Genomic DNA, 71,427 nt, shown 5'->3' on the forward strand with positions numbered 1-71,427 from the left:
CCCCAGGCTACCCATGTCCACCCTGGGTGTCCACTACACAGCCACTGTCCCGTGACGGACCTCACATGTCCCATAACTAACACCTTAAGTAAACCAGGCCCGAGAGAGAGAGAGAGAGAGAGAGAGAGAGAGAGAGAGAGAGAGAGAGAGAGAGAGAGAGAGAGAGCAGTTAATACAAATAATAACAGTGACTCCTGACAGTTCGCGTATCTTACACAGCCTCTCCCGTCATTGCTGAACCTAACTGATCGTGCTTTCTGCGGCTGAGGGAATCTGTTTTCAAGTGTGGTTATACACAGCCAATGAACATCTGTTGGTCACCCTTATATAAATACCTTTAAAGAATACCATCATCAGGATTACATTACCGTCTGTGTCTTTGTGTTTATAAGTTCCCATCTTAAGGCGCCTACAATATACTTCTACCCGTACAAATTATCCACACCTGTATAATACTGTACAAAGCTCTAAACACACCCTTGTAAAGTAACTAATCCGTTTATTTAACTACAGATTACTATTTCATAAACTTATAAAAATCTAAATACACAAGAATGAAAGCTAAGCCCAAGATAAACAATAAGTAACTTTGTATCTAGGAGTGAGGAGGTGTTCGGGGGATGTGTGGCAGTATTAGAGAAGTTCCTCCTTAAAATTCCCGCGTAAAATTTCCCGTTTTCCCAGAGGTCACCACAACAAGGTCAGCCCGAGGTATCTGTCTGGACCACTAATGTATTACGTATGACATACTCCCTCGGTCATATACACATTTCAGTATAAATATAATATACTTAAATGCTTTATAACATATATACCTAAATATATACAAACCTACATAGGCCTACTTGTGCGTACACATACTGACAGGTACACACACACACACACATGCATACACAGACGTTTACAGTATATATATTTCTGTACACACACACACATATAAGAGGGGTTACTTGTATATACTATATGTAGTGAAGAAAATATTTGTACACGATCATTAAACGTAGATGTGTATTTGAAATTAAAAATGAATATATGATACTTTTGTTGTGCTCTCTCTCTCTCTCTCTCTCAAACGCACATTATTATTATTACACAGTCACTCCCTTAAAGGTCACCCACGTATATCCTATCAAATTAAAAGCGGTTTGTTTTTACTTCAGTTTGTTGACATGAGAGCAGTTTGATCTTGACCTTATCGTGACGTCATACCACAAATAATACTAAAAGAATGAAAACTGGAACAAAAAGAGGGAGGCGTCCTTGTGGTGGTGGCTGTTCATGACGTCTATATGTCCTTTGTCTACCTGTTAACCTTCACTATCATCACCACTGCTACCATAACCATGCACCATAACTACCATCATCATCATCACCACCACCACCACCACCACTGCCACCATAATCACCATCATCAGTCACTACCACCATCACCACTGCCACCATAACCACCATCACCACCACCACTACCACCATAATCACCATTATCAGTCACCACCACCAGTACTACCGCAACCATCACCATCACTGATCACCAACAACTACCACCATTACTACTATCACCCCAACAACAACAACTACCACCACCATTACCCCATTGTGCTGAGAAGCTGACGGCAGGTGAGTGACGCTTGTATGGTCTCGTTAAGTTGCGTCAGCTAGCGAGTATCAGCTCGTCAGCTTGTTAGTCAGCTGGGCCTGTCCACACTGAAACTGTTACGTAGTATCAGCAACCTATTGTTACTTTGTCAGCTGGGACTGTCCATGGGGTCCACAACTTGTCAGTGTTGCCTAAGACAGCAGTGGCAGCGTCAGCCCGTACGCGTCAGCCCGCCCATCGCATAACGGAGCTGACAAACTTATTCACCCAATTCTTTCCAATTTGACCAAAAAGAATAACAAAAAATAAATCACACCAAAATAAGAACAAAACAAAAGATAAACAATAAATTAATAGTCGCTTTTGTTAGTACACCTTCAGTCGTCAGCTGCATTATTAGACAAGCAATAAAATTAATGTAATGACTGACTTAACACAAAACGATAAAGAAGGAAACTCGACGTGAAGCAGAATATTTAGCCAATAACATCAAACGCATAATTACAAACACACGAGCCATTTTAAAGAGCCATAAAGCAATAGGAACAAGAGAATTAAAACATATTATTGAGCCATAAATACTAGAACATTAAACAAATAATATTCATCTTACAAAAACATTACAACTTTCATAACAGAGGAATACAAACTTTCTTAAACAAAAAAATCAAGATATCTTAAAAGAAAAGTGGACGCTCCCCTTTCGGAACCACCCAAAAGTTGCGTTATAGGTATGCACAGCTCAGGAGTCAATAAGCTGCTGTATCTCTGTACCCCGCAGTACACTAGAGGCTCTGACGTCAAGTTAGTGTTACGGTGTTGTCCCCCACAAGGTGATCCAGCTGGTGTTAGTGGACCCGACTGGCTGGATGACCACTAGGTATCGCTGACAGCTGCCCTCTACCTACACCGACCGCCATCGCCCAAGAGTAAGTGACACCTGTTTTTACTCCCATAGTTTAAACACGTCTACATTAAACCCAAAAACAACACGCATACATTAAACCCAAAACAACACGTCTACATTAAACCCAAAAATAACACGCATACATTAAACCCAAAACAACAAGTCTACATTAAACCCAAAACAACACGTCTACATTAAACCCAAAACAACACGTATACATTAAACCCAAAACAACACGTATACATTAAACCCAAAACAACAAGTCTACATTAAACCCAAAACAACAAGTCTACATTAAACCCAAAACGAAATGGTAATGAAGAATGTTAAACAGAACAGCAAATAAGTGCAACTAAAGCTTGTTATCTCAGCCTGCCGAAGGAGAGTGAAAATTATACATAATGACGAAGGTGATGGTGATGCAGCGGTGATAATGACGATGTAGATAGATAGCTAAGTTACCTGCAGGAGCCACATACACCTGCTGCTACTGCTGGTGGTGTCTTGACCGTCAGGAGAGTAACTTATGATTCATCTTGATTGTGGAAATTATAATGTTAGAAAATATAATTATCAGGAAGCCATTATCTCTTATATACTTAATCTTTTGTAAGTTAAATTAGTGTATTCAGGAAGTTAAATTATTATACTTGTTTGTTATAAGTTAATATGGTGTGGTTAACAAGGCATTGTGTGACGTAATTACCATGTTAATGTGTGTGTGTGTGTGTCATGATTTTTAACACAGCATGATAGTATGACAATAGACGAGTTGGTTGTGTTATATCATGTTGATAAAGACATTGACGACAGGTGATGACGTGGTGGATGAGTTATATTGATAATGAACCACAACCACCACTACTACCAGCAACAATAACAATAACTACTACGGCAACAACAACAACCACAATAACAACATCATCAATAACAAAAATCACACAAATAACAACAATAATCATAATTAATAACAATTTCACCACCAACAACAACCACAACACATCACAACCACAGGACACTCTAACAACCTTAACACAGTGTCATCCCATCAGTTGTTTATGCAGGTAATAAACAAATCCGCATCACCGTTCTTGCAATAAAACTTAAGATGATTAAATTTTTTTACCGTTCGCACAGGTAACACACACACGAATCCGGATTTGTTGTACCCACAGAGTAAACATATCCGGGACTTCCCCCCTGCTATTAAAACGGTCTAAAGTTGGCCAACACACACACACACACATACACATACACACACATACACACATACATACACACACACACACACGAACATCATTCGGGATCTTTAATGACCTCGATGTGACGGCTGTAATGACAGGTAGTAATGTTGATAACGAGAGCAGGTGTGTGTGTGGGGAGGAGGAGGAGGAGGAGGAGGAGGTTTTAGGGATAGGAAACAAGAGAGAGGAAGTAGAGAGGGGAAGTAAGGGAAGGAGAAAGTAGAGATAAATGTTAAAGGGAGTAAAGGGGAAAGGGGTTTAGAAAAGGGGGTGGGATGGTGAGCAGAGGAGGCAGAGGAGGAGGACCAGAGGAATAGGGGAAGGGGAAGGAGCAAAGGAAGTAGAAGGGGGAATGAAGAGGAGGAGGACCAGGAGAAGAGAAGAGGTGAGGGGGAAGGAGTAAAGGAGGAAAAGGAGTAGAAGTAGAAGGAAGTCAACTAAACACACCATTGAAGGCGTCACACACCACTGCGTCGTGTTAACAGTGTGACCCAAAACTGTACAGGGTCATCCAAAAACAGTGTCCAGATTTTAAAGATTTGTTTATTAAAATTTGGGTATTTTTTATTTATTTTTTGGTTGACCCTGTATATGAAATTAAATACGGTTACTTATGTTGACATGTAGGGTTAATAGTTGGTACACACACACGTACACACACTGATACATGCATACATACATACATACATACATACATACAGCATCCCGTCAACTCTGAGCCGCAACACACGACCTTTTAAAGTGTCGGAGGGAAGGGGAAGGGAACCAGAGTGTGTCAATCGGGTCAGGCAAGAGGTCAACCTTTAGGTCAAATGAGGTCACCGAACTATGTCTGTATATCACGACCCTCCCACGACACCGGTTACCTCACGACACCGGTTACCTCACAACACTTGTTACCTCACAACACCTGTTACCTCACAACACTTGTTACCTCACAACACCTGTTACCTCACAACACTTGTTACCTCACAACACTTGTTACCTCACAACACTTGTTACCTCACAACACCTGTTACCTCACAACACTTGTTACCTCACAACACCTGTTACCTCACAACACTTGTTACCTCACAACAACTGTTACCTCACAACACTTGTTACCTCACAACAACTGTTACCTCACAACACCTGTTACCTCACAACACCTGTTACCTCACAATACCTGTTACCTCACAACACCTGTTACCTCACAGCACCTGTTACCTCACAACACTTGTTACCTCACAACAACCCTCACAACACCTGTTACCTCACAACACCTGTTACCTCACAACACCTGTTACCTCACAACACCTGTTACCTCACAACACTTGTTACCTCCACAATACCTGTTACCTCACAACACCTGTTACCTCACAACACCTGTTACCTCACAACACTTGTTACCTCACCAACACCTGTTACCTCACAACACTTGTTACCTCCCACAACAACTGTTACCTCACAACACCTGTTACCTCACAACACCTGTTACCTCACAGCAACTGTTACCTCACAACACCTGTTACCTCACAACACCTGTTACCTCACAACACCTGTTACCTCCCCACAACACCTGTTACCTCACAACACTTGTTACCTCACAATACCTGTTACCCCTCACAACACCTGTTACCTCACAACACCTGTTACCTCACAACCTTGTTACCTCACAACACCTGTTACCTCCCCACTTGTTACCTCACAACACCTGTTACCTCACAACACCTGTTACATTGCCTCCTGTTACACCTGTTACCTCACAACACCTGTTACCTCACAATACCTGTTACCTCCTCACAACACCTGTTACCTCACAACACCTGTTACCTCACAACACTTGTTACCTCACAACACCTGTTACCTCACAACACCTGTTACCTCACAACACCTGTTACCTCCCACAACACTTGTTACCTCACAATACCTGTTACCCCACAACACCTCACAACACCTGTTACCTCACAACACCTGTTACCTCACAACACCTGTTACCTCCCACAACACCTGTTACCTCACAACACCTGTTACCTCACAACACCTGTTACCTCACAACACCTGTTACACACACCTGTTACCTCACAACCTGTTACCTCACAACACCTGTTACCTCACAATGTTACCTCACAACACCTCACAACACCTGTTACCTCACAACACCTGTTACCTCACAACACTACCTCACAACACCTGTTACCTCCTCACAACACCTGTTACCTCACAACACTTGTTACCTCACAACACCTGTTACCTCACAACACCTGTTACCTCACAACACCTGTTACCTCACAACACACCTCACAATACCTGTTACCTCACAACACCTGTTACCTCCCACAACACCTGTTACCTCACAACACCTGTTACCTCACAACACCTGTTACCTCACAACACTTGTTACCTCCACAACACCTCTTACCTCACCGGCAGTCCTTAGGACTCCGGGTGTGAAGACAGATATTAGTAGGTAGGAAAGGGGTGAGGTAATAGGATGGAGTGAAGAGATAAGAGAAGAGTGAGAGATGGGGAAGTGGGGATGGTTAGGGTTAGTGTTGGGGAGTGGTGGGGAGAGGGGGGAGGGTGAAGGGGAGGTGGGTGAAGAGGGGAGTGGTGGGGAGAGGGAGGGTTGAAGGGGAAAGGGAGGTGGGTGAAGGGGAGTGGTGGGGAGAGGGAGGGGTGAAGGGGACGGGAGGTGGAGTGAGAAGAGTGGTGGGGAGAGGGAGGGTGGAAGGTGGAGAAGGGGAGGAGTGGTGAGAAGGGAGTGGTGGGGAGTGAAGGGGAGATTGAGGAGGGAGGAAGGGGAGGGGGAGAAGGGGAGAGAAGATTGAGTGCCACGCCCATCTTGTAATCTGAACTCGTGAACTGAGTCACGCAATTGTTGAACGGATGTGTGTGTGTGTGTGTGTGTGTGTGTGTGTGTGTGTGTACATCCTATTTAAGTGTTCAACTATCCACGTATTGTAGGCTAACACACTTTTACACACACGCACGCACACACACACACACACACACACACACACACACACACACACACGCACACACACAGGGAGGAGACTATAATAAATCACTCGAACTCTTTCACAACAAGACAACTTTTTAACTATATGCAAATAACAGTGTTTGAGATGGAAGATTTTTCTCTCTCTCTTCCCTTCATTCCTCCCCTCTTCCTCCTCCTCTCTCTCTCTCTCATTCTCATCCTTCATTCCTCCCCTCCTCCCCCCTCTCTCCTTCGCCTCTCTCACTTACAGGAGGAACAAACATTGCGTGACCGGATGTTTCGTCCTGCACAAGTGTGTGTGTTAAAACATCTGAGCAGAGGTGAACCTTGAATCACCCCCTCTCTCTCTCTCTCTCTCTCTCTCTCTCTCTCTCTCTCTCTCTCTCTCTCTCTGTGTACGCCCGTGAGTTTTCATTTCAGATCAACGCTCAAAAAAGTTGTGTTGATTTCGTGTGAGACTTGTGATTTTTAACCTTTTGAGTCTCTTTTATGTGGCGAGAGAGAGAGAGAGAGAGAGAGAGAGAGAGAAGATACCACCATACTCGACAGGTAGACTCTTTTCCATTACTCAACAGGTAAGTTATATCAGGTTACGTGGCAGGCAGGTAGGTTACGTTACTTGTTTATTGCGTTACTCGACAGGTGTTCCGTAATCAGCATGGGTCGAGGGGCAGGTGAGTGGCTGGGGTGAGGGATAAGGGATAAGGGGCAGGAGGTGAGGGGCAGGAAGGTGAGGGGCAGGAGGTGAGGGGTAGGTGTGAGGGGTAGGGGTGAAAGGATTAAGGTAAGGGGCAGGAGGTGAGGGGCAGGAGGTGAGGGCAGGGGTGAGGATAGGGGGTGAGGGGTAGGAGGACAGGATGAAGGTGAGGGGCAGGAGGTGAGGGCAGAAGGATGAGGGGCAGAAGATGAGGGGCAGAGGATGAGTGACGGGGGGGGGATGAGGGTGAAGGGCAGGGTGTGAGGGGCAGAGGGTGAGGGGCAGGGGGTGACGTCAAGCTCTTACATAAACAGTAGTCACTTTCCTTTACAAACACCTAGCGGTTAAGGCACTGACTGACACTTTCTGGTTGAGGTACTGACTGACACTTCTAACAAATTGTCCAAAATTCCCTAAAGATGGTAACTTTTATCTCATTAATTACACACACACACACACACACACACACACACACACACACACATATCACAAAGGCGTGGCCAGACATGATTGGTAGAGCGTGTCCGGGCATTCCATCTCTCCTCCTCCTCCTCCGTGGCCTCGTGAGGGGGCGGAGGTCAGGTGAGGGCGACAGGTATAAAAGCCACACAGGTTGGAGGTGCCCGGTTCACTCCCCACCAGCGCCTCCTGCGGAATCTTCCTCACATGGGCGTCCTCAAGGTGGGTTAAATTGTTTACCATTTCTGCTTTTGCTATAATTGTCACTCATATCACCTTAGTATAACAATTGTCTGCTTGTTTGGTGTCGTGTTTTTACGCCTTAGTTATGATCCACGTGTAGACAATTCAACATAAAAAAAAAACTCCATTAATACGGTAGTTTGTGACCCTCGTGTAAACAATAATGAAGGAGACGAGTAAGGAAACAACTAGAGTAATTGTTTGTTTTTGAATAATTTCCTTCCAACATTGTTTACTTACATACTGTAGTGTTGACCCGAGATGTAATTTTGCCACATTGTTTGTTTTTGTTTACCTCCTGATGTAAGTGTTGCGTCACCCCTTTATAAATAACAGCATCATCCCTTGTAAACAATAGCATCATCCCTTATAAACAATAGCATCATCCCTTATAAACAATAACATCACCCCTTGTAAACAATAGCATCATCCCTTATAAACAATAGCATCATCCCTTATAAACAATAGCATCACCCCTTGTAAACAATAGCATCACCCCTTGTAAACAATAGCATGCTAGTGTATTATATAAACAACTAAGAACCAAAAATTCTACTCACAGATTTTGGTGGACGTAAAATCGGTTTCTCAGATTCGTGATATTGTTTTTCCCCATTCCATCTCTTCGTCAGGTTGTTGTGGTGGCCATAGTGGCCCTGGTGGCCCGGGTGTCTGGCCATCCAGGACCTATCCTTGACTTCGAAGCTGACGACCATCACCACGAGCAGGAAGGTGACCCAGGCTCTGCCATCACGGGGTCCTACGGGTAAGTGGTGACGTGAGGAGGTGGGCGTGTCTTAGGGTGCAGGAGAAGAGAGGGAGGAGTGAGAGAGAGTAGTAGATAAGTGAGAGAGAGTAGTAGATAAGAGAGAGAGACTAGTAGATAAGAGAGAGATAGATAAGTTCATTGACCCAGAGAGAGAGAGAGAGAGAGAGATAAATATAAGAAACAGTCCTTAGCCCTGAACAGCCAGCCCTGAGCACCCTTAGCCCTAAACAGCCAGCCTTTAACACCACCAATCAACCCTCACCACCCTTAACCCCTAGAGAGCCATTAACCAGCACCCTTAAACCTGAACAGCCCTTTGGGTGGGGTCCTCAACACTGATCACAGACCTTGAGGCACTTAACCCAGAGCAAACTTTCGTCTCTGACATTTCTTTGTTGCCTCAAGTAAAAAACTAACCGGCGCCATTGTTCCTCGGTTGGGAAAGAACTCTAACAATGTCATGGGCCAAACATTTTGCATATTTACGTCGTAGTTTTGTAGAGTTTCGTCGCATTTTGCTTCTCCACTGCAATAAATTTTAATGCTGGTGTAACTGTTCCTTTACACATCTCATGATTCAAACAGTTCGTGAATTTACATCCAGTTTTAAAGAGTTTGACTCGTGTTTTTGCTTGAACAATACAGTGTGCCTTTATGGAAGGTGTAGTACTGACCTTTCATGAAGTCGTGAGCCAAACAGTTTGTGTATTTGTACCGCAGTTTTAAAGAGATCCGCTGTGGTAGACTTATTAGTAATGTTATATTGACCTCTGATGTCTTGTGCGGAACTATTAGCATATTTACACGGGAGATTTTTGTAATGGTTTAATCATGACCTTGAATAGCTGTGAATAAGACCTTTTGTGTATTTACTTAGCAATTCTTAAGGAGTTTCGGTGTAGGAAATTTGCTGGTAATGTTATGCTGACCTTCAATATCTCGTGAGAAACAGTTCGTATATTTACCCGGCAGTTCTGAAAAGTTTAACAGTGCTCTTACCTCGACAATCGCACAAAATTCCTGAAACTTTTCATTGCTCGGGACCACAATGTACTGACCACACGTCTACCGAACAGGTGAGAGAGGAGGAGGATAGGAGGGAACTGGTATGTAGGCAGAGGAGAGAAAGAAGGCAAAGAAGGGGAGGAGAAAGGAGCATAGCGAGGATGTTAGAGTCACCTTCACTCTCTCCCTCCTTATACCTCCGTCATTCATACCTCCCTCCCTTCCTCCCTCCCTCCCTCCTTCAGGAAACTCCCCCAGCTAATGTGGAAGATTCATGATCACTAATTCCTCCCTCTCAAACCCTCACCACTACCACCAACACTACCACCACCATTTCGTCCCTCTCCAACACTCGCCACCACCACTAGACACTCACCACTATCTTTTCCCTTCCGCAGGTGGACGTCTCCTGAAGGTGTCAACTTCCTGGTGCGGTACGTGGCTGACAAGAACGGCTACAGGGTCCTCGAGTCTAACGCCGTCCCCCTCAACGCTGACGGAGTGTACGCCGATGGTACCCAGGGCTCCTTCACCTCCTACGAAGACGAGAAGTGATCCTTGAGCTGACGGAGGGAATGGCGTTGAGGGAGGAGTGACATAAAAGGCATAAAATGTATGAACGTAAAATTGTCTGGAAGGATGAATGAAAGAATGAATGAAGGAGAGAACAATTGACCAAAGAAGTAGAGGAGTGAACAGAGAAGTGGAGGAGTGAACGGGGAAGTGGAGGAGAGAACGGGGAAGTGGAGGAATGAACGAATGAGTAGAGGGAGCGTTCACAGGGTAACAAAACGCTACATGAAAACAAAAAGTTCAAATTTGTGATAAACACGAACCTGAATATATACGTCTAAGAGAAGATAGATATATAGCTAGATAGATAGATAGTTAGATAAATAGAGCTTTTATTTTTGATGACAGAGTGTTTTAAAAAGAGTCTTCGATACTTAACGGTGTTCGAGTTCTTGTTATGTGTCACTTGTGCTGAATAAATCATTTTTGTCGAAGTGTTTTTGTTATTCTTCAGAAATGTGTGAAAATAATATGTAAAGAGACAGGTGTTTGTTGACAGATGTTAAGACAGGTGTTTATTGACAGGTGTTAAGGCAAGTGTTTACTGATAGATGTTTATTGATAGATGTTGAAGGATAGATGTTTATTGACAGATGTTAAGGGACAGGTGTTTATTGACAGATGCTGGAGACGTTTAATTCACTTGTGTTTAGGGACATGTGTTCATTGTTAGGTAATGAGTGACAGGTATTGACAGGTGTAGACTAACATGTGATAATAGACAGATAGGACTGTCGAGTTGAAAAGACGGATGTAATAAACAGAAGCAGTAATTAATAAACAGATGTAAATGACAGGTGTTAATAGACAGATGTGAAATCCAAATACAGGAGAAACAAATGTTAATAGGCAGATATAGGGATTGTTAGACAGGTATTGACAGGCAGATGTTGACAGACGATAGGTAGAAGTAACAGATAAGTAACAAACAGAGAGGTATCAACAAACAGGTGTTAATTAGCAGCAGTTATGGGACAGGTGTTAAAATATGGGTGTATCTGAGAGGACAGGTAACAACGAGCAGGTAATTAGGAGACCAGATGTTTAAGGATAGAATTTGGGGGTACAACAGGTGATGTAAACAGGTGTTAGGGGAACAGGTGCATGACACTCCCGACCTTCTTACCTTCCTACCAGGTGTCACGACCCTGGGGAGGAGAGAAGGGGGGAGGGAGGGACTTGGAGTGAAGGGGGAGGGGGGAGAGAGAGAGGGAGGGGGGAGGGAGGGGGAAGAACTGCTTGAACAACGCCCCTCCCCTAAAATGGAGTGAGTTCAGGAGGTCAGGTCACCATACTTATGAAATCTAAGGTCAACGAAGGCTTGGTCTCTGATATTCCACGGAGAATGAGGAGACAGTGAGATAATAAGCCGGGAGACAGAGAGACAAGGGAGAACCACCAGACTCACTGAGATGTTCAAGAATGATGTTCAAGAATGTGTTCATATGTAATGTGAACCAATAGAGCAGTGAACTAACTTTAAACTGTTGTATGTAGAAGAGTAATACTGACACTCTTAAGGAAGCCGAGAGTCTTAACACACGCACACACACACACACACACACACACACACATAAGGCTTCATACTTTATAGCAAATCACGAGCCAGCAATGTGGGAAATTCTGGTACCATGATGTCTGACACATATTCAGACAACAGGTGGGAACATCAATCTGGTACTCATCTGTCTTAAATAAATTCAGACACAGATGCAGGCAACTGGTATCGAAGAAGATTAAGTGTTATACCAAATGCTATACAGACAAAGACACCCAGACATAGAGGTTTACTGTGTGCGTGTGTGTGTGTATTGGTCAGGTTAGGTTAGATTAGGTTAGGTTAATCATCAGAAACTACATCCACGCTAAGCTCCTTAAATGAGACGTTCAGAACTAACAGGAAAAATAATCAGGTTCTGTATCAACATATATCAGACCTGGTGAAGAAATACTCACCGTACACAGCTACTGACTACACCCCCCCAGGTAGAATACACCCCCCCAGGTAGAGTACACCCCCCAGGTAGTGAGTACATACACCCCAGGTAGAGTACACCCCCAGGTAGAGTACACCCCAGGTAGAGTACACCTCCAGGTAAGTACACCCCCAGGTAGAGTACACCCTCCAGTAGAGTACACCCTCCAGGTAGAGGCACCCCAGGTAGAGTACACCCCCAGGCAGAGAGGTACACCCTCCAGGTGAGAAGGTGAGTACCCCCCAGGTAAGTACACCCCCCAGGTAGAGTACACCCCCCAGGTAAGTGCACCCCCCAGGGTAGAGTACACCCCCAGGTAGAGTGCACCCCCCAGGTGAGAGCATACCCCCAGGTAGTGCACCCCCAGGCAGAGCACACCCCCCCAGGTGAGCACTTCCCCAGGTGAGTACACCCCCAGAGGCAGAGTGCACCCCAGGTTGAGTGTAGAGTATTGAATTCCCCAGGCTGAGTGCACCCCCAGGTTACACCGTGCAGAGCAGTACCCCCCAGGTTACCCCCAGGTGAGAGTACACCCCCAGGTGAGAGTACCCCAGGTCACCAGGTGATTACAGTACACCCCCCAGGTGAGTACACCCCCAGGCAGAGTACACCCCACACCCCAGGTGCAGTACACCCCCAGGTAGACACACCCCCAGGTGTGCACCCCCCAGGTAGAGTACACCCCAGGTAGAGTGGGTAGAGTACACCCCCAGGTGAACACCCCAGGAGTACACCCCAGGTGAGTATACCCCAGGTACAGTACACCCCCAGTGAGTACACCCCCAGGTAGAGTACCCCCAGTGGTGCACACCCCCAGGTACACCCCCCAGGTAGAGTACACCCCCCAGGTAGAGTACACCCCTCCAGGTAGAGTACACCCTCCAGGTAGAGTACACCCACTACACTACCTCAAGATGTTCCATACATCATTATTTAATTCACTTTCATCTTATGTTTAAACAATTAATTAGTACCAGAATAGAGGTCATTTTCAGCACCTAATATGACCCCAGATAAGGCACTCCACTCCACTCCACTCCACTCCAGTGCAATATACTCCAATTTACTCCACTTCATTCCCACTCCACTCCACTTCACTGCAATTTACTCCACTTCACTCCTACTCCCACTCCACTCCACCATCGTAATATCACGTCCCCGAAAGAATGCCTTAAATATAATCGTATTTTTGTGGAGTCAACAACTAAAGACTGCAGCTCCATATAATATTCACTAACATATTATATATACTGAGTCCTTAAACATCGTAACTATGAACACATAGGGAATTACTTACCCTCGCTCCCTCACACCTCACTCCCACACACTTCACTCCCTCACACCTCACTCCCCCACACCTCACTCCCACACACTTCACTCCCTCACACCTCACTCCCACACCTCCATCACTACCTCCAGCCGTCACCCGTCTGGGCTATGAAGCATCACAATCACCCAACTACTGTACCAACACACACACACCTCAGACACCTCACCTAAACGAGACGACAGGTAAACAACTCAATTACCACAATCTAGTTCTTCCCTCGTACAATGTTTGTTTATCATGGCTGTGTTAAATAAACATCAGATTATCATAAATTCTTGTGTGTTTGTATTTGTAATTCATAGATAACATTGCCATTGGGTATAAACATCCTAAGCTTCCTTCAACATTCAACATTAGTTTATGTTCTCTAAAACATCTAAAAAAATTAACAATATAATCTATCTGTACCTTGAAGCTGTTTAAGTTAAATTTTCCAAGGTTTGATTATTTTAACATTTAGAAGAACTTAATAAACTCAGAGTTATAACATTTCTATATAAAAGTTTCGTTAACAAAAAATATCCTGTGTAATTCATTCGTATTTATGTTTGGTACAATATTTGGATCACCTGAAGATTAGACACCCATTTTTTTTTTTATAAAATGATTAACCTAAATTAACCTAATAGTCACAGGTACAGTTGTTTGGGTGCTTAGTCACACACACACACACACACACACACACACTACAAACTTTCCCTCACTGTTAATTCTAAATTTTATGATCCTTGGAGGTGAATTTTTAAGGTGTGGGAGGAAGAAAAATTGTCTGCATCTCACGCGTGTGTGTATATGTGTATGTGTGTATGTGTGTGTGTGTGTATGTGTGTGTGTGTGTGTGTGTGTGTGTTTCCTGTATACCTTTAAGTCGACAAGGAAGAATATATCCTGGTATAAAATTATTTTCAGCATTGTAAAAGTCTCTCTCTCTGTGTCAGTCACTTGTTCACCTCAGACCGAAGGGCGAGGGAGTTATTTCATGCGCTTTCACTGTGTGTGTGTGTGTGTGTGTAAATTCAGCACTATACACGTCTACATAATTGTATAACTGACCCACGTCTACAACACAACACAACACACTCAGGATATTACTGTCACCTCACTCGTTATGATAAACCATTAATATATTGGTCAGGAGTTTGACTGTTAACCTATTTCACTCTCTTCATTCTCTTCACTCTGCTCACTCTCTTCACTCTGCTCACTCTCTTCACTCTGCTCACTCTCTTCACTCTGCTCACTCTCCTCACTCGGGTATCATGGTTGAAGATCACTCACGTAATATAAGTAGTTGGCAACTCTTTGTTTACTGTCAAGTATAAAGGAGAGAGAGTGCGTGTATGTGTCAACGGTGACGTCACATAGGCCGTAAACCCGTGTTTATTAGGCGTCATCAGCGTGTGTCGGCCAGTAAACCCAGCTGTGAGGAACGTGACGTGGTGACTGACACACTCATACACTTTCTTCATTCCTTGTTAGTGTAAATTATCAACAACAGTGATAACAAATCAACTGGATAACAAATACTTAATTGTTACCATACAGGTGGGTCATTAATCACCATTCATAACCTTTGACCTACAATGTTGTGAGTAATAATCCCTAATGAGAGAAGAACTTAGGACTTATCTGTAATAAATGTTAACTCAAATGATTATCTCCCTGTGACTGTTTGTATGACTGTCTGACTGTCTGTCTGTCTGTCTCTTTCTCTCAGTCTACACTCTAGGGAAGGTTCTACACTCCTCTCTTTTATACCATCACTTAAAATACGTCTGTTGTTTATATTAAAATGTTTGTTGTGTATTGTTAGTTATTTTCTTTTTCATTATATTACAAAGACTACCACCATGGGAACCTCACCCCCTCCTTACCACGTTACCCCTCACCCCCCTACGTTTACCCCCTACCACGTTCCCCTTACCAACCTCACCCTCATCACCTTATTCTCTCACCCCCTCACCATCTTACACCTCACCATCCTACTCTCTCATTCCCTCACCACCTCACCCCCTCACCACCTCACCCCTCATCCCCTCACACCTCAACCACAGTCTTGCCTCAGGTTTATTATCCAGCAAGAGGAGGCATTAGTATACACCTTCACCACGTGTCTGCTGGTGAGAATGTCAGACTGGTGAAGGCGTCAGTATAAAGGATGGACGAGCCTCTGTACGGTCACTAGTCACTTAGTATCGTCCATATTACCTACACTCACACCCGAAGACCTCCTCCTCCTCCTCCTCCTCCTCCGTCGTATACACCATGAAGACCTTCCTGGTGAGTCTCCGAGCTGTGTGCGTGTGTGGATATGACTTCTTTTTGTCTTTAATTGTTACACTGACACGCCACCTCCTCCATGTCTTCAGGTAGCAGCGTCTCTCGTGGCAGTGATGGCACTCGCCGCCGCCCGTCGCAACACTGTCTACGAGTTCGAAACCGACGACCAGACCCAGGAGCAGGAGGGTCACCCAGGCAGCAGCGTCCGCGGCTCCTACAGGTACTGCGTCACTTAAAAAAACTTATCAATATGTCGTAATATTCATCAAGGAGAAAAAGTCGACGATTGTTGATTTAGTTTGGTCAGTGAAACAAACATATCTCTTGTGTTTTATGGTTTAAGAACACGTTGTTGATGACCAGTTGTGTTATATAAGGTTGTTAGTTGTGATGACCCGAGGAACTGATGGTGGTTTACAAACACTGGAAGATCCCACACACTGTTTCTTGCCTCGAGTCTACTTATTATACATTAATTGTACAGGAGAATGTTAAAACTCATGCGATACATTACAGTTGGTACACAGGTCAACTAACGCCACTTCTTCCTCAGCTGGATGTCACCGACGGGCGTCATATTCACCGTCGAGTACGTGGCCGACGAGCTGGGCTTCCGTGTCACCAAGTCCAACGCCGTCCCTCTTACCCATGGCGGCGTGGCGGCTGACGGTAACCAGGGATCTTTTGTGCCTCAGACCCACAATTCTTACCGGTACTTGTAGGAGGAGCTGTCGAGCGGCCGTTAGGATTCCTTTTCTCGTTGTTGTAGGGCTGACAGGACTCCTGACTCATAAAGTATCATAGGATCCTCTGGTGAAAGCTGCCAAGACCTCTCCCACATCCTACAGGAACTATTAGCCTCCTCAGGTCCTGACGTCATCTCTGACTGACATCGGACTGTATGGACGAGTGTGACGTCACTTCTGTCTTTGAATTACAGTATAGGAACGACTGTATTATTTTATATTATAGGATTTATTATATCAATTAATCATTATATTGTTTTGTTGACAATAATGATCCATTGTTTGTTTGTTGGAGTTTTTGTTAATATTTTCCGATCATTATACTTCACTGTTGACTTGTTTACTCACTATTTTTACAATAAAGTCTCGTAATGAAAACAGGTTTTGTGTACATCCGCTAGTAGTATAGGTATATGAAAATAGCTCACACAAGACTACACATATTTACACGATTTACGAAACAGTTAATAGCCAAGTACGGTGTATAAAGGCTGTGACGTCATCTGTAAAGAAAATAACACAAGATCAGTACCACCCCACACACCACACCACACACCACCACACCCACACCACACACCACCACACCCACCACACCACATCCCACACCACAACACCACACACCACACACACACCACACCACACACACACACACCACACCACACCACACCACCACCACACCCACACCACCACACCACACACCACACACCACACCCACACCACACCACACACCACACCCACACACCACCACACCACACACCACCACACCACACCACATCCCACACCACACCACATCCCACTTGACGAAAACATTAACTCATTCACTACGGGGACGCCACACCTAGAACACGACACTCATTGTTTTGGTAAATATGAGGAGATAAATGAATGATTCTACAAGTGTAATAACTCTCATATCTACAGAGAAAAACTACCAGAAGTAATCTCTAAGTTGTAGTTATCTGAGCGAGAGGTAGACAGCGGTAAGATGCTGTGTGAAGCGGCCGTAGGTTGTTCATAGTATGTCTTTAAGTCACTAAGTATCCAGAGACAGACTTGATGATTCACTAAGATTGTCCTTTTGTGAGATTGTCCTTTTGTGAGATTGGCCTTTGTTATCTTAAGGACAACCAAATATTATCTATGTTAAGTTTAGATTTAATTAGAACTTACAGAGGTTAGTACTGATGGTTATACACTTAAGAATTTGCATTATATTTATCTAAACAATCGCTTATGTAGAGATTAATTAAAAATATTCAAGAAACTCAGAAATATAAAGAATTATCGTTATGACGCAGTTGAGGTATTTCTTAGCACCAACTACACCATCAACATATCTCGTTAATAACTCACAGTGCCATCTGGACAGTTCCTCGAGGTCAACTGACTAGATTTTGGTCATTTTTGAATCGGGGTCAAGGTCAGGGTCACAGTGGGGGGTCAAGAGTCTCTGAGAAACATTTCCTTATGGTCTCTGAGACACTTCCCACGGACTGCTCCCCCCACCCACCCCCCTCAGTGTGTTGCCAGGTGTAACATGGTGATTAAGTCTTTCCTGACCTGACCTTCTTCTCAGGACGCACCAGGTAACATGTTAATTACTGCTTGACCACGGAGATCTAGGTCACTGTTGATATTGCCAGGTGATAATGTCTCCAAGACGGTGGGATACCTTTCTCTTCCGTCCTCATCGTCACGGGGAATTATATTGGTGCAAGGCGGTGTGGAAATATTCAGTGATTGGTCGTGACAGCGGTGGATAACTCACAAAAACAACAACAGACTAAACATAAAAAACAAAAACAAAAACTGCAGTGTGTGTGTGTCGCCATGTGTGGGGGGGTGGGTGGGGTGCCAAATATGGTCTTAGCATGACTCTAGCATAACCTCGCGTGACCTTGAATTGCCTCAGTAATAACATAAACCTGACCCCCAACCCCCCCCGCTTAATGGCGTAACTGAACCAACACAATGGCGTGGACTCAGAACTAACCTTTGGAGATGAATTCAGGTATATTTCAGTATCGTCATGAGCTGCCGTCTCTTACCTCAGGAATGACTGTGTGTACGTCAGTGGCTGGTCCAGATCACACTGTCCCCTTGGTGATCAGGAGCTGTAATCTTCTTCCTTCGAACGGTCATGCAAGAGTCTTTCACTTTCTTACCCTTCTTCTTCCTTCGTTTTCGATCATACAGAGTCTTTCACTTCCTTCCTCTTCTTCCTTCATTCTGTCATACATGAGTCTTTCTTGTCCCTCCCCTTCCTTCATTCGGTCATGCAAGAGTCTTTTCACTTCCTTCCCTCCCCTTCCTTCATTCGGTCATGCAAGAGTCTTTTCACTTCCTTCCTTCTTCTTCCTTCACTCGATCATGCATGAGTCTTTCCACTTCCCTCCCCTCCCTTGACCTTCTGCCTTACCTGACGTGACCAATGCATCATCTGCCAGTTGTAGTTTACGCGACTGTGGGAACGCTGGACCTAGACGACCCGACCCACACTTTCACCCACCACACGTGTAGAAGACCTCGCCGCTCTCTTGGGAAGGACGCAGCTCACACACACACGAGGACTATAAGGAAGTAGTTATAATAAATGTGGAATTATTACTTGAAATGCGTGTGTGTGTGTGTGTGTGTGTGTGTGTATGTATGTGTGTGTGTGTGTGTTTCATAATGATAGTTATACTCCTAGCTTTAAAAAAACCCAAACAATCATACAGTATAACTTTACAACTTTAATAATAATAAACATTTAAAGTGAACCAACACACAAGGCCATTCCTCCCTTGACATTCACAACTCACTATGAACAAGTATCAATACAACTAACTCACAACAAAAACAGTAACCACAAAAACTATTACTTTACACTAGTTTCATGTTGAGAATTTCTGACATTACCCTGAGTGATTAAGGCAAGAGGCGTGATCTTGAACTATACCGGCGTTAACCAGTAGGCTATATCCCCCACGTCTGACTTACTACACTGTTTAAGAGGAGGTCAATGTCATCCTCTATTAAAACATCCCATCAGTAAGGATTGGTTAAAGGTATTAGTGATTTTGCGAGATAAGATTGTATGTGTGATGGTGGTACTGTGTGTTGTGTGGTCAGATTCCGTTCACATAAGGTAAAATTTTGTTTGATTGGTTGATAACTTTGCCATAATAAACAAACATGACCTTTCGTTCCATGACCTCGTGACGCCATAGACCAACACACACACACACACACACACACACACAAAACCCGAAACAATTGTGGTGATTTTTTTTATCTAGATCACCGCCTTCTACACTCCACTACCTACCCACAGAAGGGCTGACGAGGTATGATCTCTCAGGCGTGGTCGTCCTTACCCCTACAGTATGCTATATAAGACCAGCCAGGACTTCGATCAGTAGCAGTACCCGCCTTCACCTCCTACAGCACCTACAGCAGGCAGCTCCTCATTATAACTATTAAACCATCCTCCTTGCATCTCACCTCCACTATGAAATACACAGTAAGTAATGTATTACGTTGGTAAATACGACAGTAATAAGTTATCATTATTATATATGACAATAACTTTACTAAACAATATTCGTGTCACCTAATGAGTTAAGTTTTATATTTCAGTGATAAATCTCATTAAACTGTCGTCGTAGTTGTTTTTCGTTGTCGTCGAAATTGTTATTGTTGTCGTTCATAAAATCAACCTTTTCAGTATTTTTCATCGGTTATATTTCAGTGTTTTCAGTCAGTCTACTTCACATCACATGACCCACCAGAAGCGAGTCGCTACCTTCTCTCACAACACCTTCCTACACTCTACCTGATTATCTGTGACTTCTCTTGTTTATTTATTCCATTTTCCTTACTTCCTATACGCTCAAGCAGCCAACCATCATCATCTCTTTTTCTCTTTCATCTTCTATTGATTCTTTTTGTTTATCTTTAGGTGTTTTCGGTCTTCCCTTCGTCAGGTAATGGTCGCCGTCCTCGCCTTGGTGGCTCTTGTGGTGGCTCGACCTGACTCCGTTTTAGACTTCGAGGGAGAGGACCATGAGCATGAGCAGGAGGGCGAGGCTGGCGAGGAGCTCCTACAGGTGAGTCCTGGGTCTAGGGCTCCTACAGGTGAGTCTGGCGAGGCACTCCTACAGGTGAGTCTTAGGTCGAGGGTTCCTACAGGTGAGTATTAGGTCGAGGGTTCCTACAGGTGAGTTCTAGGAAGAGCGCTCCTACAGGTGAGTCCTGGGTCTAGGGCTCCTACAGGTGAGTCTTAGTTCGAGGACTCCTACAGGTGAGTCTTAGGTCGATTAAATGAAATAAATAGACGATTTCTGAGTTGAATTTTGTAATATGAGGGAAAATTCAAAGAAAAATCTTACATATGTTAAAGAATTAAAACCCACTAATAAATATCCTTTTTTAAGAGGAAAAAGACTAGACTAAAATACCGTCTGATTTTCTTGTTAAGGTCTAATATAGTCTTGAAAAATGTCCTAGTAACTATTTAATGCAAAGAATATCAATCTAAAAAAAAATACTGTAAGGTTAGGTTGGGTTAGGTTAGGTTAGGTGATTTTTAAACATGCGAAATCTTCAAGTACACCCTCGTTCATGTCCCCAGCTGGACGTCTCCTGAAGGGGATGAATTCTACGTCAAGTACGAGGCTGACGATAAGGGCTACCGCATCCTAGAGTCCAACGCTGTCCCCATTAACGGTGAAGGAGTCGCTGCCGATGGTAACCAGGGAGCTTTTGGAGACGAAGAAGGCGAGGAGGAGGAAGGAGGAGCGGAGTAACTTACACATTACCTGTAGGAGTCGTCGAAGAAGAGAGCAGGAGATGGAGGGGCAATGAACCTGGGTCTCCTTGTCCTCTCCTAACCTAACCTAACCAAACCTCACCACCGAAGCTTAATATTGACCCCGACGTGTTATAATACCTCTATTATTTATTGTAATTTATGGCTCCTGTAAATAAATAAATGACTCACTGGCAACGTATTGTGTGTTTTACCCCTTAGTTGTCTGCCATACAATGTTTATTTAAGCTAATGTGTCTAGATAAACCGAAATTAACTGATGATTAACTGAAGTTCTCTACAAGCAACCAGGATCAACCAGAACTCACTTAATAAACCAACATTCACTTACACACACTTAAATACTACCACAGCTATGGAAAAAAAGTAAGTATGATAACAAAAGCAAACATTATACTTACAAGATAAACACCAGCCACTCTACTTGACAATCAGCAGAGAGAGAGAGAGAGAGAGAGAGTGTACCTAACAGTAGCCAGACAGACACTAACGTCACCTAGCGGCTCAACCCATAATATAGACCTGAGTCCTCTTAAGTTACATGCCACTGACCAATACTTACCTTATCTTATCAACATTGTACTACCGGTCTATATATTACGAGTATTTCAGTTTAAACATAAATTAAATAACTATATATATAATACATCCCTAACTAAAACAATTCAGGAACACTAAATCACTGAATGACTGAATATTTTTTGACTCGTCTCGAAGCTTCACTCACCTGTTCGGGACTCTGATACACCGAACAATACATAAAGAAAATACACATACCAAGCTGCTTCATATTGCTTCATTCTCACACTACAGATAATCCAAAGCACCAACCTTCTCATACCTGTACCTGTATTTACCTGTATGTCCCTGTATCTACCCGTACCTGCTTTAATTACCTAGATCTACCTGTACCTGTATTGTTACCTGCATCTTATTTTTTTCTTAATGATCTCGTTACTCTATGGAAATTACAGGTGTATTGATGTTTGTAATTCAACTTTCTTCAAATGAGTCAATGTCTGTCATCCTGCGGCGTCGTGAGGTTAAAGATTGATGTTGACAGTTAATGAATGTTTTTCAAGCGAAGCAGAAAGATAAGCCGTATCTAACTAGAGGGAAGAACTTGAATACCTGGGGCGTGATGGTGGTGGGGGTGGTGGTAGTGGTGGTAATGGTGATGGTGGTGTTCCCAGGTCACTATATAAGAGCAGTGAGGGGATTCAATCTGCACTCTCACTCTCCCTACACCGACTGTTTCCTCATCCTCACCTCTCAAGTATTGGCTGAGTCTTATATCTTACATCAAATTCCTTCCCCTCCTCCTATTCTTCTTCTTCCAATTACTCCTCTTCCTCATTCGCCTTCCTATCTTTCTCTTCTGCATCACAGCGTCAACCGTCTCTCAGGTCTTGCGTCATCCTCTTGCGTCTCCTTCCGCGCCATGAAGTCTTCCGTGAGTTATCAAGCCGAGTTGATGACTTAACATAAAACTCCCAACTTCAAAATAATTCACAATGAGTTACGTTCACACTAAAACTTACAAAAACGCACCGACTCTAAGTAAACTATACGATATATAACTGGCTAAAACAATATTAAAAAAACTCAATTAATTTCGTTATAAATACTTAGAATATACGTCCATTTAAGTATAAAAAAACCAAAACACTATCAACGAACTCTACCTATGATTCTGAGAACACTTTGAGAGTTTTAATAGAATAAAGATTAGTGATAGCTTTTGACGATGGACAGTTTTAATGTAGAGGTTAAAGATATGCCCTCTTCTTCCTCCCCTTGGCCAGGTTGTTGTGGCCATGGTGGTCACGGTGGCCCTCGCCGTTGCCCGCCCCGACCTCGTCCTTGACTTTAAAGGGGAGGAACAACAACAAACACAGACGGGCCAGAGCGGGAAGAGGGTCGAGGGCTCCTATAGGTGAGTCTTAGGTTAAAGGCTCCTCCTAAAGGTGAGTCTTAGGTCGAGGGCTCCTACAGGTGAGTCTTAAGTCGAGGGCTCTTATAGGTGAGGCTCCTACAGGTGAGTCTTAAGTCGAGGGCTCTTATAGGTGAGTCTTAGGTCAAGGGCTCCTACAGGTGAGTCTTCGGTCAAAGGCTCCTCCTACAGGTGAGTCCTAGGTCGAGAGCTCCTACAGGTGAGTAGATTGAAGACTTCATCTAGTGTCTAATCCGCTTTTCTAACAAATATTTTTTTGGCGGCTGAGCAACAAACGCCGATAAAGAACATATTTTACCCTTGTTCCAGCTGGACGTCTCCTGAAGGTGTGGACTTCTACGTCAAGTATGTGGCTGACGAGAATGGTTACCGCGTCGTGGAGTCCAATGCCGTCCCTGTCAGTTCCTGGGGGGGTGTCGCTGATGGCAACCAGGGATCCTTCAATAAAAAGAAGGGTGGGAAAGGAGCCAAGTAACTTACGCAGAAGGCGGTGACGGAGACCCTGCAATAAGAGGAACCAGCTGAAAAATGTCCCCCACACCACACCACACCACACCACACCACGCCACACCACACCACACCACGCCACACCACACCACACTACACCACACCACACCACCTGAAGTAGTCAATATAACTTGTGATTCTTCTGACGTAGCGAGTGCTTGTCTTCTTCAGAGGACCTTTGTAATAGGCTGTTAAGATTCTGTTTATTATGAGCAATAAAGAAAATAAAAGTCTTATGTCCATTTTTCTTCCACCAAAAAATATTTAGATGTTGCTTAAAGTATTCCATATTTTTCTGTTTCTTTTTATAGTTCTTCACTAGAGATAGAGGCACGGTGGGGTGGGGTGGGGTGGGGTGGGGTGGGGTGGGGTGGGGTGGGGTTAGGTGGGGTGGGTAGGGGGAAAATGGGGAAGATGGGGAAGGGAAGGTGGAGGGGTAAGGGGGAAGATGAAGAAGACAGATTGAGAGAAGGAAAAACCAAAAATCTGTAATACATAGAAGAAAAACAAAACAAAACGGAAAACTTATAACCAATATTCTTAATTAACCTTCTCATACCTATAACACCTTAACTTTACCTGTACAACAATGCTCATTTATCAACCTAACCTAATCAGTTATTCATGAAATCTAGAAAAAACCCCAAAAAACTTATCTCTAACACACATTAATTTACTACTATATAATATTATCGTCTGGCGAATCATACACTCGTGGTAACTAACTGACCAACTGGACCCATCACCAAAAACCTAAACAAAAACATATAAAGTAGATATTGACAAAAGGGAATTTACCTCCAGACTTTTTTATAAGTCTTTTGTAATCCCATCAAGGCTAACGAACTTGGATTAGACTTTTTTAATTCATGCTCCCAATATCTCGACTTTTAAACACTATTTCACAACATATTGGGGAAAAAATGTTGTGTAAGAGTTTTCAATGTGTGTTTTCTATGAATTAAGTTATATGTGTTATGTGTGTACTGTATATGTGTTATGTGTGTACTGTATATGTGTTATGTGTGTATATGTGTTATGTGTGTATATGTGTTATGTGTGTATATGTGTTATGTGTGTATATGTGTTATGTGTGTGTATATGTATTATGTATATGTGTCACTTATGTTGAGTGTCTGTACGTTTTTTTATCTTGTAGTTTCGTAAATTGTGTTAATCAGTTGTAAGAGGTCTTGTGTTTGTGGTTTATATAGGATTACTGTGTTTATTATCTGTTGTCATCTCTCTCTCACACACACACACACACACACACACACACACACACACACACACATACACACACACACACACACCATGGCTAACAGATTTCCTTAGTGACCGACGCCAGACTGTACGCTCCCGAGGGGCTGTCTCCACCTTTCAGTCACTCACCTGTGGCGTCCTTTAAGGCACTAGGATGGGGCCACTCTGCTTCCTCATCCTCATCAATGCTCCTGGAAATGATGTTGACGGCTATACCTTTGGAGTCAGTGTTAACAACTCGGCTCCTGATTGCAGTACTCTCTACCGCCACCAACCATGTCACCATCAACCATACCAAGACCATGGTTATGCTCATCAACCTCTCCTCCGACCATGTCCCCACCTCCTCCCTCCAACACACTCCAGGTTGTGGACTCTATCAAGCTCCTCTGCGTCTATATATAATAAACTCGACTGGAGCCCACTCATCAGTACAACCGTCAAATGATCCTACTATAGTCTCCGGATCCTCCGTCGCCTCAAGTCCCTCGGAGTTACCGAGTCTGAGTTCTTGAGTGGTTAAACATCATTCATACTTCCTGAGGTCACCTATGCCTCTACTCCCTCATGATCTTCCCTATACACTATACAACAAGGAGGCACTCAATATACTGACTCTTAATTGTCAGACTGGAACAAGTTACTACACCTCCTCCTCACCGTCTCCTGCTACCACCTCAGATCCCTCGTCTGTGAATTGCTGCTCGACACCACAACCGCATCCAGCCCATGCGACCACGTACTGATCACTATAAGATCAACCACCCAACCAGTGTTACAATCCTCGGCTCGTAAAAAAAACCTGTGTGTTCACTCCTTGCCGACCTCACTTTTGTACCGTAGCTGTGTTGATATTCCTTGCTAAATTATCCTCTTACATGGCGTTATATATATACCACTTAAGTCATTTATGTAATTTCAGTAAGTATTTATTATTAGTAACAGCAGTAGTACACCCCCCTCCCCCCCACACACACAAGAAGACAACATCTTTACGACAAATATCTTGACTTTGAAAACAGCCAAGTGTAGGCGAGGAACATGGCCAGTTGATGCTATATTAGGACCAGTTCTATCCTGCCCCATTAAGTTCCCGGTGTTGACTTCCAGTTTCTGTTGACATTTAGCGAAAGTGGATCAGGAAAACAAGTACATCCTCGGGTCATAATTTAATATATATATTATTTTATATACAGGATTTGTTAAGTTATCCAAGAACATCGAGGAGTACAGTCTCTCGGATAGGATAAGGAATATACAGGATACATATTCGTGTGTACGTATATATACAGGGAGCATATACACGTTGATTGGTTATACAGACACAGATCTAGATAAGTTAAGAGTCCATACAGCAATAAAGCCACAGTTTAGGAATACGTTTGTAGCAACAATGCATTAGGATAAAGCTTTGGGAGTGTGTTAGAGAGAGAGAGAGAGAGAGAGAGAGCTGGGTAGTTGATGGAGGGAGTTTATCATGCGGGTCACGGGGTCACCTCAACACGGCAGGAGGATGAAGCACCTCCTCAGCGGCCGTCTTCACCAACATAAATACTCGAGCTATCATCGTCGTCACTCTTGCTCACATTGTCTTCCACGTCGTTGGCATCATCCACTTAGTCGTCGACCTCGTCTGTGTTACCATCAACGTCGTCACTAACATCGTCGGGAGAAGATTTATCATCGTCAGCGTCATCGAGAGCGTCGCTGACAGCATCATTGGGGCTGACATTATCATCAGTTTCGTTGGCGTCAGCACTATCATCATCAACACTGGACATCTTCAACGCTGTTAGTATCAGCAACAGACAGACTGTTGTCGAAATCTTCAACGCTGTTAGTATCAGAAACAGACAGGCTGTTGTCGACATCTTCAACGCTGTTAGTATCAGCAACAGACAGACTGTTGTCGAAATCTTCAACGCTGTTAGCATCAGAAACAGACAGACTGTTGTCGACATCTTCAACGCTGTTAGTATCAGAAACAGACAGACTGTTGTCGAAATCTTCAACGCTGTTAGCATCAGAAACAGACAGACTGTTGTCGAAATCTTCAACGCTGTTAGTATCAGAAACAGACAGACTGTTGTCGACATCTTCAACGCTGTTAGTATCAGAAACAGACAGACTGTTGTCGACATCTTCAACGCTGTTAGTATCAGCAACAGACAGGCTGTTGTCGACATTTTCAATGCTGTTAGTATCAGACAGACTGTTGTCGACATCTTCAACGCTGTTAGTATCAGACAGACTGTTGTCGACATCTTCAACGCTGTTAGTATCAGCAACATCAACGCCATCGCTGATAGCAGATAGATCTTCTGGGGAGTTCTCTTTGCTGTCCTCGAAGTAGAAAGAGCTGGTACCGGTGAGCTGGGCGGGGGGCAGCATGAGGGTCAGGTCCCGCCGTTGTGGCTGGCTCAGGAACCATTGGCCAGCTGAGGCCAGAGCCACTACCTCCACCAGCAACACCAACACCTGGCGGGGGAAGCAAGAATTAGTCACGCTGGTATATACATATAGCTACAAGGAGAGATATTTGTTCCCTATTGGCCACAAAAAGATTACAATTTCTTCCTCCACTTCTCTTTCGTCCTCATAGAAAAAACAAAATAATTTAGCATTCCAGCGCCACATATCAGTCAGTTGTCAGTAGATGAAAGCAGCCATCACAACACCTACGATGCACTGTATATCCAGGTATCATTCTCACACACAGTCACTTGAGGGAGTTACTGGGTCAGGTGTTAAGAGATTCCATTTGAAAGGAATAATTTAACAACCAATTTCTGGCTCTCAGGATACGGTCGGTGAAGAAGTCTTTGAACACTAGAGTAGGAGTAATCACCAGGACTCTCATGACGGCGGCGACGACGGTGGTGAAGACGGCAGAGGGGGAGGGAGAGTAAGGACTGAGGAGACACGCCACTTGTGTTGGTCTTATACCCGGGTTAAGTGAGCGGCCTTGTGCCTCGCTGCCTGCCCCCCCCCACACAGCAAAACATGCACTTTACTACGTCAAAGATGTTACTTTTTCACATTGTTTTCACTGTTCTGCATGTTTGGCCTATGGCATCTATCCATGCACTGGCCAAAACGGGATTCACCTTTAAACTTTCCCTCACTAAATGCCAATAGGAAGCATACAATAAATTTTGACTTCATCCTTATGGGGACAGGAACGTGACCACCAACTAACGCTATAATCACCCGTAACTACCTGTAAGCTATAATGAGTCACCTGAGTGTAGTAGATGTGAGTGTGTTTAGTCGACTGCTGTATTGGACCCACATCTTGTATAATTTTTTAGTTTTTACTTCAGTCTACAGTAATTCCCCAACATTGACTAAATCAGGAATAAAAAAAGACCCCAGTTACTGCCGTCCATATCCCGTTTTATGATTGAACTCGTAAATACTAAATAATCAGACACTTAAAAAACATGACTAATCCAACGCGCTTTTACTCCTGATAATTTTACTGATTAAGCAACTCCCTGATAGTCCAGATAATCCTTGACTTAGCATCCTGTCCGCACTTGATCCTGCTAGCAATGGACACTGTTCAGGAAGGGGCTGCTAACCTCTCAATGTCGACCTTCATCTACTTCCGAAATTTCAATTATCGTTGATCTAATCTCTGTGTTGTTGCCTCAGTTGGTGTTTAAATCAGGTCAGGTTAGGGTTGTGGGGGCCAGTGCCACTTATGACACTTATCAAAATGAGGAGGTGTCAGAACAAAAGTGACATCACAGATTATCATAAAATTATAAAATCACAATATTAGTCAAACAAAATATATGTCACCCTAACTAATTACTATATGAGTTTGATAAATCAGGCGTAGATGTCCAATGTCTTTTGAACACTGATCTGAACACTTCTCGTACCTGTGTTATGAATACGATACAGGCGAGCTGTGTTCACGTCTCTGTGGTAAATCCTTAAAAATCCAACACACATTGAAAATTTTTTTCTCGTGTCATCAGAAAAAAAAAGAAGACATTTAGAACATCACAATGGAGTGTTTTTTAAGAGGAGTCAAGCGAGATGGTATTAAGTCACAGAAAAATAACAGCTTCACTTAACCTTGTTATTCTGCGACATCAAAACCTTCAGAGAAAGACGTACAGTTGAGGATAAAAAAGTCACTTTCGCTTTCTTCAAGAGTTATTTATTCGCTGCTAGAACAAAGTACAAAGCAATATGGAAACATTGAAGCAGATGCACAAATAATTTAACTCATCACCGTCTCAAAGCACAACTGCTAATAATATATTACAAAATGTCAGACCAGGTGGGGGGCGAGTCAGGCGAAGAGTGGGTCTCTCACCAGCTGCCCCTCCTCACAGGACTTCCTTCTTCAGGGTCATCTTAGGAACTGCCGGAGGACGTCACTGCTTGGCCCCTCCCTCGCTCTCGTAGTCGACGAAGGAGCCCTGGTTACCGTCAGCTTTGGCGCCCCAGGAGCTGATGGGGACGGCGTTGGACTCCACGACGCGGTAACCGTGTTCGTCAGCCACATACTTGACGTAAAACTCCTCCCCTTCAGGAGACGTCCAGCTGGAACAAAGTAAGATTTACCTGTGTGCCTCATTTATCTACCTGTGTGTCTCATTTATCTACCTGTGTGTCTCATTTATCTACCTGTGTGTCTCATTTATATACCTGTGTGTCTTATTTATCTACCTGTGTGCCTCATTTATCTACCTGTGTGTCTCATTTATCTACCTGTGTGTCTCATTTATCTACCTGTGTGTCTCATTAATCTTTGAGGAATTTTTATGAGGAATTTCTCAAAGGTTTTTACTCTGATTCACCAACAACACAACACCAGTCTGTCTTCTCTGCTGAGTTCCTGTTAGACTGTCACACAGAACTAGAACAAGGTGTAGTCAACAATCTGACGACGTTTGGTAACAGTGAGTCTAAATTAGTTTGGGGAGGATTATAAGTTTAATGTTTGACTAACCTGTAGGAGCCTTTGACCTAAGACTCACCTGTAGGAGTCCTCGACCTAAGATTCACCTATAAGAGCCTTTGACCAAAGACTCACCTGTAAGAACCTTTGACCGAATACTTACTTGCAGGAGCCCTCGTCTAAAGACTCACCTGTAGGAACCCTCTACCTAAGACTCACCTGTAGGAGTCCTTGACGTAAGACTCACCTGTAGGAGCCTTTGACCTAAGACTCACATGTAGGAGCCCTCGACTTAAGACTAACCTGTAAGAGACCTCGACCTAAGACTCACTTGTAGGAGACCTCGACTTAAGACTCACCTGCAGGAGCCTCGACCTAAGACTCACCTGTAGGAGCCCTCGACCTTCTCGCCGCCTTTGCCCGTCTGTGTTTGCTGCTGTTGGTCACCCTCAAAGTCAAGGATGGTGTCGGGGCGGGCGACAGTCAGAGCCACCATGGCCAACATAGCCACAACAACCTGGCCAAGGGGAGGAAACAGTCGCAAGTTAACTCGGATTAAATATTTATTAGGTGTTTGAGTCACAAGTGTTCCAAATGATTGTCTTCTCCACGTGGCTCGTATGATAATTGATTCGTCTTAATATGGCGCTACACCACAATATAATTATCACATTGAGTGGTAAATGATGAAGCTAAAAACAAGTTTCCTTTCCGCTAAGAAAAAAACAACAAATAAAATGAATTCCTGGCCTGGTTTACAGCGTTCACTAGGACAGTTGACCTTTGGTAAACTTACTTCGACACTGAGAAGAATGTAACAATAAACTCTGACTGATAAACCTAAATTAATAAATAAAGACATTCTTCGCGCCATTATAGCATTACTATAAGAATCTCTGGCATTCTTTTCACGTATTGTACATGTTTGGTGTTTCTAGGTCCGGGTTACAGAAGAGAGGCGAGGAAACACCCAGCGTTACCCATCACCGTCCACCCATCTATACGAAGTGTTTGTTGTGGTGAGAGAAGCATCGTGGCCTAACGTAGTGTTCATTTTGTTACATCACACCTGCGTTGCACCTGCGTTACACCTGAGTCTCCCGCGTTGATGATTGGTTTACCTGAGTTATAGCTCCTGTATCGACTTTAACACACCCGTCATTAGTGCTAGTCTATTTCTATTAATGCGTCAAGTAACAGTAAATAGCAGCACTCATGTTGTTAATCCCATATAAAACAACTATTATTATTTAACCTGTTATACCTGTAATTTAAACCTGTAATTAATATGACTTAACGTTAATATCACTTTACTGTACACTGTTATGCCCCGTAGAGTACAGCCCCCTCCCCCCCCCCAGAAACTATATCGTTATTTTATCCATATTTACAATTAGAAACCCTGAACGAAATGCTGTGATATATTCTTCAGTGCTTCGTTACATATTTATATCTACAGGAATAAAATTTAAATTATAGTGAACTCTTTATTTAACGGACTATATGGAGAGGAAAGTCCGCTATATAATGTGTCAGTTATATGTGAAACCTCCATCTAACGAATTAATATAAAGCTGAAAATCCTATATATCGAGGGTTTATTCCATGTGAAATTCCCATGTAACGGAATATATATATATAGAGAAGTCCGCTATTGGGAGGATTTACTGTATTGGGTCATTTTGAAATTTTGGTAATTTTCTGAACGAAATTATTACCAGATAACTTAATTCCTATAATAGATAATTGTTTATATTAATACACTCGTACCTGTAGTCGACTGTACCAACCATTCGGAAACACTAACACACTTGTACACGCACTCCAGAAAAGTACCATTTAGCGTGAGACAATATGACACAACGGACGAAGGATTTTGACAACCCTACCGAGACAACAGGAGTCGTAGTGTTCATTGTGAAACTCATCGACCCTCTCCGTGAAGATACTGTTTGGGGTGTATACAATGCTATAACATCACTGTACATTCCTATGACTGTACTGTACACTGTTATGACTGTACTGTACACTGTTATGACTGTACTGTACACTGTTATGACTGTACTGTACACTGTTATGACTGTACTGTACACTGTTATGACTGTACTGTACACTGTTATGACTGTACTGTACACTGTTATGACTGTACTGTACACTGTTATGACTGTACTGTACACTGTTATGACTGTACTGTACACTGTTATGACTGTACTGTACACTGTTATGACTGTACTGTACACTGTTATGACTGTACTGTACACTGTTATGACTGTACTGTACACTGTTATGACTGTACTGTACACTGTTATGACTGTACTGTACACTGTTATGACTGTACTGTACACTGTTATGACTGTACTGTACACTGTTATGACTGTACTGTACACTGTTATGACTGTACTGTACACTCTAAAAAACATACTTAAATGAGGTTATCTTAAGGGTAACTAATTCCAACACACTGACTTAGTTCACTGCAACACAACATAACAAAGTCAAATTAATAAGCTCGTCACCATCTTGTTTACATCATAACAACAATAACTTACGTAGGTGTTCATGATGCTGAGGTGACGAAGGAAGACGAAGAACTGTCTAAGGACCTGAGAAGAGGAGACTGAGGAGGACTTTGGAGGATGACGTGAGACTCGGGTAATGCTTGGAGGATGAAGAGACAGTCGGCTCAGGAGGAGATGAGAGTGGAATGTGTGTACTGACCCAAACCCACACTGCTCTTATATAGTGACCTGAGAACACCAACACCATTACCACGCCTCACAGACCACGCCTCATCGTATAGGTCCTTCTACAGGTAGGTGATGGTCGTGTTCATGTGACCCAGCTTGAAATGTCAACCGTGAATGGTCATGAATCATTCCCACTCAATAGACTCGTGAGGTCAGTCATTAATTACGTTCTTGTGGCTGTTCTTTGGGGTGAGGTGGGGGGTGAGCGTGTCTGTGTGTCTATGTACTCGAGATAATAGTGAGGTGAGGTCCAAGGCGACTGACTGGCTAACTGTCTTACGAGATGGCAGAGGGACACCTGAAGTCATGATGAAAACACATGTAAAATCAAATGAATAACTTTATTATTAAATCTTAGATAAATAGACAAAAAAAAATTTAGTGAATAAGTTATATATAACATCATAGAGTTTTTTACCTTCACAAGATTCCGCCATGGAAGACTTGGTTTGTCAGCGGAGGAAGGAAGCAAACTGTGTCACACCTCCACGATGCTCATCTACCTTCAAACACAAATCTAAGCCAATAACAACTCGGAACTAACACACTAGTGAATTCCCATTGGTTAATTGTCCACCAATGGGATGATAAATGACAGGCTTCAACAGATAAGGTAAACACAGCTGACACATTACGACTCCACTCAACCTTTCCATAATATTATACACTTATGCAAATTATTTTCTTTAATTATTCAAATATATAAACTCTTCAAAATGGTAGTCATCGAGTGTATATGTGTGTGTATTGTATGAATGTGTGTATATATGTGTGTGTATATTGTATGAATGTGTATAGTGTATGTATATATGTGTGTGTCTCACTGCTCCAGATAATCACTGCATTTCTATATGTCTCACAGGTAACATATGCCCCGAGAGCCTCCAAGGAGACGATGAGGCAATGAGACGAGAGAGTTTTTGTGTGACTGACCCTGCATGACCCCGATACCTGGTCAGCGTGGCGGGCCGAGGACGTCTCTACCTCAAGGGGGTCTGGGATGGCCGCTCTTACTGACTTCTTCTTCTTCCTCTTAGTCCTCTTCCTCCTCCTCCTCCTCCTCCTCCTCTTTCTCGTCCTCCTCCTCCTCCTCCTTCTCCTCTTTCTCTTCCTCGTCCTCCTCCTTTTCCTAGTCTTCTTCGTTTCTTCGTTAATAGTGTGGGTGGAGAGAGAGAGAGAGAGAGAGAGAGAGAGAGAGAGAGATAGGAATTAGCAATGCGTTTTATGTCACACGGGATTGAGTTACATAAAAGCGTAAGTGTAAAGGAAACTGCAGAAGGCCCCAGGTTAGGTTAGGTTAGGTTAGGTTAGGTTAGGTTAGGTTAGGTTAGGTAACGTGTCTGCGTCAGTTCATCAACAGGTCACCAGTTAGGTCGAGTGTGTATTGTTACCTTCCTGATATATATTCCCAGTTCAGCCACCTGTCTGTCTGTCTGTCTGTCCGTCTAAACATCTATCTATCTATCTAATCGATCTATCCAACTATCTAAACCAGACAATTGAAAGTAATCAATAATGACACTATCTGAGTTACTCTCCCGTGACCACCTGCCTGTAGAAGGACCTATGATGTGGGCGTGGTTTGTGAGGCGTAGTGGTCATGGTGGTGTTACTATATAAGAGCCGTGATGGCCTGGGTCAGCACCACATCCCGCTGCCCTCACCTCCTCCTTCTACACCAGCTGCCTGACCTCTCAAGTGTTAGCTGAATCAAGCATCACTACCTCCTTCTCTACCTCCTTTTACCTCTCTCTCAGTTCCTCCTCTACCTCACAGTCTCAGCCATAGAGTCAAGCAACATCCACTTCTCTCAGATTTCTCAGCAGTTTTCGTTGGTCATCTCAGCATCATGAAGTTCTCTGTGAGTGGTCGTGTTATGTTCACAGTCTCGTGTGGTGAGGGTCGGGTTGGTTATCACAGTTGTGTCTTAGTGGATCAAATTAATCTTGTTTACATTGTATTGCTTTTTGATTCGCCAGAAATTATTTAAGGTTTGTCACAATGTACAGGACAGACGTTACAGTGTACAGTAAACATAACAGTGTACAGTAAACATAACAGTGTACAGTAAACATAACAGTGTACAGTAAACATAACAGTGTACAGTAAACATAACAGTGTACATTAAACATTAGGTGTGTCTAATAATATCAACAGTCTTACTAATCAATGTTTAAGTTGGATTAATCAGAAGGAAAAAATAACAATTCAATAACACGTGATGAATAACGTCAAGGGCTGTCAGAGTGATTACCACACCCCGGTGAGTAAGGGAGAAGGACTTAGTGACCTAACACACACACATACTCAAAAGTCAGATTTTTTTTCTCCCAGTTTCATGTTGGACGCTTGAGCAGTCTGTTCCCAAAGGTCAACAGTCAGTGTGTAATGAACAACTCTGACATCTGTGTTATTTCTGTCAGAGGGAAACAGTATTGTGTGATGGTAGGCTGTTATTAGTGTGTCCAAAACTTTTTTTCATAATTTTTTCTTGTGAAGTAAATTTCAAAATGTGATTTCCAATTAAACGATATTTAGAAATCGTTTTGGAATGTAACAATGGGTTTTGTTTTTTTTAAACTGAAGTTGACGTGCGACTGTTTCCTCCCCTTGGCCAGGTTGTTGTGGCTATGTTGGCCATGGTGGCTCTGACTGTCGCCCGCCCCGACACCATCCTTGACTTTGAGGGTGACCAACAGCAGCAAACACAGACGGGCAAAGGCGGCGAGAAGGTCGAGGGCTCCTACAGGTGAGTCTTAGGTCGAGGCTCCTGCAGGTGAGTCTTAAGTCGAGGGCTCCTACAAGTGAGTCTTAGGTCGAGGTCTCTTACAGGTGAGTCTTAAGTCGAGGGCTCCTGCATGTGAGTCTTAGGTCGAGGGCTCCTACAGGTGAGTCTTACGTCAAGGACTCCTACAGGTGAGTCTTAGGTAGAGGGTTCCTACAGGTGAGTCTTTAGACGAGGGCTCCTGCAAGTAAGTATTCGGTCAAAGGTTCTTACAGGTGAGTCTTTGGTCAAAGGCTCTATAGGTGAATCTTAGGTCGAGGACTCCTACAGGTGAGTCTTAGGTCAAAGGCTCCTACAGGTTAGTCAAACATTAAACTTATAATCCTCCCCAAACTAATTTAGACTCACTGTTACCAAACGTCGTCAGATTGTTGACTACACCTTGTTCTGGTTCTGTGTGACAGTCTAACAGGAACTCAGCAGAGAAGACAGACTGGTGTTGTGTTGTTGGTGAATCAGAGTAAAAACCTTTGAGAAAATCCTCATAAAAATTCCTCAAAGATTAATGAGACACACAGGTAGATAAATGAGACACACAGGTAGATAAATGAGACACACAGGTAGATAAATGAGGCACACAGGTAGATAAGACACACAGGTATATAAATGAGACACACAGGTAGATAAATGAGACACACAGTAAGATAAATGGTACACAGGTAGATAAATGAGACACACAGGTAGATAAATGAGACACACAGGTAGATAAATGAGACACACGGGTAGATAAATGAGACACACAGGTAGATTAATGAGACACACAGGTAGATAAATGAGACGCACAGGTAGATAAATGAGACACACAGGTAGATAAATGAGACACACAGATAGATAAATGAGACACAAAGGTAGATAAATGAGACACACAGATAGATAAATGAGACACACAGGTAGATAAATGAGATATACAGGTAGATGAATGAGACACACAGGTAGATAAATGAGACACACAAGTACATAAATGAGATATACAGGTAGATAAATGAGACACACAGGTAGATAAATGAGACACACAGGTAGATAAATGAGACACACAGGTAAATCTTACTTTGTTCCAGCTGGACGTCTCCTGAAGGGGAGGAGTTTTACGTCAAGTATGTGGCTGACGAACACGGTTACCGCGTCGTGGAGTCCAACGCCGTCCCCATCAGCTCCTGGGGCGCCAAAGCTGACGGTAACCAGGGCTCCTTCGTCGACTACGAGAGCGAGGGAGGGGCCAAGCAGTGACATCCTCCGGCAGTTCCTAAGATGACCCTGAAGAAAGAAGTCCTGTGAGGAGGGGCAGCTGGTGAGAGACCCACTCTTCGCCTGACTCGCCCCCCCACCTGGTCTGACATTTTGTAATATATTATTAGCAGTTGTGCTTTGAGACGGTGATGAGTTAAATTATTTGTGAATCTGCTTCAATGTTTCCATATTGCTTTGTACTTTGTTCTAGCGGCGAATAAATAACTCTTAAAGAACATAAAATAGTGTTGTGTCTTTGTGTTTCCAAATTCCCGAATGCTTACCTGCCATTTGGGGTGATATTATCCTCGTGTTCATTGTTCAGGTGTTCACGTACTGTACCTTGGCTATAAATTATCTCCGTGACTAAACTCTCCTATTGGTGAACTTTCCTTATGGATTCAAACCTGTTCATTATCTCCTATTTCGAATTTATTTTGTTTCTGAAGAAGAGGACTCAATAGTGGAGTACTAGTAGTGCTTAGTTTCTGCTCTGAGACTCAAGTGTTTTGTTCCAATAATGTTAGGGGTAAGTTTACCATATAGTTCTTTTAAAACAGGCAAAACAAACCCAGCTAATTTAATGATCTTGGAAGAGTTTTTATTTTAGTTGTATACGGTTAAATAGGTTAGGTCAGGTTAGGATAAGTTAGGTTAGAATAGGTTAGGTTAGATTAGGTTAAGTTAGGTTAAGTTAGGTTGTTTCTTTAATGGACGTAATAGTGTAAACAAAGAGACACGTATAAATTACCTTCATCATCAAGTTCTCTCCCGAATTTGGAGATAATAAACAAGATTAAATTTACAAGACACTTCAATCAAGGTAGTAATTCAGTCAGGTGTATAAACAATCATCTTACCTGTACCACGACACCTGAATGTTGATCCATAACGAGACAAAATGTTTTTCAATTAAGGACACATTTTTTCTATATTTTCTGGAATAAATTATGTCAAGAGAATTAATGAATGAGTTTACCTGTTCTTGACGTACATCTTAGAGGGAAAATTAATACATTACGTGATATATTTACTAGATCTTTTTAATGTACACAGGTAAATTAGGTAAAACAGGTTGAAAATTACTAATTAGGATTTATTCACCAGGTGTGTGTGTATGTGTAATGAATGACATGTAACTTGTCTGTTTGTCCTTGGTGGTAAGGACAGTTAAGTGGGAGGAGTCACGTCCCTCCCTCCCTCTCCCTCTCCCTCTCTCCCTCTCTCCCTCCCGGACCTTCACCTGATCTCTCTCGTTCGCCGTTAACCCTTTCAAGTGGCAGAAATGAGGGTCAGGTTCTCAAAGGTCATTACGTTAGTTTTTTCCCCCAGGTAGGTTAAGTGGAAAAGCATCTGGTTGACGCAAGTTACGGATATAGATCACTGAGTCAGATAGGTCGTCACTTATCCGGCACCAGAGAAAAGAAGGTAAGGGCTTTGGGATAATACTTCCTGAAATGATATAACGGTGACCCAGGGAGGTGGGGTGAAGGGCTGAGAGAGAGAGAGAGAGAGAGAGAGAGACTTTTACCTAACTGATGTCATAGAAATTACGGTCGACTTTGCGCCTCAGACACTACCGAAAAGTTCTCTCATCTTAACGTATCAAGAGAAAATTTTACACTTACATCTTAGCGAACCCTAATCCACGGCTTCACTCTTCTACTGAAGTTACTGCCTCCGTCAACTACTACTTCATCGCCTCTGACGGGTCTCCTGGTGGTGGTGGTGGTGGTGGAGCCTTTATCATTCATTCTGATGGGAAAGACAAAAGTTATGAGATTTTAAGCCTTGATTACCCGTTGGGGCCCTTAAGTGTGACTCAATGGTACACACACACACACACACACACACACGTACACACACACACACACACACACACATGTACACACACAGACACAGACACAGACACAGACACACACACACACACACACACACACACACACACACACACACACGTACACACACACACACACACACACACATGTACACACACAGACACAGACACAGACACAGACACACACACACACACACACACAGGATACATATACTTCTTGTGTGTTTCTGTGTGAATGTTAAGGTGAGTTAATCCACACAAAAAGTAAGACAATATCTTCTGTTCCTCCTTTGTGTTACTATAATGAGTAGTGGAGAATGTGGAGCAAGATGATGTTCACTGGAAATTGATGAGTAACCATGACGTTGCAAAAACTACAGACAAACAGACAGACAGACACATCATCAATCACTCTCGACACAGTAACCAACACCCACCCTTTAAAGGAATCCTCAAGGACGATCTAAATCACCCTCAATAAAGTACTAACACCGTCACCACAACTGCCCACCACCTAAACAACTCATTAACAGTTACACCTGAGCCCAAGACGATACTTACAAAACCAGTTGTAGAATAATCTTACAAAACAGTCCTTCATAAAAACCACTGACCATGATAATCCTGCCCGTGCTGCTGTCTACTTTTTATTAAATTGATACCTTAACTAACGCCTATTTAGCGTACACGACAGGTGGCATAGGTACTTAATTCGAATGGCTAATGATAAAAAATTTTACCCCAAATTCCAACTCACCTGATAATGTGGTAAAAAGAATTAAATGGTTTAAATAAGATTCCTGTACCTGAATTAAATGTGAAGTACTATGAGGTTATTAAATCATCATCGTATAGAGTCTTAAGGAGTGTAGGACCTAAGGGAAGGGAAGGAGATGGGTTCCTTCTGTAGTAAACCTGAGGATTGAATTTATATGAAAGGTCAGCAGGATACGTTAATTTGGGTACTTCTCAGAAATTATGTTTTGTTGGTGTATGTGTGGAGGGGGGGGGGGGAGGCGGGCAGGTGTGGGGGTGGGGAGGGGAGAGGGGGCAGGCAGGCAGGCTCAAGGTCGCTCTCTGTCCCGGTTATAAGACCCTCACTGGCAGATGGACCCATTCCTCCTACTCTCCATCACCGTCAGCGTCACCTGCCATGAGAGTCCTGCTGGTGATTATTTTTGCATTGTACTTACACCTCCATCACACCACCACAACCTCCACAATCTCCACAACCTCACACCTCCATCAAACATCCACAACCCACACCTCCATCAAACCTCCACAACCTCCACAACCTCACACCTCCACAACCTCCATCACACCTTCATCAAACCTCCACAACCTCCACAACCTCACACCTCCACAACCTCACACCTCCATCAAACCTCCACAACCTCCACAATCTCCACAACCTCACACCTCCATCAAACATCCACAACCTCACACCTCCATCAAACCTCCACAACCTCCACAACCTCACACCTCCACAACCTCCATCACACCTTCATCAAACCTCCACAACCTCCACAACCTCACACCTCCACAACCTCACACCTCCATCAAACCTCCACAACCTCCACAACCTCACACCTCCACAACCTCCATCACACCTCATCAAACCTCCACAACCTCCACAACCTCCACACCTCCACAACCTCACACCTTCATCAAACCTCCACAACCTCCACAACCTCACACCTCCACAACCTCCATCACACCTCCATCAAACCTCCACAACCTCCACAACCTCACACCTCCACAACCTCACACCTCCATCACACCACCACAACCTCACACACTCCACAACCTAACACACAACCCACACCCCACACAACCTCACACCTCCATCACACCACCACAACCTCACACCTCCACAACCTCACACCTCCACAACCACACCTCCACAACCCCACACCTCCACAACCTCACACCTCCACAACCACACCTCCACAACTCCACAACATCCACACCCCATCATCACACCACAACCTCACACCTCCACAACCTCACACCACCACAACCCCACACCTCCACAACCTCACACCTCCACACCCACACCTCCACAACCTCCACAACCTCACACCCCACAACCTCCATCACACCTTCATCAAACCTCCACAACCTCCACAACCTCACACCTCCACAACCTCACACCTTCATCAAACCCCACAACCCCACAACCTCACACCTCCACAACCTCCATCACACCTCCATCAAACCTCCACAACCTCCACAACCTCACACCTCCACAACCTCACACCTCCATCACACCACCACAACCTCACCTCCACAACCTCACACCTCCACAACCTCACACCTCCACAACCTCACACCTCCACAACCTCACACCTCCATCACACCACCACAACCTCACACCTCCACAACCTAACACCTCCACAACCTCACACCTCCACAACCTCACACCTCCATCACACCACCACAACCTCACACCTCCACAACCTCACACCTCCACAACCACACCTCCCCACCTCACACCTCCACAACCTCACACCTCTACAACCATACACCTCCACAACCTAACACCCTCACACCTCCACAACCTCACACCTCCATCACACCACCACAACCTCACACCTCCACCTCACACCACCACAACCTCACACCTCCTTTTTCTCACACCTCCACAACCTCACACCTCCACAACCTCACACCTCCATCACACCTCCACAACCTTCCCACAACCCAACATCTCCACAACCTAACACCCCACAACCTCCACAACCTCACACCTCCACAACCTCACACCTCCATCACACCACCACAACCTCACACCTCCACAACCTTACACCTCCACAACCTCCACAACCTCCACAACCTCACAGCCCATAACCTCCACAACCTCCATCACACCTCCATCACACCACCACAACCTCACACCTCCACAACCTTACACCTCCACAACCTCCACAACCTCACACCTCCACAACCTCCATCACACCTCCATCACACCACCACAACCCCACACCTCCACAACCTTACACCTCCACAACCTCCACAACCTTACACCTCCACAACCTCCACAACCTCACAGCCCACAACCTCCATCACACCTCCACAAACCCACAACCTCCACAACCTCACACCTCCACAACCTCCATCACACCTCCATCACACCACCACAACCTCACACCTCCATCACACCTCCACAACCTCCACAACCTCACACCTCCATCACACCTCCACAACCTCACACCTCCACAACCTTACACCTCCACAACCTCACAACAAGACAACCTCACCCCACAACCTCCATCACACCTCCATCACACCTCCACACCCCACACCCCACACACACCTCCACAACCTTACACCTCCACAACCCCACACCTCCACAACCCCACACCTCCATCACACCTCCACAACCTCACACCTCCACAAACTCACACCTCCATCACACCTCCACAACCCTCACACCTCCACAACCTCACACCTCCATCACACCACCACAACCTCACACCTCCATCACACCTCCATCACACCTCCAACACACCTCCACAACCTCCATCACACCTCCATCACCTCCATCACACCTCCATCACACCTCCACAACCTCACACCCTCACACCTCCACAACCTCACACCTCACAACCACACCTCCACAACCCCACAACAAGACAACCTCCACACCTCCACAACCTCCATCACACCTCCATCACACCTCCACACCCCACACCTCCACACCCTCACACCTCCACAACCTACACCTCCACAACCTCACACCTCCACAACCTCACACCTCCTCACACACCTCACACCTCCACACCTCCACCTCCACACCCACACACCTCCAACCCACACCTCCATCACAACCCCACACCTCATCACACCATCACACCTCCAACACACTCCACACACCACCTCACACCTCCATCACACTCTCCAACACACCTCCACAACCTCACACCTCCATCACACCTCCACAACCTCACACCTCCAACACACCTCCACAACCTCACAATAAATTCTCTGTATAGCTCAGCGGGTGGCAGATCTACTCGCAAACCAAGAATCCGGGTGGTCGATCCCTGGACGCAGTGAAGAATTGTAGCTCCTCCTCTTCGTACAGCTGAGAATCTTCGGTCTTGGGTCTGTGTGTTCGTGTGTCTGTCCTGTGTGTTCGTGTGTCTGTCCTGTGTATTCGTGTGTCTGTCCTGTGTGTTCGTGTGTCTGTCCTGTGTGTTCGTGTGTCTGTTCTGTGTGTTCGTGTGTCTGTCCTGTGTGTTCGTGTGTCTGTCCTGTGTGTTCGTGTGTCTGTTCTGTGTGTTCGTGTGTCTGTCCTGTGTGTTCGTGTTTCTGTTCTTTGTGTTCGTGTATCTGTCTTGTGTGTTCGTGTGTCTGTCTGTGAATACGGTGTAGGTAAGGTGGGCGAGTACCTTCTATCAGGGAGTTACGGCCGTTTTCTGTCTCATTGTACAGTACAGGTGTGTGTGTGTGTGTGTGTGTGTGTGTGTGTGCGTGAGACCCAACAAGATCCCAGACGAGTGAGATGGAGAGAATATTATCTCCTTATTTCTTCTTGTTTAATGGTGTTCGATCCTGTTTAATGGTGTTCGATCCTGCTTAATGGTGTTCGATCCTGCTTAATGGTGTTCGATCCTGCTTAATGGTGATCACAGCAACAGGACCATAACACAAACATAACTTGTGTCAGTAACTTGAAGACCTACATACCAATGATCTCTCTCTCTCTCTCTCCGTTAATATGTCTGTCCACCCATCTTACTAATTCTTTCATCACACACATATAACCTGTCGAACCTAACCAAACCTAACCTAACCTAACCTAACCATAATTTTACACCTGTTAATTAAAATGCCAGTTTTAGTTTACTCCTTCCATCTACCTGAGTTCACATACCTGTATATTTAATGAATGACTGTACCTACTTCGTGTTCTCCTCCTACAGGTATTAGTAATGGTGGCTGCTGTGGCTGTGGCCGTCACTAATGGCTGGTACCTAGTGAGATCGAACCCAAATCATCAAGTCGCTCCTGGCAGCGACCATTTCCGCTATCTGACCTCAAACACCATCTCCTTCGACAGCAACAGCGATGAGAGTTACTCCAATGAAAGTAATGATAGTGATGATGATGATGATGATGATGATGATGATGATGATGATTTTTGATATATTTGACGTTTCGGAAGTGTTGGATCTTAGAGTACCTTTTGCACTTCGGCTCTGACCCTCCCGTGAGCACTGCCTCCTCCCGCTACCCCCTTCAAGTGACGCCCCGTAGATGTACTCTGCCTTAACTACCTGACCACCGACTACTCACCTGTGTGCCATGAGTTATCACAGTGTCAAACTTGTAAATAAATAAGTCTCTTAAATCTAATGAATGTCTGGAAGTCTCTAATAATCTGTCTCATTTATTGTGTTCTTGGCTTATTGACACAATGTAAACGTCGTCTTCTTGACACACTCACACACACACACATGCTCAATCAATTCCTGCCGCCCTTAACAACCTTGTGAGCTAATTGGCTGTTCGTGGTCGAGTGACTTCAATATTTAATATCATAAAAAAAACACTTCTTATCAAATTATGCTTTACACAAGACAAAACAAAACCAAAATGATTTAACTAAACTAACCACTGAGTCATTAACCAACTAACACTCAATCACCTTTACACACTACACGTAACAAGTGGTTAGTTAACTCTTAAATAGTCGTACATTAATAACCTAAGTCCATGTATAAAATGTTTTGTGTCTAACTAAACCAGTTTTCAATATACCTGACTTGGTTTAGGTTTATCAGAAGATAGATTCTATTACTAATGACAACACCTGAGTGACGTAGTGTGCTGGCCTCACCTACGTCAATCAATGTACTAATTAAAACACCTGTATCTCACCTTGTCTCATTGATTATCTTTCTCATAGACTTGCAGAACATATTGACGCTGAGAGCAATGTGACTAAGCATAGAAGGAAGTTTTGTAGGAAGAAGATGAATGATAAAGGACTAAAGAATATTTATAGTGATTTTATCTGTTTTGTTTGTATCTATGCATAAAAAATAACATAAATATTATAACAAATTCTTTTATTTCATAGTCATATATTAGATGAAATACATAAGGTACTGTATTAACTTTATGAAGGTATACATGTATGTTGTATTAATGTTTGTATAATGTTAATAAAACTAACGAGTATAAAAACATTGTTAAAAAATAGAGGGAAGAGAGGGGAGGAGGCGCTTGGCAATACTGCACAGATAGACTTGGGTCCTGACTTTAATTTACTTCCCGATTTTTAACATTTGCATAGTTGCCTCGGGGTGTTGCCTGGCAGAAAGGGGCATAAACATGTCTATTGAGGTGGTTTATTTGTGCCTTAGAAGGGAATGTTTCAAGGGCCAAAGTCGCCAGCTTGGAGAGGCCGGGATACGCCTGTGATGGTGGGCTGCGGTTCAGTGACAGTGTTGGCCGCGGGGTAGGAGGGAAAGAGCTTATCTCCTCTGAGCATCACTGTTTCTGGTGTAAGTTACACTTTCTGATTATTTGAAGGAGCTCCTCTCCCCCTGGCTGCCGCTTACTTAGGTTCTCGAGGTGATATTTCAGCGAGCTAGGTCCTCCTCCTCCTCCTCCTCCTCCTCTTTCTGGCGAGGTATCACCTGGGGCCATCAAGCACCTGGGAGTTATTGTGGTAGTGGCGGCTGGCGCTTCACAGGTGCGACAACACACTGTACACGGTAGTCTGCCCTCAGGAGTCGAGCCCAACAGAAAACGAGATATTTGAGCTTTGGCAGAGCACCGCTGCTGCTGCTGCAACTTGGTTGACAAAAATTGCAAAAACTGTAAAGGCGTGGCGCGCGGGGGTATGGGAGCTAATGTAGGGCGGTGTTTATGCAAATTAAGAACAAATTAGCGGGCTGTTTGGCTCCGGCGCCCACCCCTTTGGCGCCGAGGTGACAGAGGCGACAGTGGCAGAGGGAAGTAGCGAGAGATGAGTGAGTGGAGGAGGTAAGTCGAGGGAGGGAGTGTCCGACATTAACACAGCCTCACACAACGCCTCGCTCGCCTTCAACACACATGTTTTTACACTTTCCTCCTCCTCCTTCCCCTCCTCCCCCTCCTTCTTCCCGTTAACACAATTACATTCTTAATATGGGACACAAACGGAGATAAAAAGTAATCGTAGATAACTTATAGGAGCTTGTTTTTGGTAGATGCTCGAGGGAGGAGCCTGGCCATCCCGTCACATCCCCGTGTGATGGAGGCGAGGTGCTCTTCGTCTGGCTGGTGACAGGAGGAAGTGTGTGTGTGTGTGTGTGTGTGTCTTGTAGGTGTAATAACTTATATATTAGTCTGTGAGGAATAAACACTTCTTACATGGACGAGAAAGAGGTGATGGGATACGTACACACACACACACAAACATGAATGTCCAATAGAGCGATCGTAAGTCAAGCAGATGGACAACCGTTGTTTAACATAGTCATCAATTAGCTAGAAAGAACTACACAGCTCTCTCTCTCTCTCTCTCTCTCTCTTGGAGGAGGACGCCATCTTGAGACCCCAACAACATCACTCACCCTCCTGCATGTGACAGCTGCACCGCCATCTTGTCACATGACTCCACCCAGATTCACATTAGACAACACCATTCCGCTGCCCTGCCACCCAACTGCCCCGTCACCCACTGTTCCGACACCCACTGCCCCGCCACCCACTGTTCCGACACCCACTGCTCTGCCACCCACTGCCCCGCCACTCACTGCCCCGACACCCGAAGCAGCACACACACACACACACACACACACACACACCCCTGCCACAGACCACACATACTCAGCTTGTGTTGTCATACTTCGTGTCATCACCTCCACACTGCTACTGAGTTACTGAGTGTCTCTGTCTGTATATATATTGACCATTTACAAGAGACAGACTAAGACAGACAAGACAAAACATTCAAGATCTTTCGAAAATAAATCAGATAATTCTATACCTTTGTCTTGTCTAGCAGTGAGTGTACATATGTTTAGTTGAAGACCCTGTGTATAATGTTAAAACTAATGTTGAATGTTTTCTTTGTGTTTTTTTTTACCTAGATCAAACATTCAGGTTCATTTATATATAATTTTGTCTTACGAACTTTAGAGATTTTGAACCTATGTCATTATGGATACTCTGATGACTTTGATTAAAAAGGTGAGAGTTAAATTTTTTCTCTGATATTAACTCTTTGAGGACGAAAGGCATATACTATCGTCCTCAAAGGGTTAGATCATCGTCCTCAAAGGGTTAGATCATCGTCTTCAAAGGGTTAAAACACTAAAGACCTTTCCCATTTTTTAATAATGTCAGGTAGATCAATAAGAGAAAGTCGTAATAATACTCACTATAAACTTTATTATATGATATGTAATTAAACTCTTATAATTCACCTGTAGTAGTGCTGTGTTATGACGAGACCAAATAAACCTTGTGGACGAGGATGATAACAGTAGAGGTGCTGACCCCTACTTCACTCCCTCCTACTCCTCCTCCCCCTCCTACTCCCTCTCCTCTTACCCCTACTCCTACTCCTCGCCTCCTTATGGTACCTTGACATCATCAGTTTCGACTACTTCAGGCGTTGTCCTCGACGACACGGTATCCTAAGTGGTCGGCGACGTACTTGATCTCGTGCTCGCTACCGTCGGGCGCTACCCACGAGTACTCGCCCTTGACGACCGTGCCTGGGACGCCCTCCTGCTCGTGCTCCATGTCGGCCTCGTCGATGTCAATGATGTCTGAATGAAGGGCGGCGGCCATGGCTACCACGACCAACACAACCATCATCTGTAACAATAACAACAATAAGTTAATGCCTGGCTTCATTATTAAAGGTCATAAAGACACATGACAGAACACAGTCATCAGGGCAGGACAGACTCTCGCTTCTGGAGACACACTAGTTTCTCCTCCACCCACCGACGAGTGTCCGTTTTCTGTAATCCATCACAGTGCTACAATACTGTGTCTGTCAGTGATCAAGGACTCACTGAGCCCTTGTAGGAGTGTCTCCAGTTATTACCAGAAACATTGAACACAACACCTTGAAATATCCTGACCCAGAATTGTAAGTTATCAGAACAGGATCTAAGATATAAATAAGATATCGTAAAATATAGCAAAGATATATTTCAAACGTATTCCTCAAGTATATTAACTATACAATTAAACTCAAGAAAATTTTAGTTATCATAAGAAACTATCTGATATATTATAGACACCTTAAGATATAATTAGAATTTGCTTGAAAGGTAAGTTAGATGACGTGAGTTACAGGGAGTATAAGTTCCAGTTCCCAGCCATATATCTTAAGGTATAAGGTAAATATTATAAGGTATATTGAGAATAACTTAAATAAAACTTATGTGGTGTAAACAATGATAAGTTTGAGGCAAGTTTCTTTACGCCATTTGCCTCTGTCTACCTAGACGTTAATCTATTTGCGGATCGTGTTCTGGGGTAATGGTTAACCAGTGCAGTTGGCGAGTTGTCCGGTCTTCTCGGACTATTCCTTGACAATGGGCCATGCAGCTCGTTAACTTAGGGTGTGGTTGTTGTGTTGGCGACAGTTTCTACACCTTAAACAAATTCAAGCCTAGGTGGCCTTTGGGCCGGTCATCCTCGTTACACGAAGGGCAACCATTATTGTGTGAGATAAGTGAGTGAGTGAGATTACATACCAACAGGACCTTCATGATGAGTCAACAGACACTGGGTGACGGTGGTGAAGCTGTACGTGTGAGGGAGAGCAGGAGGTGAGTGATATGTGTCATGAGTCCTGACTCATTATATACAAAACTGAAAGGTAGGAGGGGGAAGGGAGGGAAGGGAAGGGGGACCAAGGGAGGAGGGACATTGGAGGGGGAGATACGCCCTACCCCACCCCACCCCACCCCACCCCACTACCTCTACTTGGTAACACATTCATATGCATTGTTTTTGTTGACATATATAATAAACAGTCTGTCAACACTCACCAGACACGAGGCCTTCACTTCAACCCGATCGAGGGAGGAGTGAGCACTTTGACACCTTGAGTGAGTTGGTCAGTGTTGGGGGGAGGGGGGAGGGGTGTATTGTGGATAAATGGTCGGAGTTTGGGAGTGTCTTTATTTTGTTTAGCGTGTTTGATATCGTGAAACCTCTACTTAACGGACTATAATGGGGAAGGAAATCCGTTATATCGAGGGATCCTTAGATGTAAAACTTCCATCTAATGAAAGTCCGGTATATCGAGGGTCCGGGATATGGAGGTCCGGTATATGAACAGAGAGAGAAAGGAAAGAAAACAAGAAAGAATTATTGTTTATTTTTCATCTTCTTTCTCTATCATTATTCTATCTTTAACTCCTCTAATTTGCATTTGTAAACAACAGGTGACGAAGATGTAAACATGACACACCTGATTGGCCTAAATGACTTGGCCTCGTGATCATGCAGGTGACAATATCCTCCAGGACTGAAAGATACTTGAAGGATCTCTCAAGGCGTCCTCCAACGTTCCTCACCCTCCCAGGCCAGCGATAACATGACCCTGAACTAAGAAAAGGATCCCTAAGGAAACAAGAGAGAGAAAGAAGGCAAAGAGAGAGGGAGAGAGAGAGAGAGAGGGAGAGAGAGGGATAGAGGATAGCTTGACACGAAGGAAGAGGGGACGAAAAGAAAGGCGAGTGGAAAGGAAAGGGGAAAGGAGGAGACAGGAAAAGACAGAGAGGGAGAGAGGGAGGAAGGGAAGGAGGAAGAGAAGAAGGGAGGGAGGAAGGGAGGAGAGAGGGAGCGGAAAGAAGGAGGGACAGAGGAACACCTGGCCGTGTGGAAGGGTGAGGTGTCGGGACGGGCGCCAGGTGCAACACATTAAACAGACATCCATCAACGTTACACCACAACTAATGGTCGTCACGCTGTCATAGGTTTTGTACACCGCCGCGTAACACTATCGAGCTCTCGGCGTTGACCTGAGTGACATATGAACAACAAAGTGTGAATTTTGAAACACAATATGTGATGTTACAGGTGTTAGGTGTGTTAGGAGGGGGAGCTAATTTTAAAGAGGTGTTGTGTTGTCGTGTGGGGTCCTGGGAGGGAGGGAGGGAGGGAGGGTGGGTGAAGTAAGTGAGTCTTATACACGGTTCCTAGAAGAGGTGGTGTATATTTTGCTGCTCACAGACATACGTACTGCTGATGAATTCACTGAACCACCACACACATCCTCGTAAACATGTCCGTACACAAATGTATTTACGGCACTGTACATTATGTCTTTTATACCCGTGATGTATGAGGCTTTTGTTTTATTTACATCGTATGGCTGGCCGGTGTATATTTGTGGTTAATCTTCTTCTTCTTCTTATTCATTATTATTATTATTATTACACAGATCTAAAGAAGACCACATACCGTACTCATTGAATATATATACAAAGATGAACGCTTGTAAACACACACACACACATACACCTATACTAATCACCTGTTACCGTCTTAATTAACATGTAGATTAAATAATGAGCAGTGTACTTCCATCTATATTCTGGACCCCGCCACCTGTGATTTCAGAAGTCAATTTACACATATAGGAAAAAAAACCCACACACCTTTACCACACCGTCGACACCACTACATCACCACATCATCGTGTCATTACACTATCACATTACACCATCACACACCACAACACTATTAACCACTGTACCATCATAACCACCACCCAACCATACCATCACACCACCACACCACCACACCCTTCACACCATATAGCAAAAAAAACCCTCATCTTCGAAACTACTCCATCTGACAGGTGAGCTATGACAGGTGAGACGACTGATTACTGTGGGAATGACCGCCACAACGACAGGTAAGTGATCAAGCAAGATACCTGAGACAGAATGTTTTGGCCGGGCTGTTGAGATGATGGATGTTGAGCACTGCAATATAACACACGTTCATTTTTCTTTAACTCTCCTTCAATGATGTTTGCCATAACGGAGCTGTCAAGTGTTGCTGTGTGAGTGTTGGTGAGTGACTGTATGACAAGGGAGGAGAGTTTAGTGTTCGTCATGAGTGTTTCTGAGTAACGGTGTGTGTGTGTGTGTGTGTGTGTGTGTGTGTTGATGCGTGAAGTCATGATTTCCTTGTTCTTAGGTCAGCAGGTAACAAAAGGAATCATGAGTGAAAAATAGTGTAAATCAAGAGACTCGTTCCTCAATTATGTAACTGTATATTTTCAGCCTTCCTGTTGCCATGCTCATTCAATAAACCGTTAATTTTTATTATTATTATTATTTATTATTATCACACACACACACACACACACACACACACGCTAATGATCCAGAGACACACACATTAACCTGCCACTCGTTACCTGCGCCATATTAGGTAATTGTTAGTCCAGGTTGGGGAGGAACCACTTACACTTTTGTCTCCAGAATTGATTATATCAGAGGACTCGAGAGAGAGAGAGACCAGCTTACTAATGACAAAAAACCCAGACGAAACAAGAACAAAAGAAGTGAAAAAAAATCCCTCCAGTCCAGATTTTTTCCCCAGAGAAGAAAAACTAGACTGAGACGGGGAAATTTAACCAGAATTATCACGACAATTTTTTTTTACGAAATATTCACAACCAAGTGTAAAATTTCCCTAGAGTTTCATTTTGTTTTGGAAAAAAAAATACAGTTGGTAAAATTAATATTAAAATTCACGTTGAAGTTTTTATTGTTACGAGAGACAGATGAATGTTTAGGTTCGTTTAGGTTAGGTTAGGTTAGGTTAGGTTAGGTTAGGTTAGGTTCGGTTAGGTTAGGTTAGGTTAGGTTCGGTTAGGTTAGGTTAGGTTAGGTTACGTGTGTTGAGTGTAGTGAAGGAGGCAGTAGTCGACCTTGAGGTATGCTTGACTAACAGTATTTTTGACCATAATTGTGTATGTAAGGTAGGTACACATCCCAGTATATTGTATATTAATTACTATTATTTAGCATATCCTCCGTTATATGCTCCGCTATACCCTTTAACATATGCTCCGATATACTTTTCAAAATGTGCTCCCATATATCCTTGAGTATATGCTCCGATACACCCTTTAGTACATGCTACGATATACTTTTCAATATATGCTCCGATATACCCTTGAGAATATGCTCCGATGTACCATTCAGTATATTCCTTTCAGTATATATCCTCCAGTAATAGAAGTCCTCATTGGGTGTGGTGCTGCTAATTACCCAACAAGCTCATTCACTCGGCACACGGGACGACTCAGCCACAGGCCACGTGACGCTGACGACTGAGAAATGAACGAGAGAAACGGAGGAAGGAGAGGAGAAACAATGAGAATGATAAATACACGACACAGAGCGATAATTGTTAAGACCTTTCGTTTGTGTGAGAATGTGTGGCGCTGTGTATGGTTACTGTCTGCGTGTGTCTGTCTGTCTGTCTTCTTTTGTTTTCTCTCTTATCACTCTTCCTCTTTGTTTCTCTATTTTATCTATGTTTTTCTGTTAGTATCTGCCTCTCTATCTGCTTGTCTGTGTCTGTCTGTCTGTACACACGTAAAACTCAACAAAAGATACTTGCCTCTACTTGCTGCACCAAACTTATAAGTGATTATGAATTAGTAAGTAGGTGGTTCTCGTCTCTCCAACCATCCGCCATAACCTGGTTTATTCTTCACGAAAAAGTCACTCTCAAAAACCGGTCAGGGTGTGGCTGATGTGATGGTGGTGGTGGAGGTGATTGAGTTAGTGGTGGTGATGGTGGTGATGGTGGTTGAGGTGGTGGTGATGGTGACTGGTTAATGGTGGTAATGGTGGTGGTAATGGTGGTATTGGTGGTGGAGGTGGGTAAGATGGTGGTGGTGGTGGTTGTGGAGGTGGTGGTGATGGTGACTGGTTAATGGAGTATTGGGTTTTATATCTAGAAGTGTAAGTAACAAGAGTGCAGAGGTCTTATTGCAACTATATCTTGCGCTAGTTAGGCCGCACCTCGATTATGCGGTTCAGTTCTGGTGCCCCTATTATAGACTGGATATAAATTCACTAGAGTCGGTGCAGCGAAGAATGACAAAAATGATTCCGGGACTTAGAAACCTTCCATATCAGGATAGGTTAAAGAAACTTAACTTGCATTCCCTAGAAAGACGAAGAGTGCGGGGAGATATGATAGAAGTATTTAAGTGGGTGAAAGGAATCAATAAAGGGGATATAGATAAAGTTCTTATAATATCCGAGCAGGATAGGACTCGGAGCAACGGATTCAAGTTGGATAAGTTTAGGTTTAGGAGGGAGATAGGAAGAAACTGGTTCACAAATAGGGTGGTGGACGAGTGGAACAAGCTTAGCAACTTTGTAGTAAGTGCGGGAACTCTGGAAAGTTTCAAAAGGAGGCTAGATAGATTCATGGATGATAGAGAGTGGTAGTAACTCTCGACAGGAGCTGCCATGCACAGGCCAACCGGCCTATTGCAGACTCCTTATTTTCTTATGTTCTTATGTTCTTATGTAATGGTGGTAGTGGTGGTGGAGGTGGGTAAGATGGTGGTGGTGGTGGAGAGGGGGATGCCCCGGCCACGCCCTTAGTAAAAACTCCCTCATGGTAGCGAATTGGAATGCGGGAGGAGGAGGAGGAAGAAGGGGAGGAGGAAGAAGAGGAGGAGGAGGAAGAAGAAGAGAAGGAGGAGGAAGAGGAGAAGGAAGGAGGGAAGGAAGGTAGAGAAATGGGGAGAGACGACCGTACGTTGATGAGGTGACTGTATTTATATGTGTGTATGTATATCTAAGTATGTGAGTATATATGTGTGTTTATATAAGGATCAGTAACAGTGGTTGACAGGTAGTGGTGATAATACAGGCAGACAGGTGAGATAATTGAAGCCAAGGTCACCTGTAAGACACCAAGAGTAGGCAGGTTCCCCTAAACAACTTGTCTGGGTCTACAAGTGTCATCTGGAAACTGGAAACAAAAACATTATTAATTTTATTTTGTAACCCAGAAGTAGGTGACATTAAAGGTAATTAAATGATCTAAGGTGATTTAATCTTGCCTGAGCACTGTATCATGAACCCTGTGCAGTATTTATGAACCCTGTGCAGTGTATATGAACCCTGTGCAGTGTATATGAGTCCTGTGCAGTATTTCTAAACCCTGTGCAGCATATAATGAGCCCTGGGCAGTATATAATGAACCCTGTGCAGCATTTATGAACCCTGTGCAGTATATAATGAACCCTGTGCAGTATTTATGAACCCTGTGAAGTATTTATGAACCCTGTGCAGCATATAATGAACCTGTACGGTATATAATGAACCTGTGCAGTATATAATGAACCCAACCCTGTGCAGCACTAGAGCCGTTGTGGTGAGGAGTGGCTTCGTGTACTGCCTTGTAAGTTTTTATATTAAAGTGTATAAGACGTGGTAATGTGGTACTGAGGTGGTGGTGTGGTGGTGGAGGTGTGGTAGTGGTGTGGTGGAGGTATGGTGGTGGAGGTGTGGTGGTGGATGTGTGGTGGAGGTGGTGGAGGTGTGGTGGTGGTGGATGTGTGGTAGTGGTGTGGTGGAGGTATGGTGGTGGAGGTGTGGTGGTGGAGGTGTGGTAGTGGTGTGGTGGTGGAGGTGTGGTGGAGGTGTGGTGGTGGATGTGTGGTGGGGGTGGTGGAGGTGTGGTGGTGGATGTGTGGTGGTGGTGTGGTGGTGGAGGTGGTGGTGGAGTGTGGTGGAGGTGGTGGAGGTGTGGTGGTGGTGTGGTGGTGGAGGTGTGGTGGTGGTGGTGGAGGAGGTGTGGTGGTGGAGGTGTGGTGGAGGTATGGTGGTGGAGGTGTGGTGGTGGATGTGTGGTGGAGGTGGTGGTGGTGGTGGTGTGTGGTGGAGGTGTGGTGGTGGTGTGTAGTGGTGTGGTGGTGGTGGTGGAGGTGGTGGTGGTGGTGGTGGAGGTGGAGGTGGGTGGTGTGTGTGTGTGGTGGAGGTGTGGTGGAGGTGGTGGAGGAGGTGTGGTGGTGGAGGTGTGGTGGAGGCAGGAGATAACGGGAGAGAGAGCGTGACCTCCAGCGTGTGCTACAAGACCTACAAAAACGAAAGTGAATTAAATGTTTTTCCTTGACGGCTAGCAACTGGAGGCTGGGTGGCGGCTGGCGGCTAGCAGCTGGAGGCTGGGTGGCGGCTGGCGGCTAGCAACTGGAGGCTGGGTGGCGGCAGGTGGCTAGCAACTGGAGGCTGGGTGGCGGCTGGCGGCTGGCAACTGGAGGCTGGGAGGCGGCTGGAGGCTAGCAACTGGAGGCTGGGAGGCGGCTGGCAACTAGCAACTGGAGGCTGGGTGGCGGCTGGAAGCTAGCAACTGGAGGCTGGGTGGCGGCTGGAAGCTAGCAACTGGAGGCTGGGTGGCGGCTGGAAGCTAGCAACTGGAGGCTGGGGCTGGGGTGGCGGCTGGAAGCCTGGCTGGAGGCTGCGACTGGAGGCTGGGTGGCGGCTGGACTGGAGGCTGGGTGGCGGCTGGAGGCTAGCTGGAGGCTGGGAGGCGGCTGGGAACCAGCAACTGGAGGCTGGGTGGCGGCTGGAGGCTAGCGACTGGAGGCTGGGTGGCGGCTGGAGGCTAGCAACTGGAGGCTGGGTGGCGGCTGGAGGCTGCAACTGGAGGCTGGGTGGCGGCTGGAAGCTAGCGACTGAGGCTGGGTGGCGACTGGAGGCTACTGGAGGCTGGGTGGCGACTGGCGGTACAGGTGGTGGAATGGGAAAGATGTATGTGGACCATGAGTTAACACACACACACACACACACACACACACACACACACACACACACACACAGAGAGTAAAAATAAACCCGGAAATAACAGAACCTTAATGTCCCTTTAAGAGAATAATATACTCCACGCACTACTGTACATGTGTGTGTGTGTGTGTGTGTGTGTGTGTGTGTGTGTGTGTGTGTGTGTGTGTGTATGTGTGTGTGTGTGTGTGTGTGTGTGGTGTGTGTGTGTGTGTGTGTGTGTGTGTGTGTGTGTATGTATGTGTGTGTGTGTGTGTGTGTCCTGTAGTTCAGTTGTTCGATTAATGTAAATAAGAACAGACGATTTGGAAAGGTGTGTCGTGTCGGTATTAACTTTAAATATGTAAATTCAACGAGATGGATTTTGTTGTCGCGACGGGAATAAAACAACAACAACAACAACAACAACAACAACAACAACAACAGACTAACATTCACACAAACACATACACAGGCTTTTGGTGTATACATTTTCCCCTTTTCTTAACTTCCTTCACTGAATGAATCATAAATTTTAAGAAAGAACTAAAGTTTTACGTCGTAGATATTATGACATTATTTAATACCATATTGTCTCCTCAGAGTGAAATTATGACCCATTATATTGTATTATTTTACATAACATTATATTTAAAATTCCAATTATACAGAATTTGATTTGTGTTGTGAGATATTTGAAGAATTTAGACTATAATTAAGATCCTAGAGTGAAGTTTGTCTGACGCTTGAGTGTGTGGTGGTGATGTGAACACATATGGAGTTTTATGACCGCGTGTGGTGAGTGTGTGGGGGGAGAGACTGGTGATATTTCTAAAACAATATAATCTAGTGGAATAAATCATATGAAGACTTATAAACCTCTAAAAATGATTTAGTGGACCTAAATTTTAGTCTGTCTGTCTGTCTGTCTGTTTTTCTGCCTGTCTGTCTGTCTATCTGTCTCTCATTTGACGTCATAACCCAATTTTAGCTCCTCAACATCGATACATTCTGACGTGATTGGTGTTGTGTTAGTATAGAAGATTATATGGTGATATATTTTATCCTGTTAACAAATGAGGATAATATAATTTTCTGTATGTAAATTTGTCCTCAATGTCTCTCCTATTTTAGTGTGAATTATATGTTATTAATAAATATTTTATCTTGAGGGTTACTTGAATAATTCGTTTAAAATTTTCTCAAGTTTATCTTTCTCTCTTCAAGTGATTATGTAGGCGTGTTTACGCGCTTGTACACACACACGCACACACAGACACACACACACACACACAGACACACACACACACACACAGACACACACACACACACACACACACACACACTGGCCCAAGCCAAACATAACTATATTGACAATTTTATTCAGCAGCGAAAGAACACCTCAGACCGACCAACCTCTCGCGTGCGGCTGAACAAAAATATGAACTCAAGCAAGGTACAATAATTACGGTAGACGATAACCTAACCTACCCACACCCAGTGATTCATACGGGACAGTTAGGTCGCGTGACTGGCCTGACTTGTGAGCGGGACAGACTGCTGCAGGTGATGTTATTGAGGGCCATCAAGGACGAGCTCCGGGTGTATATATATCGTGGCCGAGGCAGACAGAGGCACCAGCTGCTATCCTGAAGGCACACAGTCATGAAGATTCTGGTGAGTACTGAGCTCCTCTCTACACATTGGCTACAGGTCTCTGGTGAACTCTACATTACTCTAAATAAGAATGGAGTTTACCTTAGAACTGTCGTCTACGGATCCTTAGGTGTTGTGTTGTGTTGTGTTGTGTTGTGTTGTGTTGTGTTGTGTTGTTTTGAGAGTTTATGTTTATGACTTCAGAGGAGGAGAGTGTCGTCCACCTGAACATTTATGATACCTTCTTCAACTCTTTGACACTTATGGTAAAATTAAGTTGTGTCGTTACTTACCTGTGTCCACTGTATATTTCAGTTTAACACTTCATGACTCCTGAACAGAGGGGAAGACATGACTATATTTATTGTTGTTACAGATGATGGTCGTGTTGGGGTTGGTGGCCATGGCTGCCGCCCTTCCTGCTGATATCATCAACTACGAGCTGGACAACCAGGAACACGAGCAGGAGGGCGTCGCAGGCACGGCCGTCGAGGGCGAGTACTCGTGGGTAGCGCCCGACGGTAATGAGTACAAAGTAAAGTACATTGCTGACAGGTTTGGATACCGCGTCATCGAGGACAACGTCGTGCCCAGAACTCGTTCCCTCGACATCACGGACGCAAGTGAGGAAGAATAAACGACAAGTACCTCCGCGACGAGCACCTCCACGACCGGCGCCCTGAAGCCACTGTAACAAGCAAACAGAACATCACAACCCTTGTACACGTCTGTCCATTGTCTGTAACAGCTACAGTACGTGATCATTAATTACCACTTATCTGTAACATCAGTAGATGGGAATAAATTTGTTTTCACTTTATCATATTTCTTTTCATTTTCTTTGTCTTTGAGGAAGATGGTTGAGAGCATGAGGACACTGCGAGGAAATATATTTAACTCCTCATAAGTATTCTATGACTTCTTATAGACAAGTGAAGGTGTGTGAGGTGTGGGGCCAGGGAGGCGAGGGTGTGTGAGGTGAGGGGCCAGGGAGGCGAGGGTGTGTGAGGTGTGGGGCCAGGGGCCGAAGGTGTGTGGTGAGGGCCAGGAGGCGAGGGTATGTGAGGTGAGGGGCCAGGGAGGCGGGTGTGTGAGGTGGGGCCAGGAGGCAGGGTGTGTGAGGTGAGGGGCCAGGGAGGCGGGTGTGTGAGGTGAGGGGCCAGGAGGCGGGTGTGTGAGGTGAGGGGCCAGGCAGGCGGGTGTGTGAGGTGAGGGGTCAGGGAGGCGAGGTGTGAGGTGTGGAGCCATGAGACGAGGGTGTGTGAGGTGTGGGGCCAGGGGAGGCGGGGTGTGTGAGGTGAGGGGCCAGGAAACAGGGTGTGTGAGGTGTGGAGCCAGGGAGGCGAGGGTGTGTGAGGTGAGGGGCCAGTGAGGCGAGGGTGTGTGAGGTGAGGGGCCAGGGAGCCGAGGGTGGAAGGCAGAGGAACGCTGCTTGATGGTCAACAAAACACCTAGTTTACCTTGGCTACCCCTCTCACACACCTGCCCCCACATCTGCCCCCCCTTACACACCTGCTCACCATCTCAAGACTTTGATACAAAAGACAGCCAAGATATTATTAAGAAATCTGACCAGTTTTGTCGTCCATGAGAATTTCTTGATCACCTCCAATTATTAATACCGATTTAGTAACGTTACAGCAAAGTTAATCTTGAATTCATCTCGTCCACTGAGCGCGAGTTAGAGAGAGAAACTGTTAACTGGCTGACTATCTCTCTGTTAACAAGCCATCGAGAAGTTCTGTTATTCATCTCAAGATTTCATTGCTTACTAACATCTTGACCTTTTTGGTGATATTATTAAGAACATCATGTAGTTGTTGGTTATTTTACAACATCAACGTTAACTTTATGTTTCTTCAAGAGACAGAACAGCTAAGAAGATGAAAAGCCTCCATCTCTGAGGTCATGAGTCTACCTCGAGGATGATCTGGTGTGTGGTAGAGAGAGACTCCTGCTGAGATCCACCGACTCATACCACGGTGTAAACATAAACATAGGTTGATGGTGATGTTGTAATGTGTTAAGGAACGAATGATGTTTAGGTTCCGTCACTAGACTAAATCATATACTTGAACACTTTCGCCGCTACAACACCTGAAAGCCACAGAACTCTGAACACTGATTATTGAACAATTGAACTCCAGGTCAGGTTGCCAGGTGACCAGATTCACTCCTAATAGTTTCAGTTGTTCTCTTAAAAGTACCAGAATTTTTTCAAAAAGTTCCCTGAGAAGGCTTGATGTATTTTTCTCAGTCTCTCCTCTAAGTAGCAACACTGAGGAAGAAACTTAGAGACTACTGAGGTTAAAAGAGTCAGTCAGCACCAAGTTAGTCATGTAAGTCGATCATTATTGTACGTCTCTGTGTGTATACTTACTTATTATATAACGTGTAATGATGTTTATATAAAGGCTAATTACCAGCTTGACATTACAAAAAAAAAATATAATAAATAAAAAAAAAAATAAATCAAAGACAACAAAAACCCAGACTGGTGGACGAGGCTGTCAGCTGTTGATGCCTCACAACCTGTGGTTAAACGTGTGGCATCACTTATGTCAGATTGCTGGAAGCTGAACAAACCTCTATAAGTCTACAGCTTTGTACTGAAACTAAAGTGTGGCACAGATATTCTTTATTTCGAAAATGAATTACAGAGAGAAGGTAATGCAGGGAACAACACAACTCCCTGAGGTGAAGAAACAACGGAAGACAGGAGACATTTTACATAGTCTTGTCTATTTGTCTTCCTCGTCTTTCTTCATGTCCTCAGCTGCACGAATGTCAATCATCTCTTCTTCCTCCATATCAGAGTCTCGAATCACTGGCTCCTCATCCTCTTCTTCTTCTTCTATCTTGGGAGCTGGATCGGCGACCTCCAGGGCGCGGAACTGAGGCACGACGTTGTCCTCGACGACGCGGTATCCGAAGTGGTCGGCGACGTACTTGATCTTGTACTCGTTACCGTCGGGCGCTACCCACGAGTACTCGCCCTCGACGGCCGTGCCTGGTACGCCCTCCTGCTCGTGCTCCAGGTGGTCCTCCTCGATGTCGATGATGTCAGACGGACGGGCGGCGGCCATGGCCACCACGCCCAACACAATCATCATCTGCAACAACAATATTCAAAGTCACAAAAACCAGGAGTAATTGTACAACTGGTTCTCTATGTGTCACCCATCAACCAGTATCTATTTTCTTCACCCTTCCCCTGCTGCCAAAAGTTTACAAATACAGACAAACACATTGAATGTTAGAGTCCCTCATCGCTTATTTATAACTATAAAGACCTCAGACCAGGACCAGATGTTGTGTGGAGGGTCAGGTCAGCACTCACCAGGACCTTCATGTTGGTGCGGGTGCAGGACAGTAGGTAATGCCTCCTTCTGTCCCGGCCACTTTATATACCCGGCTATGACCTTCAGTTTTGGGCTGTGTGATTCCGGTTTAGATTTTTTTGTTTTTTGTGAAGATTTAATTACCGGTTTCTATCTTATCGTTTTATTTTAGGGAGTTTAGACCATTGATGATTCCTTATGATGACAATATACAGACGAGAGCACACCTGACCGTTTCTGGTCTTATGGAATACAGAGAGGAGTGACACCTGTAACCATACAGTGTCGTCTTCCTACATAAAGTGAAATTTATCTGATATAAAGTTGTTTCTTTATTTTGATCTTCCGCTGTAACGACGAGTTCTTCCCTCCCTATATGAACTTCTTAACAAATAGATATTTATTCAGTAAAATCGTCAAACAAATTCACTTTGATTCAGTACGTAGTGTTTATAGGTGCAGGTATGTATGGTATACACACCGTGCAGACATACAATCAAAAGTAAACAATAAGCTAGTTCAACCAAAGGACAACCACACACACACACTCACACACACACACACACACACACACACACACACTAGTTAATCAATATAAATGATATTTCAGTAAAATTTGGCTCAAACTTTGCTGTAGACAAACAAATAATATAGAACAAATTAAATTAAAATATCTTAAATGAAAATATAATAATGAAAATAGCTAAGATAAATCGTTACCTGCATCATCCTTATACTTCAAACACGGGATCAAATTAATATTGTATTTGAATTATTATATATAGTCAAAACGTGAGTGACGTCCTATCCTACACAACACTGACTACTTAAAAGGAAAGATTTATACTGTGTAACTTGACCTCTTCAGTGTGGTTCTTACAGCGTCAACAAAAACAGTGTAGGTAAATAGTTCGCGCCTTGTGGGACATTGTCACTTTGTTTATTTAATATTTGATAGGTGTTGTGGTAAGATTTATGGACACACAATAATGGGTTAGAAAAATATACTTTATTTTGGCAAGTTACCAGACAGTGGTGCATTGTTGACGTTAAGTTTCCGTCATTACTTTCTGAATTATTTGTATATCTAGTTGTCTTCTTCCTCCTCCTCCTCCTCTTCAGATGAATCAACTTCAGGCTTCTCTTCATCCTCGTCTTCAGCTGTCCGGGTTATCGGCTCTTCTTCCTCGTCGTCCTCGGCAGTATCATCGGCGACCTCCAGGGCGCGGAACTGAGGCACGACGTTGTCCTCGACGACGCGGTATCCTAAGTGGTCGGCGACGTACTTGATCTTGTACTCGTTACCGTCGGGCGCTACCCACGAGTACTCGCCCTCGACGGCCGTGCCTGGGACGCCCTCCTGCTCGTGCTCCATGTGGTCCTCCTCGATGTCGATGATGTCAGACGGACGGGCGGCAGCCATGGCCACCACGCCCAACACAATCATCATCTGTAACAACAACAAGTTAACACACAAAGGCTTCTCTTGTTTAGTCAAGACATGTTCAACAGAGAACCAGACGTGTGTTAGTGAACTATAGGATTGTTCTTTTGTTTAGAGTGAACAATTGGGAAGAGAGAACAAGTGATGCACAGAGTGAAGGTAGAACATTGTTCACTTGCTTATTTAGTTAAATTATAAAGCTGTAATACAGAACTACAAATAAACACATTGATATTTATACATAATTTCTCCTTTTGCTTAGAGAGATAAGGTGACAAGCCAGACCTCATGTGTAGGGAGGAGGACCAGTACTCACCAGGACCTTCATGTTGGTGTGGGTGCAGGACAGTAGCTGATGCCTCCGTCTGTCCACGCCAGTATATATACTCGGCGATGACCTTCTGCTATGGACAGTCGGTAGCACTATTCTTCCTAGGTTTTTGTGGCGCCATAAGTTGTCGGAATCTAAGTTTGGGTAATATCATATTTGAAATTTATTCGTTGTTCATTGACAAATCTCCTGGGCCGTGCTGAGGGTGTTCACGTGCTGAGGGTGTTCACGTACTCAGAATGTTCACGTACTCATAGTGTTCAAGAGACGGTAAACACTTTTCGATATAAGACTGTTGTGTTGATGATGTTTTTGAGGCAGTGTTCAGCGACTCTATCTATCTCTCTCTCTCTCTCTCTCTCTCTCTCTCTCTCTCTCTCTCTCTCTCTCTCTCTCTCTCTCTCTGTCTAACCCCTCCTCTCTCACACTGTCTACCCCCCCTCTCTCTCACACTGCTCTCTCTCACACTGTCTACCCCCCTCTCTCTCCCTCACAGACATATAGTCAAAGTATCGTTTTCCATCACGGGAGTTCCCCTGTTGTGACATGACCTTGTGTTAGTATGGGCGGCTGTAGGGCTAGGCTCGGGGTCGTCCTCCCTGGCTCCGCGTCCTCTTACACACGGAGAGGCACTAAGGAACCTCGCAATAGTAACCAGAGTAAGAACACTAGATAAATATTCCACAGTTTTGCCACATCTCACAAAACGCATCAGCCACTGTACCAGGTGTAAGTGCAAGCGACTGTACATAAATAGTTACATGGAGATATAACAATACAAGTGGTGTCTTACCTGGGCCATTAAAGCCCCCCTACCCCCCCTCCCCTCCCCCACCTAAAACTCGAAAAACTACTCAACCTGTCTACTTAAGGTCGAATTCCATTGTAAATCAGACTCGTTCTTGGTTTTGTTGTTTGTATTGTAACTTAAGTGGTGCAGATAACATTGGTCTAGCTGCTCTATTTAAATGAGGGAATTACCATACAGGTGTTGGAGGATCCAGACTCAGATGAACATATAGGGAAGTTTAGCCTTGACGGGAAGTTTAACACAGAAGAAGTTTTATGAGTACCTGTGTTTTGTTTATGTAATGATACCTGAAACTTCTCTCACAAACTTTCTCAGGGTTAATAATGGTATCTCAATCACCTCCCTTCCTCCTTCTGCGACGCCTTCAGCTTTGCCATGAAGTCGATTTTATGGGATACAATTACCACATAGAAGACATTGGATCCTAACGTCTAAGAGTAGAAGGATTTTATATATTGATGTTTTTACTTTTTTTTTACGAAGGTGTTATCAGTGGCCGCAGGAGGTGTTGTGTCGCCATGGAGCAGATGACCTTGAGGTGGCTGATGGTGGGGTGGGGTGGGGTGGGGGGGGGGCATCACCTGGTCTTGACGTGTGACGGTTCATCTACATTCTAGTGAACGAGGAACCACACCCACCTACCCGGGGGATCCCCCACTCATACCCATCATCCGTCACGTCCTACCCTGTCATGCCATATCCTGTCATGTCATACCCTGTCATGCCATATCCTGTCACGTCATACCCTGTCGTGCCATACCCTACCATGTCCTTCCTTACCCTACCAGGACCTACCCTGCCTTACCCAACCCTGCCATGTTCTACCTTACCATGTCCTACCCGGCTATGTATTACCCTGTTTTGCCCTATACCTTATCATGCTCTACGACCCTGTTACGTGCTATCCTTATCACGTTCTATCCTGCCTTGCCCTACGAGTACCCTGCCGTATAGGGGAGGTGGTGGCGTCGTGTAGAACTGTAGTTGAATAATGGTGAAGACAGAAGATAAGATAATATAGTGATAACGAGTGAACAGAGTGAGTACCTATTGAGAGTGAGAGCGAGTGACGTCCATGCGAGTACCGAGTGAGAGGGCGAGTGACAGATGGGGGTGTTTGGGACAGGTACTGGGTGAGAGTGAAAGTGAGAGACAATATTTAAGAAGAGTTCAAACTGAGAGTAAGAGTGAGATAGGACACATTTCTAGGTAACACTTAACTTTATATACAAGAGATGAGTTAAACCAAGGTTGAGAAATACGTTAAATATGTGTTACTGATCCGTTGTTTACCTGTTACTGGAACTTTTGCTACGAGGAAGATCTAACCATTAGGAATGATGGATGACGCATTACGTTAACGGAGAAAGACGGTAGTGTATGACTCAACTTGTCACACCTTACAAGATACAACGTCGAGGTAAAGCGTCACGATATCATTTGACATTTTAGTAACTGGATCATACTGTGGTAAATCCCATCCTCCAGGGGTTCCCATAAGCTCACACGGCTTAACAAAAAACATACAAGTTGACCAATTATTACAGAGAAGTGTGATCTACATTCAGACATGAGTCAAGGAAGGCCATCCCAAACACGAGGGTGACCAAGACAAAAACAAAGATCATAGTTAATACTTGAGAGAACATACAAGATTAATGGTGAGTTGTCCAAGGGCGTGGGAATGGGTCAGTGAGTATGGTTAATGCAGCGCTCAGGTGTTCCGCTCAATAACCAGGTCGGTGATTGAGTTATACCTGGTGTGATGGACCGTCGTAGAGGTAAGAACAACAACAGAACAAACAATAACAGTATTTGATGTTCCTGCCATTCCTCAATAACATGTTTATGGAAGCTACTGCAGACGGACGTTCATACCGTAAGAGAGATCGCCAGCACGAGCAATCAGTAGAGGCAGACGCTACACCAGAGAGACGCCTCGTACGCCTTTAGTCTGCAGCGGCGATAAGTTCTGATATAGGAGTGTGTGTGTGTGTGTGTCCACCAGTCCTTCCTGGTGGGATTAAACGACGTCTTTCCCGCAGATGTTGTAAGACCAGGAAGGTCTCAAGTCTCTTTACCACCACCACCACCACCACCACCACCACCTCGTCAACATGTCTAGCCCAACAGGTGTCGTGTGTCAGGACCAGCGACATTCAGGGATCGCCTCAGGGGCTCTCAGTTGACACGACTTTGTACAAGGAACCAACGTCAACTCTGAACCTCTGAGCTGAACCCTGACAGCCGAGGGAACCAAGAGCTGACACGATACTGGTTGGAGGGAGAGTGTGTGTTCGGCCGAAGTTGATGAGGTGTGGTACTTGTGAACCCCTGAGGTGGTCCATACAAAGACTATTACTACTACTACTACTACTGCTACTACTACTACTACTGCTACTACTACTATTACTACTACTATTACTACTACTACTACTATTTGTAATGGCCTTCAGCCTCCCCCAATAGCCATTCCTTCGCCACCATTTTATTACCTTAATATTAAATATCCTAATACATAAGTAGCTATCCTAGCTGTGTTGAGTTAGTTAAGCCGCAGATCTATGTGGCATTCAGTGACTGTTGCCTCATAGTCAATATCTGCAACTGTTGTCGGCTTTGGGGCCGATGCTCTCGTTCCCCTGAGGCAGAGCAAAGCCGACCGAAGGAGAGCGAAGGACAGTCGACATCTCATCCAGGCTGTAACATAACTTCTGGGATGCTGCTTCTGTTCGGAGATCACCTCTGCGAGTCTGGCGTAAAAGCATCTTGCACTTGGTCCCATCCCACAAGAGGTTGTGAACACTAGAGGAGTGAAGCTGCCTTGATCAACGTTCTGAATTCTCTCCCCGTATGCCCTTATCTTGCCGTTTTCGTTCCTCCTGTGTGCAGCATCGAGAGCTAAGTTACAGTAACATGCGGCCATGGGATAAAAAATTATGATGTCGAAGAAGGCTCGCTGTCCCCGCGTCCAGAATCCTCGAGCACTGACGTCAACTTGGGCTTCGTTGGATGTGCTACTACTACTACTACTACTAATAATAATAATAATGATAATATAATAATAATAGTAATAATAATAATAATAATAATAATAATAATAATAATAAAAAGAGGAAAAGAATAAAAATTGAAATACATACTCTCTCTCTCTCTCTCTCTCTCTCTCTCTCTCTCTCTCTCTCTCTCTCTCTCTCTCTCTCAGACACACGCACGACAGGACTCCTATGACATATACCTGACCAAAATCACATTAGTTACAGTAAGACATAAATTATAATACCAGATATCAATCACAAATTAATCTAATAATTGGGAGTATTTTTTTCTCCCCCCCCACCCCCTCCCCCCCTTTACCACCAACACCTGAAGCCCTTGAAGACTAAATGACTTTGTTTAGATTATCAAGGACTGAACATTATCACCAAGAGGAACCCTGCCAGCACCCAGGTTAATTTATGCACCATTATATAAACACGGTGGTGGTGGTGGTGGTAGTAGTAGTGGTGGTGGTGGTGGTAGTAGTAGTAGTAGTGGTGGTGGTGGTGGTAGTGGTGGTGGTGGTGGTGGTAGTAGTTGTAGTGGTGGTGGTGGTGGGTAGTAGTGGTGGTGGTGGTAGTAGTAGTGGTGGTGGTGGTAGTAGTAGTAGTGGTGGTGGTGGTAGTAGTAGTAGTAGTGGTGGTAGTAGTGGTGGTGGTGGTGGTGGCTATAGCAGTTTTACAGTGGCAACAAGTACAACGGTAAACAAGCAACTTAAGCAACAGTAACAAGTAACAACTATCATCACTATCTAGCCTGTTTCTTAGCAACGAATAAGTCGAGTTAATTTCAGGACTGGCAAGAGATGAGGAGCTACGGTGAGTTGGGACACTGATACCAGGGATGACTACTATAAATCTGGGGGCTGTTTCTATTTCCAGGATAAAAATGAAGACAGATTGGCTTGCCTTTTATTACCCTTTCCCTACCCCCTACTTCCTCTACCCCTACCTTCCTAGTCCCTTCCCTTACTTCCTACCCTCCCCTCCCTACCCCCAACCCAATACATACCTACCCCTACCCCCGCCCCCTACCCCTCCCCACCACTTCCCCATTATTCTGACACATTTGTTTCTCCTCAGTGATTAATAAAATTCTCTCACCTGACGCTGGGAGAGATAGATGATTTAGGGGCGGAGGGGGAGACACCAAGGAGAGACATGGCTTGATGAGATCGTTACAATTGTCTAATGGCCTTGTTGGAGAGACAGAAGAGACAGTATTATATTGGAGATATTTTTAAATGTTTCTCTTGTGACCCCATAACGCATGAGATATTTTAGAGAGATACATTTATAGTGAAGAGATCAGTGTCTCTCACCTAATCAAAGAAGGCAATGATCTCCTGATGGTGTGAGACATCAATGAGACATATTTAAATTGATGATCTCCTTAAATGTCTCATCTGATCTCAAAAGTTATGAGACCTGAGAGACAACTTTCTAATGAAGAGTTCTGTAAATGTCTCTCACTTGATCACTAAACAAATGACTCCTTAACGGTGAAACATAACAGAGAGAAACACACACACACACACACACATACACACACACACACACACTCACACACACACACACACACACACACACGCACACAGTTGGGTTAATCAGATCACCAAATATATGAGACATCAATGTGTCATATGTCTCACCTCACACAGAGACATTTAACATTAACTAAGACATATTTAGCATCTCGTGACTTCGTCCCTCAACTTAGAACTATCAAATGTCTACTTTATCTATCAGCTCAAGTGGCAGTAACTCTACCTGTCAGGCCTCGGTCGTTGTTTTTCCCAGACAAGTGGCTGATGTTAACAAAGAAGGAGGTTTTACTGGTCCTCGTCCTGGGAAAAAAATTAATGTTCGTCAAACTGTAAACAAAAGGGACATTGGTTCACATCCAAGAAAAATATTATGCAGATAGTACAGTAAATCATAGATAAAGAGGACATTGGTTCACATCCAAGAAAAAACAATATGAAAAACATCTGAAGAAATATTAACGAATATATCAGAAGTAAATTAAGTTCACATTATGTTGGTTCGTCTGTAAAGCTGTGAAGCCTAATATATAACCCCTCATCAATCCTTTTCTTCCCAAACCAAATTATTTCTGAAAGTTTCCCTCTTGGTTACCAGACAGAAGGGTAAAGTCAATGAACCTTTCTGCTAATTCATTTCATTAGGAGTCCAGATATATTTGCCATGTACGTCAAATTTGAAATCCAATCAGTATACAGGGAACAACACTTTGCCACATCTCGACCACCTCACCTCAGTATACAACACAGTGTTTACGTATTCAACACAACACCTATAACACGGCACTAAGATTCGGGTGCTCGGTGCATTGACTTTGAGAACCTTTGCTTTACTATTTGCTTGGCTCATATAATGTGTACAGTAGCTTGGGGCTGTGAGAAGTCCTGCGGCGCCTCCCACTGATGTTGATGATAGTGTAGGTGATATAGTGTTGGTGATAGTGTAGGTGATGTAGTGTTGGTGATAGTGTAGGGTGATATAGTGTAGATGATAGTAAAGTCAGGACAATAAGCGTTGAAGTTCCACTCACAAAAAAAAAAACCACTGGCAAAATCTTCATCTCTAACTAAAAATAATAATAATAATAACTATAACAATACTAACAATAACAGCAACAACAAATACAACAACAACAACAAAATAACAACAATAACAGCTGTCACCTATAACCTTACAGCCTTCCCTCCAACACAATAAAATTTACTAACCAACTCCTGAACTGACCAACGAGTACACATTATCATTTAGAGCACCACACCTCATAACCAAGCATCCAGCTCATCGAGATATAATCCTCCTGGCTTTGAATAAAAACTTAACCTAATGACCATTATATTCCGTAGTTCAGGGAATTGGAGAGAGTTGCTGGGTGACAGGTACCGCAGTCTTGACTTACTCTCGAGGAGGTGAACGTGAGGGAGTTAACGTGAGGGAGTGACGTGAGGGAGTGACGTGAGGGGGTGAACGTGAGGGAGTGAACGTGAGGGAGTGAACGTGAGGGAGTGAACGTGAGGGAGTGATCCAAGTCATTATGTTATGTTTATCATCATCATCATCATCATCATCATCATCATCATTATCATCATCACAGCCACTAATAAATAACTAAGAAAATGGTCCCCAGTTTTAGGTCAGGCAGGAGGGGAGGGAGTAAGGGAGGAGGGGGGAGAGAGAGGGGGGTGAGGGAGGGGGAAGTAAACGAGAGAGTAGGGGAGAGAGGGAGAGGAAATTGGGGGAGGGAGGGGGAGGGGATAGAGGGACGGGGAGAGGGAAGAAATGGGAGAGAGAGGGATAAAGAGAGAGAGAGAGAGAGAGGGAAAAAGAGAGAGAGAGGGATAAAGAGAGAGAGAGAGAGAGAGAGGGAAAAAGACCTTGTCGGGGCGTGGTCAGCCTCAGGCCAAGACCCTCAGTTAAAACCACTAAAAAAAAGTGACCAACCCGCTGCCCCTGATACAGAAAACGGGAAGCGATACGTAGATAACTTATTAGGGGTAATTGATGTAAATTATATTAATATGTTTTTATAAGTTAATTAGTGAGTTAATTTAGTCGGTTATTAAGTAGGAATCTTAGTAATGTATATAGTTATGATAGATGGCGTGGTGGGTGGTTTATTGAATGAATGTTTATATGTTATTTGAGATATAGAGTCATTTATATAGTGGTTATTTATGTTATTATATATATATATTGAAAAATTTATATAGGGATTATTTCTTTTAATTCATGTATACCTAAATTTAAGTTATATAAATTGTTAATGTATAAGAGTAGTGATGATTTATTGCGAATTATAATGTTTATTAATCTAATGTTAAAGGAGTGATGTTAGTGTTTATTTTTAACATATTTTACAAGAGGTAATTTTTATATTATTAAATTTATCTTCTATCTGTTAATTCGACTAACCTAACCTAACCTAACCTAACCTAACCTAACCTCCCTGACTCACCTGGGCTAGTTTTTAGGGTCGTCCCTGATGTTACAATAGTGTTGACCTCGACGGCGGACTGACCAATGAGAGACGAGGAGTGTTGCGTCAAACCTCCTTGTGACGTCACGGGGTTGTGTTGCTCAGGGAGGGGCTGAGAGGACAGTGTTGCTAGTGTGTTGTTCTCTCTACTGGTGGTAGTGGTGGTGGTGGTGGTGGTGGTTGGGGTGGTGGTGATGGTGGTGGTGATGGTGGTGGTAGTGGTGGTGGTAGTGGTGGGTGGATGGTAGTGGGTGGTGGTGATGGTGGTGGTGGTGGGATGGTGGTGGTGGTGGTGGTGGTGGTGATGTGTGATGGTGGTGGTGGTGGTGGTGGTGGTGGTGGAAGGGGTGGTGATGGTCTGACAGCTTGGGGAACGAAAGGTTTGTTTTAATAATAGTAGTAATAATAATGGTGATACTAGCACTACTAATGATAATAAAATAATCATTATTATTATTATTATTATTATTATTATTATTATTATTATTATTATTATTATTATCGCAAAATTATATCCCAGTTCGTATTTTTTTAGGACAAAGAATGAAAAAGAGAACCACCGACAGACAAACAAGGAGAGAGAGAGAGAGAGAGAGAGAGAGACTTGCTTTAATTGCTGAATGTGTTTTTATGTCGGGAGGTTCAGGTGTGTGTGTGTGTGTGTGTGTGTGTGTGTAATTATTAGTTGACAACTGCATACAAACTTCACTGCTTGAACGCGCATTGGTGTCTGTACAAGAAGTCACGGTGGGTCAGGGTGGGTGAAGGTGGGTGAGAGTGGGCCAGGGTGGGTCAGGGTGAACCGCAATAGGTCAGGGTAAACCAGGATGGGTCAGGGTGAACCAGGGTGGATCAGGGGGGATTACAGTGGGTCAGGGTGAACCAGGGTGGGTCAGGGTGGATTAGAGTGGGTCAGGGAGAGTTAGGTTGGATCAGGGTGGGTCAGGAGTTGCTAGGGAGGGTGAGGGTGGGTTAGAGGAGGTCAGGGTAGAATAGGGAGAGTCAGGGTGGGTCAAGCACTGTTAGGGAGGGTCAAGGCGGGTAAGGTCAATCAGGGAGGGTCAGGATGGGTCAAGGTCTGTTAGGTAAGGTCAAGGAGGGTCAGGGTGATATTAGGATGGGCAGGGGTGGCCATGGAGGGCGGAGG

The 71,427-nt window shown here is 44.2% G+C and overlaps 10 protein-coding genes and 1 long non-coding RNA gene across 11 annotated transcripts; 6 read left to right on the top strand and 5 right to left on the bottom strand.

Moving 5' to 3' along the window:
• Nucleotides 1-8,065: 8,065 nt before the first annotated feature.
• LOC121864426 (cuticle protein CP575-like) lies at nt 8,066-10,911 on the top strand. Its single transcript, XM_042363450.1, has 3 exons — nt 8,066-8,109; nt 8,763-8,896; nt 10,303-10,911. The coding sequence occupies exons 1-3, from the start codon at nt 8,095-8,097 to the stop codon at nt 10,457-10,459; spliced, it is 306 nt and encodes a 101-aa protein (XP_042219384.1). The 5' UTR covers nt 8,066-8,094; the 3' UTR covers nt 10,460-10,911.
• A 5,247-nt stretch (nt 10,912-16,158) lies between these two features.
• Nucleotides 16,159-17,127, top strand: LOC121864428 (cuticle protein 6-like). The gene is made up of 2 exons (XM_042363451.1): nt 16,159-16,283; nt 16,617-17,127. Exons 1-2 carry the CDS (start codon nt 16,177-16,179, stop codon nt 16,783-16,785), a joined length of 276 nt encoding a protein of 91 aa, XP_042219385.1. The 5' UTR covers nt 16,159-16,176; the 3' UTR covers nt 16,786-17,127.
• Nucleotides 17,128-22,864: 5,737 nt separating this feature from the next.
• On the top strand, nt 22,865-24,302 carry LOC121864429 (cuticle protein 16.8-like). The gene is made up of 3 exons (XM_042363452.1): nt 22,865-23,075; nt 23,428-23,558; nt 23,886-24,302. Exons 1-3 carry the CDS (start codon nt 23,064-23,066, stop codon nt 24,049-24,051), a joined length of 309 nt encoding a protein of 102 aa, XP_042219386.1. The 5' UTR covers nt 22,865-23,063; the 3' UTR covers nt 24,052-24,302.
• A 2,811-nt stretch (nt 24,303-27,113) lies between these two features.
• LOC121864425 (ribosomally synthesized cyclic peptide ustiloxin B precursosr-like) lies at nt 27,114-28,280 on the bottom strand. Its single transcript, XM_042363449.1, has 2 exons — nt 28,195-28,280; nt 27,114-27,824 (listed from the first exon to the last, which is right to left on the bottom strand). Exons 1-2 carry the CDS (start codon nt 28,204-28,206, stop codon nt 27,114-27,116), a joined length of 723 nt encoding a protein of 240 aa, XP_042219383.1. The 5' UTR covers nt 28,207-28,280.
• Nucleotides 28,281-29,504: 1,224 nt separating this feature from the next.
• LOC121864430 lies at nt 29,505-32,973 on the bottom strand. The gene is made up of 3 exons (XM_042363453.1): nt 32,817-32,973; nt 30,654-30,784; nt 29,505-29,909 (listed from the first exon to the last, which is right to left on the bottom strand). Exons 1-3 carry the CDS (start codon nt 32,826-32,828, stop codon nt 29,741-29,743), a joined length of 312 nt encoding a protein of 103 aa, XP_042219387.1. The 5' UTR covers nt 32,829-32,973; the 3' UTR covers nt 29,505-29,740.
• Nucleotides 32,974-34,671: 1,698 nt separating this feature from the next.
• Nucleotides 34,672-37,272, top strand: LOC121864431 (cuticular protein 47Eg-like). Its single transcript, XM_042363455.1, has 3 exons — nt 34,672-34,875; nt 35,633-35,763; nt 36,858-37,272. The coding sequence occupies exons 1-3, from the start codon at nt 34,864-34,866 to the stop codon at nt 37,024-37,026; spliced, it is 312 nt and encodes a 103-aa protein (XP_042219389.1). The 5' UTR covers nt 34,672-34,863; the 3' UTR covers nt 37,027-37,272.
• Nucleotides 37,273-39,969: 2,697 nt separating this feature from the next.
• Nucleotides 39,970-44,748, top strand: LOC121864432. Its single transcript, XR_006088584.1, has 2 exons — nt 39,970-40,031; nt 43,792-44,748. It is a non-coding gene; the product is annotated as an uncharacterized LOC121864432 (long non-coding RNA).
• Nucleotides 44,749-47,234: 2,486 nt separating this feature from the next.
• Nucleotides 47,235-48,656, bottom strand: LOC121864433 (cuticle protein CP575-like). Its single transcript, XM_042363456.1, has 2 exons — nt 48,580-48,656; nt 47,235-47,686 (listed from the first exon to the last, which is right to left on the bottom strand). The coding sequence occupies exons 1-2, from the start codon at nt 48,592-48,594 to the stop codon at nt 47,474-47,476; spliced, it is 228 nt and encodes a 75-aa protein (XP_042219390.1). The 5' UTR covers nt 48,595-48,656; the 3' UTR covers nt 47,235-47,473.
• An 8,561-nt stretch (nt 48,657-57,217) lies between these two features.
• On the top strand, nt 57,218-58,117 carry LOC121864434 (cuticle protein CP575-like). Its single transcript, XM_042363457.1, has 2 exons — nt 57,218-57,318; nt 57,674-58,117. Exons 1-2 carry the CDS (start codon nt 57,307-57,309, stop codon nt 57,932-57,934), a joined length of 273 nt encoding a protein of 90 aa, XP_042219391.1. The 5' UTR covers nt 57,218-57,306; the 3' UTR covers nt 57,935-58,117.
• A 1,803-nt stretch (nt 58,118-59,920) lies between these two features.
• On the bottom strand, nt 59,921-60,674 carry LOC121864435. The gene is made up of 2 exons (XM_042363458.1): nt 60,638-60,674; nt 59,921-60,410 (listed from the first exon to the last, which is right to left on the bottom strand). Exons 1-2 carry the CDS (start codon nt 60,647-60,649, stop codon nt 60,039-60,041), a joined length of 384 nt encoding a protein of 127 aa, XP_042219392.1. The 5' UTR covers nt 60,650-60,674; the 3' UTR covers nt 59,921-60,038.
• A 954-nt stretch (nt 60,675-61,628) lies between these two features.
• LOC121864436 (glutamic acid-rich protein-like) lies at nt 61,629-62,494 on the bottom strand. Its single transcript, XM_042363459.1, has 2 exons — nt 62,399-62,494; nt 61,629-62,088 (listed from the first exon to the last, which is right to left on the bottom strand). Exons 1-2 carry the CDS (start codon nt 62,408-62,410, stop codon nt 61,726-61,728), a joined length of 375 nt encoding a protein of 124 aa, XP_042219393.1. The 5' UTR covers nt 62,411-62,494; the 3' UTR covers nt 61,629-61,725.
• Nucleotides 62,495-71,427: the final 8,933 nt, after the last annotated feature.

This window comes from Homarus americanus, unplaced genomic scaffold (genome assembly GCF_018991925.1).
Source record: "Homarus americanus isolate GMGI-L3 unplaced genomic scaffold, GMGI_Hamer_2.0 scaffold29020, whole genome shotgun sequence".
NCBI lineage: Eukaryota > Metazoa > Arthropoda > Malacostraca > Decapoda > Nephropidae > Homarus > Homarus americanus.

Coding starts and splice junctions, on each gene's coding strand:
- LOC121864426 (XM_042363450.1), top strand. Junction 8,897..10,302: donor GCCATCACGGGGTCCTACGG/GTAAGTGGTGAC, acceptor TCCCTTCCGCAG/GTGGACGTCTCCTGAAGGTG.
- LOC121864428 (XM_042363451.1), top strand. CDS start 16,177: ATGGCACTCGCCGCCGCCCGTCGCAACACTGTCTACGAGTTCGAAACC. Junction 16,284..16,616: donor AGCGTCCGCGGCTCCTACAG/GTACTGCGTCAC, acceptor CTTCTTCCTCAG/CTGGATGTCACCGACGGGCG.
- LOC121864429 (XM_042363452.1), top strand. Junction 23,559..23,885: donor AGGGTCGAGGGCTCCTATAG/GTGAGTCTTAGG, acceptor CCCTTGTTCCAG/CTGGACGTCTCCTGAAGGTG.
- LOC121864430 (XM_042363453.1), bottom strand. Junction 29,910..30,653: donor AAGGTCGAGGGCTCCTACAG/GTGAGTCTTAGG, acceptor ACTTTGTTCCAG/CTGGACGTCTCCTGAAGGGG.
- LOC121864431 (XM_042363455.1), top strand. Junction 35,764..36,857: donor AAGGTCGAGGGCTCCTACAG/GTGAGTCTTAGG, acceptor ACTTTGTTCCAG/CTGGACGTCTCCTGAAGGGG.